This window comes from Quercus suber, unplaced genomic scaffold, assembly GCF_002906115.3.
Source record: "Quercus suber isolate HL8 unplaced genomic scaffold, Cork oak 2.0 scaffold_815, whole genome shotgun sequence".
NCBI classification, from domain to species: domain Eukaryota; kingdom Viridiplantae; phylum Streptophyta; class Magnoliopsida; order Fagales; family Fagaceae; genus Quercus; species Quercus suber.
In genome coordinates, this window is record NW_027070246.1 from 131,089 (window position 1) to 197,800 (window position 66,712).

Below are 66,712 nucleotides of genomic sequence, written 5' to 3' on the forward strand. Positions count from 1 at the left end.
GTTGATTGTATTGTAATGTAATTTTCTAATGATTTCAGGCACACCATAAAGGAACAGTTTCAAGCAAGAAGAAAAAGCAAGCAAAATTGCAGCGTGCAATGCGTAGCATGAAAAGGCAACAACGTCTGTCATCAGAAAATGTCTCATCGAATAATTATTCCCCACTTAACCATCTTAAAGATGCACAGGTACTTTAGTTTTCTCGTTGCTATCTTCGGTCAAGTGAATTCTACTCTAATATTCTTTCTTTGGATAGAAGGTGATTTTAGATTTCCATTCTGCCTGTAGGGATTTGTTGAGAAGTTATTCTCTCGGCTTCAAACTTGCAAAATTTTCTAATGATTTCAGGCACACCATAAAGGAACAGTTTCAAGCAAGAAGAAAAAGCAAGCAAAATTGCAGCGTGCAATGCGTAGCATGAAAAGGCAACAACGTCTGTCATCAGAAAATGTCTCATCGAATAATTATTCCCCACTTAACCATCTTAAAGATGCACAGGTACTTTAGTTTTCTCGTTGCTATCTTCGGTCAAGTGAATTCTACTCTAATATTCTTTCTTTGGATAGAAGGTGATTTTAGATTTCCATTCTGCCTGTAGGGATTTGTTGAGAAGTTATTCTCTCGGCTTCAAACTTGCAATGAACGTTTTGAGGTGAGAAACTATGTTTCATTTTTCTGTTAAATAATAACAGATTTTCTGCTTTAAAGTCATTGAAAATGGGATTACTTATGTCGATGAGCCGTATTTTTTTTATTTATTGCCAGCTTAGGTTTGTTAATTGTTCTTGGCATAAGAAGCTAAGATGAAAGAAAGATTGGATCACATTTAGATTTGTAGAATTATGGGGAAACTAAGACAAAGTTGTACATGATAAAAGAAGATTATTTGTTTAGAGATAGTCTTGAGGACTGAACCAGGGAAATTGTTGGGTGTTGGAAAGGAAGAGTTAACAGAGGAGATACTGAAACAATCTATTTGGTTGATATCAGGAACACATGCAAGTGTTACCTATTGTTATCTTCATTTCAAAATGATTTCTATGAATTAGAAGGATAGATTTAATTCCCTTTTTTTCCCCAGAATTTAGGATCTGTTATTTTCTTTTAATTTGTATAAAAGTTTTGAACCATGTTCTAGAGTAAAGTTCGTATTGCACAACTTTTGCAGCCTATTGTTCTAATACATAAGTTTCTTTGTTAATTTTAATTAATTCATGAATTACACTGAGCAAAGTGATTCACCAATTAAGAGTAACTAAATACTGAATGCTCTGTAGTAAATTTTTTTTTTAATAAAGAAAAAAGAAATGAGATCTAAATTTTTTTGTTAGTTCTTACTGTTTACAAAATGTTGTTGAATCTGAATGATTCTTTCTTTTGGTTATTATCCTGTGTAAACTTCAGGTTAGGATGATGATGCTGAAAGTAATAGCTCGAACAGTTGGGCTTCATCGCTTGATTCTGTTGAATTTTTATCATTTCATTGAGAAATATGTTCAGGTATTTTCTGGCTCATGCAATTAAGTTGTAATTACCTTGATGCCTGAGGTGGTAACTATATTGATAAATGCAGCCCCATCAACGTGATGTCACAAGTTTACTTGCAGCAGCAGTTCAGGCCTGTCATGATATGGTATTAAGCTTTTTCTCTTTTGCTTAGTTGGATACTATACTGTAATATACAGCTAAATTTGATTATTTTCATCTGTCCCTCCCCCAAGTTTCTTCTTTTGAAATTTAAACTTTCAAGAATTCACCTATAAATAATTCAATTGATTGTGTTGTAAACAGGTGCCACCTGATGCAGTTGAACCACTATTCAGAAAGATAGTAAATCAATTTGTACATGATCGTTCACGCCCAGAGGTGCCACTTCACAGCTGCATTATAATAAATTTTCCTTTTCAGTTACTTATGGATTTGTCTCTAAGTCAACTTGTTTTTTCCAGGCCATTGCTGTTGGACTGAATGTAATAAGGGAGATCTGTTTACGCATGCCATTGGTAACTACCTATACATATCATTTTCTTTTATCTCTCTATCTGAGATTATCATGGCGGTTTCAAAGTTGTCTAATAACTTTTTGTAAATGGTAATTGGACCTATTCATCATGTTCTATCTCTTTTTTTTGCCTTTCATATATAGCCTTTTGTAACTCTGTTTTCTTAGTGCTGTTAATGTGTTAGGATTAATATTTTTGTTCCTGGCAACTAGTTGATGACAGAAGATTTGCTGCAAGATCTTGCACTGTACAAGAAATCACATGAGAAAGCAGTTTCAATAGCAGCTCGTTCACTAATTACTTTATTTAGAGAGGTATTAGAAACTACTGTCTAGCTGTGATATCTCTCTCTTTGTGTGTGCTTGCTTGTGCATATGTGTGCCTATGCATGCCCATGATCAATTTAGGAATAATTGCTAATTTGTTTATGTGCAGGTTTGCCCCTCACTGCTAATCAAGAAGGATCGTGGGCGCCCTACAGACCCGAAGGCAAGACCAAAAGCATATGGAGAAGTCAATGTGAGCAGCAATGTTCCTGGTGTAGAGTTATTACAAGAAGATGACAATAACGAGGAGGATATTAGTGATGCTGAAAGGTCCTCATCCAATGATTCTGATGATGATCATGATAATGAGGTTGATGTTGCCAGTGATGATGAAGAAAATCAGCTATATGGTGATATTACTGGAAGTGAAGATGATGAATTAGAAGATGATGAAGTAGCTCAAAATGAAGATGAAAATAACATTATTGATAGTGATGACAGTGATGTTAGTGACAATGATGATGATGATGATGATGATGGGAAAGAAGAGGAGGAAGAGGAGGAGATGGAGGCAGCAGATGAGGACGTGAATGAAGCAACAAACTGTTCCAGCAAAACTGGGGATGTCAATGCTAGGGATAGTGAAACTGGAGGAAGAGAATCTAAAGCAAAAAAGAGGAAGTTGTCTGATTTTGATGGACAATTGCTTGCTGCTGACTCAAGCCTTCGGGCTCTAAAGAGATTGGCAGGAGTGACGATGGGGCAAACCTCACCAGACTCAACTGATGGAATTCTTTCTAATGAGGACTTCCAAAGAATCAAGGAATTGAAGGTATTTTGTTGCTATCAGACTTGAAGGAAAAAATGGGGTTAATTTTTAACTTTGTGCCATGGAAAACGATGATGCAAAGTTTCTTTAATATTTGTGATACTAGATTTCATAACATTGCATGTTGATTATTGGGTGCTTTTGTGGTTATTTTATTAGGCAAAGAAGGATGCAAATGATGCTTTGGTTAAACATGGGTTAAGAAAGGGTATCCCAAGTTCTGATCAACTGAGTACTAAACGAGTTGATCCTGCCAAACTTGAAGTAAGTTTTCTATTTCTTTACTGGCTTGTGTATCTTAGTTCATTTTTTTTTTTTAGGGGGGGGGTGTGTGTGGGGACCTCCTGCAGTTGCTGCTAAGGTGAAAGGTTACCTCCCTACATGGAAAGAGGGGGTGGGGAGCAAGAAGCCTTCAGAAATAGGAACATTGAGTGTGGGTTCTAAACCAACTAGGTGCATGTGTAAACTTACTGATTGAAAAAAGTACATTGAGCAATTGAGTACAGCAGAAGTTTTTCATATTGTAAATCTATTGCAACGTATTCATTCTGTCTCATGATGTTTAATTGTTTTGTCCTAACACATAAGATTCTTCCTTTAAAACTTATACTGATCCACTTTTTCATGTATTTTGTAGGTTCATGTAAGAAAGAAGATGAGCAAGGAGGAAAGATTAGCGTTAGTTAGGGCAGGGAGGGAGGACAGGGGGAAGTACCAGGCTCGAACGTCTGTAAAGCAGAAAAAGGTAATTCCATTTCTGACACCTCATGTTCTTCATATACTTGCCTTTTAGAATCCTGATGTTAGATTGGTATGCAATTCATTAGTTCTCTTCTAAGTTTGGCTTTGAATTTGAGAATTATGTGTATAACATCCTTACCTCAGAATCCAAACAGCCTGTATCAAGGGGTTGGTGGGAAAGATCTGGAAAATGAGGGAGGGAAGGATAGCTCCCGTCCCTTTTTTGGATGCTCTAGATGGAAAAAAAGAGAGAGTAAGAATCAGAGAGGGAAAGATCCCCTCCCTCACAGGTCCACTTTTACAATCTATCCACAAACTAATAGCAGAAAAGGAGGGTATAATGGCAAAATATTTGGTTTAATTTTCCTTTCCTCAATCTCTTGAAGACCCATGCTTTCCTCTCTTCTTCCTTAAGATGTTATTTGACCAGCCCCTTAGCTTCAGATTCTCCTCTCTCTCTCTCTCTCTCTCTCTCTCTCCCCCAATGCTATCTTTGTTTCTTTCTTTCTGTTCAATAATGTTACAACTTTAACCTATAAGATAATTAAGAATAGCACGGCCTTGAACATCTTATCCTTTTTCTTTTTATGACTTATCATGTTCAATCTATGATTAGTATTAGGCTGTGATGCCATCATATAGTTACTTTATTTGAATTTTGCTTATACCATTTTGTCATTGGACAGACTGGTGGTCTGAGCAATAGGCAGAAGGAGCGCAAGAAGAATCTGCCTATGGCAGCAAAGAAAGCCAAGGTAGCAAGGTCTCAACTAGAGAAGAAGAAAAAACAACAGCGTGCAGGCAAACAGTTTCGTGGGAGGAAAGCGTGGAAATGACTGGAAACATTTATCGCCTTCCTATACAATGTTATCTGTTATATTTTTAGAATGGCAATTATATTATTTTGCCAGTTCCCTCTTCCCCCCACCCACCCCCCCAGGAATTAGCATAAAACTTTTTTTTTTTTTTTTTTTGAGAAAGAACCCCAACGGGGTACTAATTTTATGATTGCATTCTTAAAAGATCATGCTGATAAACATCAAAAATATCTGAAGGAACAGACTCCATCCAGACAAGAAAAGGACTACTAACAGTAACAGCCCTTCTAGACTCCATCCAGACTCTATTAAAACATTTATATCAGAAATATAACTGTGAAAAATTGTGATGCTTCAAAAGTTTATACAACAAAAATATTATAATGTCAACTAAAAATCATCTACAATTTAATTTGAAAGATAAAAATGATAATTGGATAATATAATATTTACAATTTTTCAATGTTAATAATATACAATTCTTTTATAATAAATTTGAAAGTTACAACTTATAGTTTACAATGGGGATGAAAATTTGAATCCTAAATACCTTAATTGGAAACATTAAAAGATGCTAGTTGGATGGTAAAATTTGTGGCTAATAACATCCAGTTCTATACAGACAAACTTAGAAAAAAGAAAAAAAAAATCCAACTTGACTTTCCTTGTCTTGTTATCAACAGCTCAATAACAAGGAATAAGGCAGCCATAAAAGTTTTCTTACTTGTGGCAAAAATTTGAAGGTAATAGCCATAGTGCAAAAGGAAAAATGAGAATTGATTTATAAGGATAAAGTTTGGCTCCAAACATTTTGAAGCTTTGGGCTCCAACAACCAATAGAAAGACGACATTAGTCTTTATCATGTATAATATACATAACTCACTTAACCCAATTAACCAAGTGAGTTGTGTACAATGCGCGTATGACAAAATATATGTTATATTAATATTTGATTATTTGTAGTTGGAGTCCAAGGCTCCAAACATGTTTGGAGCCAAACCTTTTCCGATTTATAATTAACACTCTTTTTGTTTTGACATTTAACTTTTTCCAAAAGCATTTTTTAGAAAATTATCTCATTTTTCTATATTTTGTGTCAACCTTAAAATAAGTCAAAAAAATATCTCTTAACTTCCCATATTTAGTTTTGTGTGAGATATATTTGTTTTCCTTACTTAGTTTCGCGTGAGATAAAGTTGTTTTCCAGGATTTTTTTTTTTTCTAGAAAACAACTTTACCTGATTATCTCATACGAAACTAAATAAGGAAAATAAATATATCTCACGTGAAACTAAATAAGGGAAGTACATGTTAGGCTAAATAAAGGAAGTTAAGATGATAGGCCAAGAATGTATTGACCCTTTATAGTGAATTAACCAATTAATTAGCCAAGTTAATTAATTAAGTCACCAAATAACTAAATACAGTGAAAAATAAATTTGACACTGTGATTTTTTTACGAATGGGAAAAACCTCCAAAGTAAGAACTCCACCGAATAAATTTAAGGTCACCACTTTTGAGAATCCATTATTATCAAAGCAAGTGGTTACAAATAAAGGAATCTTAGTACCTTATACCAACTTACAGTTAAACCATTACCCCAATACACAATTGGACTTGTAATGTAGTGACAATATCTCCTTTTCAATACACGGCTTCTAGTACGTGACTAACTAATCGATGCACAGATCCAAGTACATAACTAACACACTAACTTGAGAAGTATGTTGGCTGCAAAGTTTTTCAGTTCATCAACACGATGGAGATCAAGAAACTCCTTGATTACAAAACCCTATGGCATACAAATGCAGCAGCTTCTTCAAGAGAAAGATGAATTAGAGCTTATGTCTTCAGTCACAATATGCTTGCATAAAACCTTTGCATCAAGTTTCATCAACTGAGACGGCACTTAAAATAATCCTTATATATATATATATATATATATCTAGGGTTGTGAGAAAAGAAAACCTAAACACATACACATGGATGTGCCTGAAATCAGATTTGAAAAACTGATTTTCGTAATTCTCAATAAATACAGCTGTCGAGCTTCACATTTTAAATCTCGATAGATACATCTGTTGAGTTTTAAAACACAGCACTACTTCACTTGATTCTTAGACAGATTTGCATGGCTTTAGTACTTGAACTTGAATTTTGGTTCCTTGAAGTATTAAAAACATCCTAAATCTACCTAATTACAAGTAAAGTACGTTTTGTCAAAAGATTAGTCAATTCTAAATGACATATGTTCTTAACATGATTAACATATGTCCTAACATAAGAGATATTTTTTCTATGATTTGTTTTTCCTTTTGATACTACCAAACATAGAAAAATGTAAAAAATTATCTTCACATAAGGTTTCCATTGAAACAAACATAGTGCTACATATCTGCTTTGGTATCTACACCTTATACTTCTCTCTCTCTCTCTCTCTCTCTCTCTCTCTCTCTCTCTATATATATATATATATATATAAAGTTACAAATTTGTTAGAATTGAAAAGTATATTAGGTTTCAAAAAAAAGGTTTAAAGGGGCCCTATAACCTAATATAAATGTATATATGTGTGTGAAGTTTCTTCCTGGAGACTTAAATCCAGGGTCATGTCCTCCTCGCCTCACAACAATTAGTACTTATGGTAGTTATCACTATTTTATTATTTTAATTATAACAAGATTTAGACATAGAATAAAACTTAAACTTTATATATATATAAATATGTGTGTGTGTATATATAAAGGTTTAAAGGGCCCTATAATATTTCTAATTAATAACCTCATACTTGGCCATTATCTGAGATATAATTCTACTCTAACCTAATATAAATGTATATACGTGTGTGAAGCTCATTTCTAGAGACTTAAATCCCGGCCCACATCCTCCTCACCTCACAAGAACTAGTATTTTTGGTAGTTATCACTATTTTATTATTTTAATTATAACAGGATTATAATTATAAAAGACCAACTGTTGCAAGCCAAAAAAAAAAAGTTCAAGATCCTCAACTAGACACGTATAACGCACACTAAGAGAAAGTTTTACGTTACATTTATTTATTTGCATGCACCTATTAAATGTGTAGGTAATTTAAGATGCAATCTCTCCTATTTAATTAATTTAAGGGGGCTGACCTGAGGTTGAATCAAATAGTCCAGGTTTGTGGGGTTCTATTTTAAAGTAACGTCTAGCTAGCTAGGTCTAAGCCTGATTGACAGTCCAGATCAATTGGGAAGACTGACCCGGTTTCTCATAATCCATTATTTGTTCGAAGTCACCTAGTCTAAGTATATATCTTTAAGCAATTGTCAACTAGAAAAAATAATCGTATTTGAGAAGTCAAGCATGGCAGGAAAATGATCTTATTTGTAGCTTTCACCTAGCTGATCAAGACCTAGGAAATTAAGCAAAATCAAATGTGGTTGATTATCGTAATGAAAGTTATGGCAGTGTATTCTTACGGGCCATAAATAAAGATCCTTTTGAAAGTAAAATAAACTTGGCAGTCTGACCTGTAAACCACACCTACTAAATAAGTCAGCAAAGAAAGCATGATCAGGATCAGCCTAGACTCTAGAGGGTAAAGAAGTTTCGTTATGCTTTGTACATTAATGTCCTAGTCTAATATACGTGCCTGACTAATTTGTGAAATGAGAATGTGAGCTGTAGAAATTTTAGATCAAGATGTGGTTGCAGTTGGGGCTACACATGGAAGAAGAGAGTGAACTGGAAGGAGAGGATAGAATATGGCTGGAAGTTAATTAGGAGTATTCCAATTCGGTCAATTCAGTCCACATTGTCTCTATTCGGTTCGCTTAGGTCCTATTCGGTCTACTTTGGTCCAATTTGGTCCATTCTGCCTACTTTGATTCTATTTAGTCCTATTCGGTCCATCCTGTCCACTTTGATCCACTTGAGTCCTATTTAGACCATTCGGTCTACTTTGGTCCTATTTGGTCTATTTTGTCCACATTGGTTCTATTCAGTCCATTCTGTCCATATTAGTATTATTTGGCTCACTTCAGTCTAATTTAGTCCGATTTGGTCCTATTCAGTCCATTCTGCCTACATCGGTCCATTCATTATTATTCAGTCCACCTTGTTCCCATTCAGTCCTATTCTATCCATTTGGTCCATTCTGATCATTTCAGTTTATTTTGGTCCACTTCAAACTATTTTTGTGCACTTACATAATGTGGAAAGAAAAATTTGGGTTGAAAGAACCTAATTCTAAATCCAAATTTATTGATATAAATCTCAAACTTGTAATATTTAAAATCTTAAGCATAACATTTATAATTGTTGCAATTTCATTGAGTCATATTAATATAGCATTTCAATCTATTTCAGTACCGCTAAATTTAGGCAAAAGTATTTCTAAACATAAAAGTTATGAATATATAAATGTAATCTTTATATATATGTACGTATGTATGTATAATTTTTATATAGAGGTTAGTAGAGTCATGCTTAAGAGAATATAGGGCACAAGCGAGTTACCAAAAATATGTAACGAGGCCTAGAGCAAGTATTTCACGATTATGCCCATTGCAGCCAGCATTGTTATTTGCGTAACCAAAATCTATTCAGGGGAAATGAATCTTTATTACCTCATTATTCATGCAAAGGAAAGAATATGTTATTCTCTCATCAAATGTCCCAAAGGCCAATTATTCATTGCTTCGATTGTGGTTTACCGATAATTCAATTTAAAAGTTTATTTAGCGGTGAACAAATAGAAACGCCCACAGTGGAAGATCAAATAAAGCATTAGGTTTAAAGAAATAATCCATTCTGTAACCATGAATACTGAAAAGAGGCTTAACAAGGGTTCAAGATCAGATATTAATACTAGGACATCCCCTATAGATTTTGGACAGACCATATTGACAGAGTAGCCAGCAGTATAATTCTGTTTATGTATCCTTGAAGACCACAGTGAGTCAGTTACAAAAGCTGCTATCAATTAGGTAAACATGTTGTGTCTACTGTAATGTTGTAACTAAATTGGTTTAGAAAAAATGTGTATGTGTCTGATATATTGATATAAGGTTCTGCAACCTATTTTCTTGAACCTTAGAAGGCCATTTTACTCTTTTTGTTTTTGGATAATTTCATAATTGAGGGAGGGGGGATTTGAACCTAGATATCTTCGTTGGAAATATTAGGAGATACCAGTAGAGCTACAAGACTTTTGAGTAGAAAGTCCTTTTCTGTTAATGCTAAACAAATTAATTGTGTATAGTTACTGGAAAACAAAATTTGAGATCAATGGTATATAATATGACAGTGTCAGTGCATGTAACTATAGAAACAAATGAAAAGGAATTGAAATAAAGAAACTAGAGACAGTTTATAAGCATGTTAATTAAGACAATTTGAATTACATTTTATAGCATTAGAACCAATAGGCTATAAATACTACCAAAATATGGCATCATCAACTTAATCTAACACAAATAATCTCATGTTATACTTGCCGGGTTAACAAAGGGACAAGATTATTTTCAAACAAAAAATGTATAAATTTTACCCAAAAAAACAATCACTCTTCTAATTGAATCTGATTTGGTATTTTGGCTGTTTATCAGGGTGGAAGAGACCAAAATGTCGCTCAGTTTCTTCAGGGCCATTTTTGTTTTCATCAAACATAGCAAACAAATAAGTTTGTATAGCTTGTCCAGGCCTCTTTGGAGTCCCACTGTTCACATGATTGATCAAATTCTGGTAGTAAGTGGCAGCATTATCAATTGTTGCAGCAGCATGACCCTCAGATGGCCAACCACTCTCTGAGACAACAACCTTCACATTGGAACCACCTGATTTCTCAAGGGCAGAATAGAGAGCATCCAAGATTGCATCAAAGAGATTTTGGTATCCATACTCACCATCTTGTACCACAACCCCTGGTGATCTTAATAAGACATAGTCTAAACTGATGCTTTGTGAGTTACCAATGTAGCTAAAGTATGGGTACACATTGGCAAGAAGTGGTGCCCCATTGTTTGCTAGGAAGGTAACGACTGAGGCCATGTATGAACTTGCACGGTCACTAAATGAGCCTGCTGATGGAGGGTATAAATTGCCCAACAGTGACATATCTATTGAAGTTGAAACCTTAATCTGGTCTTGTAAATTGGCTGAGACAATTGCATTGTGAATGTTCTGCATGGCTGGTACAACATATTGGCCCTTCCATCATTAGGCTTTATTACATTCCCAACAGCAATGTACCTATATGTGACATCTGGGTAGTTCAGTACATTTTGCCGGACCCAATCATTTGCAGTTGCAGCATCAGAAAGGGCTTGAAGTTTATCATTAGTGACACCAAGATCAGTTCTATGTTGGATCCTCTAAGGGCCTCCAAGATTTTTGGATTTGGATCATAAATTCGCATTTTTCCTATGCCATTTGTTCGAAAAAGATTTATAACTTCCTGTTCAGGTGGTAAATTGTCTCCTATTTGTCCATAGCAACTGCACCTGCATCAAATTGAACCAAGATTTTTTAGTTTCCAACAACAGGACAAAATTCATATTTTTAATTTTCAAAGACAAGATAAAATTCATATAATTTACACTGCTAGAATTTTGGTTAAAATCTAATAAAGTTTGGAATGCTTAAAGTTAAATAGTAAGGTGAGGTGCCCAAATTTTGGCAAGTTAAAGAACGTATTGCAGTTTTTTATTCTCACCTACTCAAAATTCAAGAGGGTAGTTTCTTTTTACAATAATGTTTACTTAATTAATATATTGGTTTTCCCTAAGAACAGACAAAATGTAATATATGTTGGGTACGTGAATATGGATAATTGTGCCTTTATTATTATCAAAACTTGAGTTGTCTTCTTCTTATTCTTTTTCTTTTTCTTCTTTTTTATTTATTTATTTTTTTTTTTGATGCAAGAAACTTGAGTTGTCATGATATATACAATCTCATCCTAATCCGACATGTTTACAAAGAAACTCCACGAACCTATTAAAATACTTAAAATAGATAAAAACAAATTCTAATTAAAGACCAATATCGGTTTAACTTAAACCCTACCACGTTACTAAATGGGTAAGGTACGAAGGTTTTTCAAATTATACCATAAACCCAACTTATGTAATTTATACTTTATAGTTTAAATAATAATATAATATATGTATTTTTAAATATGTTAGCTTGATTTATTTTGATAGTTTGATACTTAGTTTTGATAAAATTAGAATATTATGTTCAATAAGCTTTAATAATTAAATGAAAGATTTATTTCTATTTTGGTAGATGAAATTAGAAGAATTAATGTTAAGTTAAAAATTTGGTAGGACACACTAGAATCTAAAGACTTTTGATTATGTAGGACTCAAGGATATGACATGTAGGTTTTTTTTTTTTTTTTTCCCAATAATCAGTTTGTGTTTTTTTTTTTTTTTTTAAATATTTATGTAAGCTGGTATATATATTGTTATACTGACACAACAAAGCGCATGCACTGTAGCACTGTAACTACAACTGTGCTTTTGGTTTAGTTACCGACATTGTAGTTACAGTGCGTAAAGTTTTTTTTTAGTAATCGGTTTGTGTTTTTTTTCTTTTAAATATTTATGTAAGCTAGTATATATATTGTTATACTGACGCAACAAATTTCACAATATTTTCATAATTATTGACCGGTATTATAGCTACAGTGCCTTTTTTTTTTTAGAAGTCGGTTTGTGTTTTTTTTTTTTTTTTAAAATATTTATGTAAGCTGGTATATATATTGTTATACTAACACAACAAATTTTACAATATTTTCACAATTATTGATGTGTCAATTTCTTATAAGTCGAAATAAAATAATAAAATATGAGACTGTGACCAAATATAATTAAATATAAATATTTTGAGAAAATGTTACAATACTTATTGTGTAATGCTTTTGCTTTATCGTGAATGTATGTACGCACGGTATCTACAGTGCTTTTGGTTTAGTTGATAGGCATTGTAGCTACTATATATAAAAGTGCGAATGCACTAAATTACTGTAGCTACACTGATTTGGTTTCGTGAGCCACTTTTTTTTTTTTCCCAAAGTTTTGAACAGTAATTACAGTGCCACTTCTACAATAGCTACAATTTTTTTTTTTTTTATAATCAGTTTGTGTTTTTTTTTTTCCTTTTAAATATTTATGTAAGCTGGTATATATATTGTTATACTGACAAAACAAATTTTACAATATTTTCACAATTATTGACGTGCGCAAATGCGCTGAAGCATTGTAGCTACAGGGCTTTGGTTTCGTGAGCCACTTTTTTTTTTTTTTTTTTTTTTTTTCAAGTTTTCAACAATATCTACAATGCCACTTATAGTTTTTGTTTCCTTTTAAATATTTATGTAAGCTGGTATATATATTGTTATACTAACACAACAAATTTCACAATATTTTCACAATTATTGACGTGTCAATTTCTTACAAGTCGAAATAAAATAATAAAATATGAGACTATGACCAACCACAATTAAAAATAATTTTTTGTGAAAATGTTACAACACTTATTGTGTAGTGCTTTTGGTTTATTTAACTGGCACAATAGCTACAGTGCCTAAAGTGTTTTTTTTTTTTTTTTTTTTTTTTTTTCAGTAATCAGTTTGTGTTTTTTTTTCTTTTAAAGAAAATATTTATGTAAGCTAGTATATATATCGTTATACTGAAACAACAAATTTCATAATATTTTCACAATTATTGACGTGTCAATTTCTTACAAGCCGAAATAAAATAATAAAATATGAAATTGTGACCAACGACAACTAAAAATAAATGTTTTGAGAAAATGTTACAACACTTATTGTGTAATATTTTTGGTTTATTCAACTGGCATGGTAGCTATAGTGCCTAAAGTTTTTTTTTTTTTTTTTTTAAGTAATTGGTTTGTGTTTTTTTTTTTTTTTTAATATGTATGTAAGCTGGTATATATATTGTTATACTGACACAACAAAATTTCACAATATTTTCACAATTATTGACATGTCAATTTCTTACAAGTCGAAATAAAATTATAAAATATGAGACTATGACAAACCACAACTAAAAATAAATGTTTTGAGAAAATGTTACAACACTTATTGTTATCACAATATTTTCATAATTGTTGAGATCTCAGTTTCTTATAGATCAAATAAAAAAATGCTAAGTCAACAACATTTTAACATTAATTTCTACAGTGCCTAAAGTTTTTTTTTTTTTTTTTTTCCAGTTATCAATTTGTGTTTTTTTTCTTTTAAATATTTATGTAAGTTGGCATATCTATTAACTATATAAAAAGAGCCAAAGGCTCATGACTAATGTTTTTTTGGTTTATTCAATTAGTGAGGTGCACTTTTTTTCCCCCTTCAAGTATGCCAGTTGGTTTGAGCTTTGTTTTTTTTTTTCTTTTTTTTTTTTTTAAGATCTTTATATGTTTACTTTGTACTTGCAATGCAAGTTTACATTGTAAATACACAAAAGTAGTTAATATTATACACATTTGCACAAAAAATGGTAAATATTGTACAAATTTTGTAAATGTGTACAAAATTTGCCAATTTTTTTGTTTCCAATTTTTTTGTTTCTATAATATAAATTAACATTGTAATTAAGTACAATGTATACATAGAGATATTATGAAAATGTTGTGATGCATGTGTCAATTCCTTATGGGTCAAAATAAAATAAAATAAAATAATAAAATATTATACTGAGATCTAGCACAACTAAAAATGTCGTGACATTTTGTTGTTATTACAATATATTCACAACTATTGAGGTGTAAGTTATAGGTTAAAATAAAATAATAAGATATTGGACTGGGATCTGTCATGGTCTTATACGATTAAGATTAACTTTTTATGACATAATTATCAAAATCCTTAAAATTAATGTTTCTTTTGATTAATAAATATCTATGTATTTAAAAAAAATCAAATGATTTATATCTTTATTTTATGATACAAATAAAATCTAAAATTGATCCTAATCATTACATTTTTTTTTCCCCATGGCTAGCACGTGGCTTACACGTGGTGCCCTGACTAGTATTACTAAAAATTTCAATTAAGTTGCATCACTGTTTATCTTTGGGTTAAATACTTATATAGCGTATATATAATACCATGCCCTACACAATGATTATTATTATTATTATTACTATTATTATTTTGGTAATGTCGTATGATACGTCTGTATAGGTGTCTATTGATGTGGCAAAAAAATAAATTTTTATTTAGACCGTTGGTCATGTTAGCAATTTTCGTCTAAGAAATAACAGTAGGGAATAAATTGACACAACATTGAAAATGTTAATAATCAAATTAATACAATTGAAAAGTTAGAAATCAAATTAAAATATAGTATAAAGGATAGTGATCAATTTTTTAATTTACCCAAAAAATAATATATTAATTGTACCTAAAAATAAAATTTTAAGAACTCAGTGGACTCTAACTAAACTAGGGAAGGGTCCAAGGTTATTTTGATCCTGCAATAAAATGCTGAGAGCTTTTTTAATGTATTTATGCCCGACCTTTTTGACATGCTTTTTAGTTTTTTACTACTCCCAACGTAGCAACATGACTTCACTAATATAACATGAAAAGTACTAACAAGTGTTTTTAAGACACTCGTTAATAATTTATTTAAAGAAAATTTTTATGGAGAATGAAAAAAAAAAGTAATTAATATTTTGACAATTTTTTTTATGTCTCATAAAAATAGTGTCTAAACTTTTTTAAAATAAATTTTTTTTAATAAATTTAAAATAAATTATTAATAAGTGTCATAAAAACACTTGTTAACATCCATATAACATTCATAAAAAAATAGGTGTTGGCTTGAATTGGCACCTCCCATGCAGTGCCTGGAAGTTTAAAGGAAAGGGTTGAATACAGTTTGAAAACAGTACACGAAAGTCATTAAAATAATGTTTCCGCGTTTCAAAACGCGCTTCCTAACGGATACAAAAAAAAAAAAATACAAAACGCAGAAAGGAAACGCGCCGTGACTTGCCTCTGTATCCAAACCCTCACATGGTATTCAACTTAGCGTTCCTTAAAAGAAAATACAAAAAAAATATACAAAACGTTGTTGTCAGTCCAGGAAGACACCTGGAAGAAGAGGGGTAGGGCCTACTTGTTGCTGTTCCATGGCGGAAATTCTTGTTCCATGTGCGAGCATTGTTTTGGACTGCGTAACACGAAGTCTTTCTGATATTATTTCCCAGGCCATTAAAAACATTTCCCTCGTTTCTTCTCCCTGGAAATACGATGTCTTCCTTAGTTTTTGTGGTGTTGACACCCGCAAGAATTTTACAGATCATCTCTATGATGCTTTGAAACAGAACAACATCATCACCTTTAGGGATGATGAGAAACTTGAGCGAGGAGAAAATATATCTCCGGCACTCTTGAAAGCAATAGAAGAGTCCAAGTTTACAATCATCATTCTCTCAACAAACTGTGCTTGATTGAACTAGCAAAAATTATTGAATGCAATAAAGAGAAGGGATTGACAATTTTACCCGTCTTTTACCCTGTGCTTCCCTCTCATATACGACACCAAACAGGGACTCTTTCAAAAGCCTTTGTTGAACATGAAAACGATCTCGACATGAAAATAGAGGATGTGCAGACATGGAAAGCAGCCTTGAAGGAAGTCGGTAGTATTTCCGGATGGCACGTACATGATAGGTAACATGCGTCTTTTATAGAGTAATTTTGTTCAAATTCTTACCAATTTTTATAATTTTCTACACAAACTATTTTGCTAAATTTCTCGAATTAACATAACAAATTTTATTTACTCTTTTAGTCCAATTCAACTAGAGAAAATTTCATGTTGTCCCCAACATATGTATATTATGAACTTTGGAAATTATATGCTCAAGTTAGACTTTGGTCAAAGAATCTTGTGCCCACAAATTACTTTAGAGGCTGGACACTTCCAAATTGCGTGGTTATATAATGTCTTCGACCTCCTGTCCGCGTTGATCCCAGGTTCCAGTAATTGGAATTCCTCTTCCATGCAGATTGGCTTTTGTTGGCAGTGTATTAGTTATGGCTCTCCATAAGAAGCCTTTTGTTTTAGGTGGAACATTGGTCAGCCATAGATTTTTCCAAACTGTTACAGCTCCGCTACGGCTGGAGCTACTTAGTTGGTGCATCTCCTCTGTGAATTGAAGTAATCTGTATGCGCTTCGTACTGTGTGTCACTTATAAATTGATCTCCTAATTAACAAAGTTAAAATTGTATCTTTGCAGGCATGAATCAGAAGTTGTCCGGGAAATCCTTGCATGAATTTCAAGCCCTGGACGAAGTAACAGGGAAGCAAAAGAATATATACGTGAAAGGCTAGTTTTAAAACGAAAACAACTTCTTTCTAACATGCTTAGCTACCGAAGAATCACTCCTGATGAGGATGATGTAGTATACGGGCAAAACATTGAAGATCTCGACAAAACAACGGTTGGGTGTGTTGAAATCGGAAGAAGAAAGAAGTATAAGAAGTCTACAACAGTTTGTGAAGAAGAAGGCTAAACCGACTGCGTGTTGATTAAACGCATCGTTTCAGCACTATTGTATTTTATGAAGGAAGATTGTAATTGAATACAAGTTTTCCATTCATTCTCTCTCTCTCTCTCTCTCATTCTGTCTATCTCTTACTTTCTTGCTCTTTCCCTCATTTTCTCAGACATTCTTTTCACTGTAATTTTGTGTTTCTCTGTTGATTCAATTGGTGATATTCATTGGAACTCAGTCCTCTTTTTACTGAGTTTTTCATCAGGGTGCATAAGCACTCCTTATGAGGATGATTTAGATGACACAGCAAATGACATACACGCGCGCACCACACCGGATGAGAATGCGTCTCCCTAATCTAATTAACGGATTCATTCCGCGTTTTGCAAATTGGACTGGGAATTTAGGCACACAAAGACAAGGTAACTCTGATTGTGAGAACAGAAGATGTTAAACCTATCACAAAAACCAGTCAAAATAATGAGTTTGGAGATGATACCAATGACAAGCGGGTTATGCATTCAGCCATATCTGCAACAAAGAGTTTCTGTTCAACCATTACTCAGTCTGCTGTTAAACGACATAAAGTCTTGGAGAAGATTCTATCAACTACATGTCTTTTATTATTATTGGTGGTAATTTCTGTTATTGGTCAGAATTAGGTAAGTTAGTTATATACTTATATTGTTATTCAGTTAAGACATGTTGGTTATTTGTCAGAAGTCTGTTTACGAATCAAAGTTGGATAGGGTACTTTCCTATAATTACTTCTGTACAGTGTATTACGAATATAGTGTGAATCTACTGTGAGAAAACAAATTCAATTTCTCAACATTCTCTGCTCTGCTTCATGTTCCTCTGTTTCGTATTTCATCTTCTTAGCATTTTCGTCAGAAGACATGCAACTGATTGTGTGCTGATCATTTTTGTTCAATTATGTTGAAAGGTAAAATTGGAACTCTTTTTGCCCTCTTTTTATTTCATTTACTACTATTTTCCATAGGTGAATACAATCAGTGTTGTTATAAAATCAAATGGAAAGACGAAAATTTGCACCCTTTTCCCCTTGGGATGTCGCATTTTCTTAGGTAAGCCATGTGACCTTCTCATTTTATTTTTTTCCTAACTACGTCAACCCTTTCAAAATCTGAAAATTGAGATTTTTTTTTTTTTTTTTTTTTCCCAGTTGTATTGTTGATGATATCTGAGATTGTGGAAATTTTGCTTTTCGGTTTTTGGATTGTGTGCTAAGTTTGCTCTGGAATTGGGATTGTAATAGTGGAATTAGACTCTTTTTGGTGGAGAGATTTTTGTTTTTCTGAATCCCAATATAAGAAACTTAAAATCATTATTTTTTGTTATTTAGACAATTTGGTTTTAGAAATGAAGTTTTTGTTTAGAATTCCTGATGTTTGTGCCAAGTGAACTCTCCCTCAGAATTATTAAATTTCTTTCCTTAAAATATTTGTAGTTGATGGATTATCACCTATCAATTGAATGTCTTTAGTTGTATTATTGCTGATCAGAATCATCTTTATTGTTGCACTCAGCACAAACTTCTATTTTATTTATTCAGTTTTTTCTGTTATCTATTCAATTCTTTTTCAGTCTAGGAGAGCATACAGATAAGATTCTTGACAATTTGGAATTAGAAACTTTTCATCATATTATTTGTTATTCCGAAAACGATATTAGATAAACAGGCCACACAACACCAGATGGCAGAGACGGTTGTCCTACGGTTGATACTGATGATGGAGTGGAACTGGTTCAGCAACTCAAATGATTGAATAAGGTCGCAGAGAGATCGCCATAAAGTTTGTCTAAAATGATGGTGTCATACTTAATTCTTGAGTTCTCAATTTTCTGGGTTCCCATTGAAACATATAGATTTTGTTTTCTTATCCTATATTTTCATAGAAACCGGATGAGTGACAAAATGCTGGGGTCTATGCTTTCTTATGATTTTGTTTTCAGAACACATAGGCACGGCTCAAGCAAGCCAGTTGTATTTGGCTTTGCTGGCCACTTCTTTCCTTCACATAAAATGTATATATTTTTTTTCCAAAAAAATGGATGAAACAAATTCCTTTATGGGTGTTACCCCTACTTCACCAATCATATAAATACAAAGAGAAGCACAACCCCAACAACCATTATGATTTTAATCACCAATATTGCACACCAACGTATCAAACATAAGGAAACCAAAAAACATAAAATTTTCTTGCTTGGTCCACGTATGCTACTGGGGTAACAAATTTAACAAGAGAGAATGAAACTTTTATATCAGAGAACTTGTAATGTAAATGACTTTAGAGCAAAGAATAGTTCCCAAAGATTTACTTGTTGACTCAAAAGTAACAGAGCACCTCCAATTCACAATGACGGCAATACAACCCAAACACCAAAGGCAAGAGCTAAAACACAACTTAAATAAATTTAGGACAATCTTATTTTTCATGGGGGTGAGATGCAAAATGCACCAAGAATAGGGTTACTAAAGATATACCAACCCAATATGACACATATCTTTGAAAATTGGAACTTCTCTGAGTGGGGTTCATTAGGGACTTGAAAAAAGTAATTTCAAAGAAATAAACAGTAGATTGATACCTCAATATATAAGATGCCTTCTAAGATAGGGTTAACAAAATAAACAACTTTGAAAATTTCAATAAAAATATTATTACGAATCATTGATATTTCATACTCTATCAAAAGCAATTAATATATTTATGCTTGGAAATATTTAACAGTTACTATGTCTTTGATATATATATATATATATATATACACTTCCTTTTTTTTTTTTTTAAAGAACCTTTCATATACTTCTTTACATTTGAAGTTAGTATATTTAACAGTTACTATGTCTTTGATATATATATATATATATATATACACTTCCTTTTTTTTTTTTTTAAAGAACCTTTCATATACTTCTTTACATTTGAAGTTAGTGATGCTAGAAATACTACAAATTTCTTAACAAACTAGCATTTCAACTTTTAAATATATAACAAAAAAGCAGCCATTGCACGTGGTTTATGTCCAAACAAAGAACAAGGTGGTCATTGAAGGTAAACAAGGACACCCATAACTAATGGTGGAGCCAGAAACTTTTTCAAGGGAGAGTGAGACTAAATATAACAAAATTCTTAGGCAGGGGCAGCTTGATGCATTTGGGACCTAAGGTGAAAATTGATTATCTTGTTTCATATCTAGTGTTGGCTTCTTTTTGAAATTTTGAATATTAATTCATTGAAGCTTGAATGGAACAGACGACTTGTGACGTATGATGATTTCGATGATGATGCTATAGACGTGGGGGCTACTAAATTCAGTAATGGTCATGCAAGTTCATTGAGCACAAGTAAACTTTCCCAAATTGTTTCTGCCAAAACAAATAAGCCCAAGGTATAAAACTTGATTGGACCTCCTCTTTGTATGTGTGAGTTTATATGGACATTAATTTCATCAATCAATAGTAGCCTACATATGAAAGAAAACCATTACATATATGTTTCTTGTTAAAATGGTGTGAATAGGTTCATCAAGTGAATGTAATCTTTGTCTAGATAATGGATGGTTTTAGGGCTTTACGGTCTTGACTGTATCACTAGAGCATTATGTTTCTTGTTTGCATCCTTGAATCAAGAATGCTTGGTTGGTTTTTATTATAAGAAGCGAGGTACCACAAGTAGGGGTGTTCGTGGTGCGGTGCGGTGCGGTTTTGGGTCATTTTTAGCACCGCACTTTGCGGTGCGGTTTAGCTAAAACTATAACTGCACCGCACATTATTTTTGCGGTTATTTGTGCGGTACGGTGTGGTGCGGTGTGGTTTAAAGTTTAGGCAAAACCATTACCACACCACACCTCATTTTTGCTGTTACATATGCGGTGTGGTGTATAAGATACGGTTTGAATAATTTGAAGTTTGTATATTTTTCAAATTTTAGGCTTTTTCTACCCAACCCAAAACTAATTTTTCCTTTGTTTTGGTCCATTATTATTAGAAAATTGTTCATTGATATTCTTGGTTTAAATTTAATTTATCATTTAGTGTCCTATTTTACCTGCTATCTTCTAGTGCTTCAGATTGAAATTTAGTTAAATTTTGAAGACCCTCAAGAGCTGTGGATTGTCCATCTATAACTTCTTGTTGCTTATCTAAGGAAATCCCTGTCAAATTCCAAATGTCATCCGCTTTGATTTGCAGATTTTTCATCTTCATAAACATTGCATCTCCAACTTTATTTATCCCGTTCTCTATTTCAATGGCCTCATTTTTTAAATTATCTATTTCTTGGCCCAAACTGTTGTAAGATTCATTAAGCATTGCCATTCCATCCATCAAACTTTTCCTCATTTCCACTTGTCCTTCTTGCAGCTCTGATTGAGAAACTGCAAGCTTCTCTGATTGCTCATATAAAGCTTCTGAATGCTTGAGAACAACGTCTATATGATCACCTACACTCTCAGTTGTTCGAGCTACTAGTTGAATTCGATTATCAATGGAACTCAAAGAAGCATAAATCTCACTTGAGCTCTGCAATAGAGATTCTGTTTTGCCTTCCATAATTTTTAATTTGTCTTCAGCTAGTAGGGCTGAAATCTTCAGTTCATTTACCAATCTCTCTGTTTGTTGCCTGAATGCTTGGGCCCTGAAAAAACAAAAAAAAAAAAAAAAAAAAACCAACTACGTTTAGGTTCTTTTAGAAAAGGAAAAGAAAGTATTCAAATTATGTGAAAGAAATAATACTCAACTGTAACTGATGGCAGATGGAGTTAGTTTCAAGATAGAATTCAAGGTAAACCTTATGAGCATGTTCATTTAAGCCCTTTAAGCATTTAGCCATGGCAGATTTTGGGCCACAAGGAGGAAAAGGCAGCCTGCCAGATTCCTTTTGAAAGCAATCACCAAGATGCCAAGCAAATCTAGACCGCTTCTCATCCCCGGCAAAAATGTCTGAGCATCCGGCAAAGAGATTCCGGTAAGCGTTTTGCCAACAAGAGTTTGAACCAGCCAATTTCATTCTGGCACCTTCTACTAGCCTGGCTCCCTTCTGATCATTAAAAACTTCCATGGAGAATTTTGCAGGGCCAGAATTATCCTTTGTATCAAAAGCTTTCTCATCAAATTGAGTCTCCGCAGACGAGGAGAACCAACCCCATGACCTGCACTTTGTTGAGCATGAGGCTAAAATCAACAGAAGAAGAAGATGACGATGATGACCCATTTGAATTTTACACTGAAACTGTTTAAATACTGTCTATGCTCTTCTCCAAAATTGTAAAACCTGCATTAGACAATTCAAATTATATAAATTTAGGCTTCCACGACATGAAGTGCATCCACACACAAATACATTGATATCAGTGATATGTCCTCACTCCTAAGTATATTTATATTAGAAGCAAGAGACTAAGAAGACTTGGAGGGCAAGGAAAGAAAGCAGAAGAAAGTTTAAACAAAAAAAGACAGGTTGAAAGACAAACTATTTAAAAATTATATGTTGAACAGTTGAAAAGCAGCAAAAGGACCTTATTATATCAAAAAACCTTATAAACTATAAAATAAAACTTAGCATTCACTAAACAGCATCAAAGAAAAAGAACCAAAAAAATAATAATAATAATATACAAAAATCATACTTGAACTGAAGTAGCAAGCAAATAACAACAACAAAATTATTACCTTCGAATATAGAACCAGGCTTAACAAAGATGAAAACCAGAAGCAATCGACTTTTCTTTTAAGTCTTGTCTTGTGGCAGCAAAGTATGAAACAGAAAATAGTGATAAATAATTGTATTATATATACCTAGGTTTTTTATTTCCTACTTGGACTAGAAAAAGCATTCCAAAAATAACCAATACCCAAAATAATATTGCTTTGCAGAATCGCAGATGGGCTTGGTGGCTTTCAATGACGGTGTCCAATTTGGGTCATCTTATTCACCCGGATTTGGGCCAATGAGTCGCCATAATGGTCCAATTGTTGGGTTTTGAAAGTATAACATTTAAAATTTATAGTTGGGAACAATTTATTTAGTTGAAATTAAAATTTTTTTGTTTAAAGTACTTTTTCTTTTCTAAGTGTATATGTGTGTGAAAGCTTCTTTCTAAAGCATTCCAAAAATAACCAATACCCAAAATAATATTGCACTGCAGAATCGCAGATGGGCTTGGCGGCTTTCAATGACAGTGTCCAATTTGGGTCATCTTATTCACCCGGATTTGGGCCAGTGAGTCGCCATAATGGTCCAATTGTTGGGTTTTAAAAGTATAACATTTAAAATTTATAGTCGGAAACAATTTATTTAGTTGAAATTAAAAATTTTTTATTTAAAATACTTTTTCTTTTCTAAGTGTATATGTGTGTGAAAACTTCTTTCTAAAGACTTGAACCCTGTTACTTACCACTCACACCCCACAAATAGTTATACTTGTAGAGTGACCATCGCACTAAGAGTGTGCAGATGTTTGAAAGTACTATAAACAAAAGTAAAAATAGCTAAAATAGTATAGTAAAACTCATGAATAGTACTAAAAAGTGCAATAAGACCAATGAATAGTAGTAAAAATAAACTGAATAAAAAAATCTGGTTTCTAAACCATGCCAAACACATGCTTAAGAATAAAATAGTAGTGATGTGTAATGTGAAAACCTCAAGAAAATCAAATTACTTTTTTTTTTTTAACGGGAAGAAAATATCAAATGACTTTATGTTCTTATATATATAAAACTATTAAAAAGAGGACTTCGATTTAATATATAACTAAGATTCTAAGAATAAAAAAAAAGTTTATATGCACAAAAAGTATTTTCTTTTCTAACTTTTATGTAATAAATAAATAAATAAAAGAAATTTTAACTATTAATAATAATAATAATAATAAAAAGTTTATATACGTGTCCCATTTACATGTTCATGACGCTATAAGGATTGACATTAGTTGTGGAAATCATGAGATAAGATTATCAAAATATTTCATCCTTATCCTCATTAGTCATCATTTCCATTCATATTTATATCATGTATTTGTTACACCAATGGTGGGGAGGTCATGGGACTCATGGAGTCATGGAACGAGGTGGCCATGGACCCGCGGAATAAAGGAGGAGAGAATCGGAATATAAGAGACATAGGCATTTATAAGCAAACTAGTTATTGCCCGTGCGTTGCACAGATTTTTCTTATTTATAAACGTTTAAAGTTTTTTTTTTTTTTTTTAATGATAAGTATATCCCAAGATGGATATTAAGTATTATCTCAAAGTTGAATTTTATTGCATTATTATTATTATTATTACGGGCATATGTAGGATTATTATTGATAACTAAATTATACTTTAAAATAAAATGTAAAAATTTAATAATATTGTTTTTTTTTTAAATTGGATAATATGTAAAATTATATACCACTAAACTTTGTCAGTATTTTTCTGTATTAAATTATAATTCTAAAATTTTTAAAATAAATAAATAAATAATATTTCTATATTTCATGACCTTCATAATTCATATGACACAGATCTTGTCAATACTTCTAAAATTCTTGAATCTGCAAAAGGATCCCTAAAAAATTAGGGAGCAATTCGAAAATACTTCTAATTTTCTTTTGCATAATATCGAAAATTGAACAATAGAAAATTACATACCAATTCAATATCTTAATCTATCAAATATACATTAGAAAATATTAGACCATTCATTTACATATAGCTTCAACAAAGTACCAATCCATAAAGAGGGAAGAGCCATCTGAATGAAAATGACAATAATGTAAACAATAAGAAAGTTAACGATTGATAGAATCTAATGTTAACAGATTATCTTAAGAAAATCATAGTAACAATATCTTTATCCTCTACATATTTTCACCGAGAAAAGAAACAAAGTCTTAACTAATTACAAATATATTTGAAATTGAAGAGACAATACTAAAAACATTTCACCTTGAAAGGAGAAAATTTGCGTTTTTTCCCCATCATTCTTGAGTGATGATTAATTCAAACCTAAAAATAGAGCATGCAAATCAAATGTGAAATCAAAAGGAAGAGAAATACCAAGAGATTTGAAGAGAGATTGCTAATTGTATTCTAGCCTTACCATTGCCTTAGTCTAATTTTTTTTTTTTTCCCTATTGTTGAATGGTTAATAACTAAAGGTAATTAATGTTTAGGTTCAAAGAGTTGAAAAGCCAACGTAGTGTTATGTAAAAATTAGTGGGATGGCTGAATTAAAATTAAATTTCCTTTTATTTCATGTCAATTAACCATGGAGAGAATCAAATTAAATTCTGTTCTAAAAAAAATTAAAAAAGAAATGAAAAAAAGGAAATTAAGCTTTTTTATACTAGGGAAAAATAGATCGAGATGTGGTATAGTCGAAGAATTAAATAAAAATAGAAACTCAAATTAATGTCTTAATAAAGAGAAAATGGAAACTCAAATAAATGTCTTGAGAGAGAGAGAGAGAGAGAGAGAGAGAGGGGATAAGCTTTCAATATGGCTTTCAATAGGACTTTGAACTACCCAATACGTTTATGGAGTTTTAGCCAAAAAAAAAATAGTAACATTTATGGGAGATTTGGCAATGTCACTTTTTTTACCACATATATATATATATATATATATATATATATATATATATATATATATATATATATATATATATAGGACCTTCTTAGAAGGCAGTCTCTTTTTTTCTTTTTTCTTTCTTTTTTTTTTTCTTTTTTTTTTTTTTTGTGCTCGTAGGTAGTCTCTTTTTCTTTTAATTAGTCATTAATTTTTTTGGCTTTTCAATATATATACCGTATGGGGCATACCCATCATTTTAGTAGCAATTTTTTTAAAAAAAATTATAATTAGGCATTTTAGACTCCAATTATTGTGTGTCTTTTTTTTTTTTTTGTACGTATATTATTAATTAAAGTATTTTCAAAAAAAATAATTGAATAGTCTTTGGAAGGGGAATGGTTGGAAAAATTAAAAGGTGAATGGAAAATTAAGAATTAATAGTCATAAATAAGAATAAAAACATGAACATAAATATCATATTTAAAAAATGCATTTACTTCATTCAAAAAATTTAATTATATGTCACATGTCTAGCATTATGACCGCCGTATTGACATGTTCAAATAATCTTTTGACATGTAGCATTGTTTTTCTATATAATGTCAATAAAAGTAAGAAGTTGTCACATGTCATTATAATATACTTTAAAAAGAAACAAATAGCATTGTAGTCTACATCCACCCGTTTTGGAATCCAACTTTTATATTATACTAGATAATTTTCCACGTGATGCGCTGATACTTGGTAATTCGAGTTTAAAATAATTTTTATATTTTTAAGACCCATATATTATAATCATTTTTCTATATAGTATTTATGATGTTTCCCATAATATTGTTAAATGTTTTGAAACTTAATTTTCTTAATTCACATTTTATAATTTTTCCTTATCCTAGAAGTAGTTTCCAACTACTGAGTGGGTTTTCTTTACTAATATATATATATATATATAGACACACACACACACACACACACACACATACATATATAAGATTGTAATTGCATAGTCATTAAAAATTTCTAGGAGTCTATACCATATTATAAATTTAATATTTAAAATAATAAAATAAAATCCAGATAAAAGGTAGACTTTATTTCTAAAACTGAACACTTCCTTAACCACTTCATTCTCACCACCAAATCCCAAGACACCAATCTCGTACACTTTGTTCATAATTTAAATGAAACAAAATTATTTGTGTACCAACATAAACAGAGCGTATTCGAACAAAGAAAAATTGGCTAAATATACTTCCATTTATCAATATTTAATTGCCTCTAGTAGGGCCTTTATATCATTTTTAGAGAAAACAAAAAACAAAAGAGTGCTAATTAAAAATCAAGAAAAGTGTAAGCTAAAATTAGGAGAACTGATCTTGTATTATTAATTTTACACCATGAGCTTGTCTTTATATAGAGGAGTAAACTAATTAACTTACAATCGTATATCAAAACCATAACAACAAATTAAATAATTTGAAACTAATCCTAATAAGCCACAACAACTATTATTAATAGTACAAAAGTAATCATCATCGTGCACCCTTGATGTGGTGGTCACTCCATAAGTATAAATGCTTGTAGGGTGTGGGGGGCAAGAGCCGGGGTTCAAGTTTCTAGGAGAGAGCTTCACACACATATACACTTAGATTAGGTTAGAGTAAAAATTCTATCTTGTATAAAATAAATAAAATAAAATAAAAGTACAAAAGTAATCAAAAAGATACAAGTGGATAAGTATTATACGTTAAAGATACCTAAGAAAGAACATAAAAATTATGTGAAGAACTACTTAATTGTAGTTTTGATGAAGAGAACTAACAATATGATTGTGGTTTGTACACCGTTTGCACACTATTCTTGAATAGCTACAAGTAAACATGAGGTTGCATCTAAACTAAGATAGTCTTGATTAACAGCAAAGAAAACTCAAAAATAAGGACAAAGTTGCTAAATGCCTTGTTTGGGCAAACTAAGCAACATTTTGCCCTATTTTTGAAACTAATTAGGGAAATGCCCCTCTTTTGAAACTTGGTTTTCTCAAAATCGAGTTAAAAAAAAAACTAGAGCCCTATAGCGGCGTTTTTAAGGACCTATAGTGACATTTTCAGGACCTATAGTGACGTTTTGTAACTCGGCTTTCATTAAATCGAGTTATAGGCAAATTTTTTTGCTTATAACTCGATTTCATATAGGTTAAGTTACAAAACGCCACTATAGGTCCTGAAAACGTCACTATAAGGCTCCTTAAAAACACCGCTATAGGGCCTAACTCGATTTTTAGAAAATCGATTTTCAAAAGAGGGGTATTTCCCTAATTAGTTTCAAAAATAGGACAAAACGCTGCTTAGTTTGTCCAAATAGGGCATTTAGCAATTTTGTCCCAAAAATAATCATCATTTTTTTTACTTTTATGGTCGAGGCTTATACCGATACCCCACTAATAGTGCCCAAAAATGACAAAGAAACCAAGAAATTATGAGGGCTAAAAAAAAAAATAAAAAAGCACTAACCTATGGCATGAAGATGAAAGACTATAGATAGGTGTATATAAAGTAGCATAAGTGTAAAAAGTGAAAATGGTGAGTGAAAACAAGAAAATCTTTGTGCTTTATGAGAGAGAAGAAAATCTTAAAATAATGAACTCAAGAAAATAAATAGTCCTTATCTTTAAAACTTTAATTAGTCCTTATTTATAATGTGGCACTTAAGAAATGTCCTAATATAATGAATTTAAGAAAATAAAGAGTTTTTATCTTTTGAAAAAAAAATTATGGGAATTTTCTTTTGAATTTTAATTAATCCTTATCTAAATTCTTTGTCAAAGAGAAAGCCACATGGTAGAACCTCATGCTCTTCCACATACATATATATATATATATATATATTGTGAAGAATGAACATAATAACAGCCTAAAAGGACAAAATTTATATACAACTCAGTTTGTAAGAATTCCTCCAAGGTGTAGATAGCACTTTATGAAGATGACAAGTGTCCTGAGTTATATACATGGTAGTTGATGAATCAAACTCACCTAATTCAAGTAAAAAAAAAAACTAACCCTCTCTCTCTCTCTCTCTCTCTCTCTCTCTCTCTCTCTCTCTCTCTCTCTCTCTCTCTCTCTCTCTCTCTCTCTCTCTCTCTCTCTCTCTCTCTCTCTCTCTCTCTCTCTCTCTCATGACCCCACCTTAGCCTCTCCACCACTGCCACATCAAACATTGTTGTAAAGCTCAACGAACTAAACAACCACCACCACAAACCACCAATAAAACTAGCACCACTTAGCCTTCCTCCCTTTACTCCTCATGCCTCCTTCACCCCTTGCCGCCGCCACCACCACAACCACAAGGATGTTGGTAAAAAGTACAAACTTGTCTAGTTCGTAAAAATCATGAATATTACTAAGAGTAAGAACCACAAAAACTCGAGAGAGAATATTTATTTCTTGTTTAAGAGTGTTGACTTGTGTTGGACTTGAATTGGTTTAGTATCCTATTGCACTAGACCCGTAAAGATCATGACTTGTGTCCAAAAGTGAACACATGTTATGATCTCGACGAGTCTAGTACAACTGGACATTAGACCTGAGTCTCACCCACTTATGTTAGGCCAATTTGACATGACTCAAGACCATGGTTTTAAAAACCAAACTATACCAATCAATCCAACCAATTTAATCAAGAATCAGGCACTAATCCGGTCCCAAAAAAACCCCCCAAAATCGGTGAAAACTAGCCAAAACCAAGTTAAACTGAGAACCGTAGGCAAAATGATTTTGCCCAATCCGATTTTTTAAACCATAATTAGGACACTTGTCATCTTCATAATGTGCCATCTAACTCAATTGAGAAGAATTCTTATAAATTAGATTGCAGATAAATTTTTTCCATAGACATCTTTTGCGGTAGGTTCACATAATATTATTTTGTTTTTACCTTTTTTTCTAAATTAAATTATTCTTATAAGTTTTTGAGAATATTTTTGGATAATTTTTTTTTTTGAAAGCTATTTTTTGGATAATTTTAATTTGCTATAAAAACAGAATACATTAACCAAACATAAGTTTTTCCTTACACGTGACTCTACATTTAAAACAAAAAAAAAAAAAATTATTTAATTTTTAATATACATTTAATACTTAATTTTTTTATAGAACCTATACTTCAAAAAAAATAAAAAACTTCCTTCTTTTTTTAATTTACATATCATTATTTATTAAACTGTTCATCACATAATTTTTTTTAATAAAAAATATAATTAGGAGTCTCACAGATGCTTGCCTAGAGATTTAGGCGCCGTTTGGTCACCCTGTTTAAACACTAGTGTTCAGTGTTTAAACACTGAACAATAGTGTCTAAAAACAAAACAAAAAAATGTGTTTGGTGTACCAGTCTTGTTCCTTGTTGTTTGGAAAACATTGTTCAAAAACCAATGTTATAAAACCCACTTTTGAAATCACCTCCAGACAGTTTTTAAACAACAAACACTAATGCTAAATGGCAATTCCGTAATTATCTTAAACAACAATAACTAGTGCTCAGGTCAGCTTTTTCGTACTTTGGTCAATTTTTTTTAAAAATAATTGGCCAGTCATGTTCTCTCTCCTGATTTATAGGCCCACCATGTTCTCTCTCCTGATTTAAAATATATTTATTTTGTACTTTGGTCAGCTTTTTTTACAATCTAACATACACAGACCAAACACATATTTTATATTTTTTAACATTGAAATATGTTATTTAAACCATAATACCAAACACATTTTTTTGTTTTATAAATACTAAAAACACGTGTTTCAATAACATTTTTTAAACCACAATTTTTACATCTTTTTAAACAACAATTTTTAACTCTTTGACCAAACCGCCTCTTATTTATTCAATAATTCACTTCATTCATTTTTGAGGTAAAATAATTGGATTGCAATTCAATACAATATTTAGGACTATTGCACACATGAGAATGAGACAGGAGAATCACACGTGGGTAGAGATTAGTCAAAGCAATATGTGTCCACAAAATCTCACAACACAACACTTCCTCAATCCAGTGAATCCACTGACAGTGATATAATATATTGGACTGGGCTCCTACTTTGAAATCAGTCTGAATAATATTATATTATAATAAGCTTTACGCCGTAAAAAAAATTCAAAGTTGGACTTCTTTTTAAATGTTTGAGTAGTAAGGTGAGACTTATTTTTAATAAAGAAGTTGTTGAAAAGTGAAAATTATGGTTTTGTAAACAGTAAAATTTAGTTGAAAAGTCAATTATTGTGATTACTGTTTATTAAACCGTATCTGCTACTGCACAGTAAAAAAGCCGCTGAAAAAGCTTGAAAAGCGTGAAAAAAAAAAACAAAAAAAACAAAAACGTAACCCCTGAAGCAAACGCGCTAGCTAAACGGACACTGAGTCTGACTCTGACTCTGAGTATGTCAACGTAGCCCAGCCCGATACCAACAAAAACCCTAACAGAGGTTTTATTCTCACTTGGAACATCATATATATACACTCCTCAGTTACACACTCATTGCTTATTTCTGTCTCCGTGAGAGACCAAACAGGTTTGTACTTTGTAGTTTGTTCATTGCTCTCGCTGTACTTAGCTTTAGATCATTGCTTTTTTGTATTTTCTTCAAAACTCTGTTATAGTTTGTGATCTGGATTGAGTTTTGATCATTCATTATGTTAAATTTCATCTTTTCACATCTGGGTTTTGTTTGTGATCATATGTTTATCTCTATATGTCTGTGTACAGCTTTTTAAAGACTCGTTTTTTTTTTTTTAAGGTACAGTTATATTTCAAACAACTTTTATCAGATATGCACTGTTTGATTATTCTTTATGTTAAATTTCATCTTTTTATATGTGGGTTTTATCTGTGTGATGGTTATCTCTCTGTCTGTGAACATCTTTTTAAAGACTCGCTTCTTTTAGGTACAATTATACTTCAAACAACTTATATAAAATAAACTATGTTTGTAATGTTTGTTTGATCATTCATTATGTTAAATCTCATCTTTTCAATATTTATGGGTTTTGTTTATGTAATGTTTATCTGTGAGTGTTTTCTTTTACTTTTGACTAATTTGCTTACGTAGGTCTTTCCAAAGACCTGCTTTTTTTATGTACAATTATACTATAAGCATCTTTTCGCAAATAAACAAATAAGCTACATCCAACATATCTGCGGGTGTGTGTGGCAACAGCTTTTTCTTTAAATTTAATACTGTGCAGAATCTTAAAGATTCGTTTTTTCTAGGTACAATTATACTTTAGACAACTATTAGCAAATAAACAAATAATTGATCTTAAGTAGGGATGTATGTAAGTCTGATTTGTTTAAGTGTGAACATTATGTTATTGGTTTCAAGTAAGAGGAATACTCCCCTAATTACTTGATGAATTCCATGTATATTCTGGTTCAATTTTTTTTAGTTGGTGTCCGAACTTCTTGATCTATGTGTGCTATGGATTTTAATTTTGAGTGAAAAACAATATTTTAATGTTACTATAGAAATTTGTATTTTTGCCATTTATGGCTTATTGTGGCAATACAAATTTTTGATGAAATCAGTAATAGTATGTGAGGCTCTGTACTATTGGAAAATTGTTCTAGGTATAAAGGTTTTCTGTAAATTCATTGTGGTGAAACAATTTTTTGAAATCTTATAGTGTTCTAGGTATAGTGTTTGCTTTACAGGTTCACTACAGACTACAGTAATAGTATGTATATAATGTGGTGTATGTTATAGGTATATTGTTTGCTTTCAACTAGCAAGTCGGTGTAGTGAAGTTGATCTTGGTAGATACTATTGTAGTGTATTGGATGAACAAATTTGCTTATTTGATATGACTTATTTTCTTTTTGTTATGGGCAGGTGTATCTTGATAAATTAGAGGAAGACATTCGTTCAGATTCAAACAGTTTGTGTCATTTAAAGACTAGTCAAGATGGTAAGTTTTTTTTGTCTCTATTAAGTTCATTGGGTTGCTGCGGTTTTGGTGCTTATAATCTTAAAAGAGAAATGTCTTTGCTATGTGCAGGTGAAGTTTACAGCTGATGAGCTCCGGAGAATTATGGATTATAAGCACAACATTCGTAATATGTCTGTTATTGCGCATGTTGATCATGGTATGTGATCTGTTTGCCTTTGGGTCTTTCTTATTGTGTATTTTATATCAGATGGTGCATTATATTAGTGTTGTTTGGTCATATCAAAGTAAGAGCAGATTGTAAATAGTGTGGCAATTAAAATTGTATAGAGTTGATGAGGAGTAATCTTGCGGTTGTTGACTCTAGACCGCATATTTTCGTGTTTTGTCAACCCCCCGCTAGTTTGGAGTTCTGTTAAAGATGCCTGTGCTTTTATGAGCTGTTCTGATTTTGTTTCTTTCTTCCGATCATTACTTCAGATGTTTTCTGACTGCTGTGCCACTGGTCTTTTCCTACTAATATATGCTTGTCTTCAATGATTAGTAACATTTCAACTTGTATGCTTTTATTATAGTGTATTTGGTTGTTTTGGTTCAAATTCTGATGTTATTTGCCTTCCTTCTGCTCCCCAATTCACAGGGAAGTCTACACTTACAGATTCTCTTGTGGCTGCTGCTGGTATCATTGCTCAAGAAGTTGCTGGTGATGTCCGGATGACAGATACCCGCCAGGATGAGGCAGAGAGGGGGATTACCATAAAGTCTACTGGTATATCCCTATTTTATGAGATGACTGATGAGTCTTTGAAGAGCTACAAGGGAGAGCGACAAGGGAATGAGTACCTTATCAATCTCATTGATTCTCCGGGGCACGTTGACTTCTCATCTGAGGTCACTGCTGCTCTTCGCATTACAGATGGTGCTCTTGTTGTGGTAGATTGTATTGAGGGTGTCTGTGTTCAAACAGAAACGGTGCTTCGACAAGCCCTAGGGGAGAGGATTAGACCTGTTTTGACTGTTAACAAGATGGACCGGTGCTTCCTTGAGCTCCAGGTTGATGGAGAGGAGGCTTACCAGACATTCCAGAGGGTTATTGAGAATGCAAATGTCATCATGGCCACATACGAAGATCCCCTCCTTGGTGATGTTCAGGTATACCCTGAGAAAGGGACAGTTGCTTTTTCAGCTGGTTTGCATGGCTGGGCGTTTACTCTAACCAATTTTGCTAAGATGTATGCCTCCAAGTTCGGAGTTGATGAGGCCAAGATGATGGAACGACTCTGGGGTGAGAACTTCTTTGACCCTGCTACCAAAAAGTGGTCAACTAAGAACACTGGCTCTCCTACCTGCAAGCGTGGTTTTGTTCTGTTCTGTTATGAACCCATCAAGCAGATAATCAACACTTGTATGAATGATGAGAAGGATAAGCTGTGGCCTATGCTAGCAAAGCTTGGTGTTACTATGAAGGGAGAAGAGAAGGACTTGATGGGGAAGGCCTTGATGAAGCGTGTCATGCAGAACTGGCTCCCTGCAAGTAGTGCCCTTCTGGAAATGATGATATTTCACCTGCCCTCGCCTGCCACGGCTCAAAAGTATCGTGTTGAGAACTTGTATGAGGGTCCTCTTGACGATGCTTATGCTAATGCTATTAGGAACTGTGATTCTGAGGGTCCTCTTATGCTTTATGTCTCAAAGATGATTCCTGCATCTGACAAGGGTCGGTTCTTCGCCTTTGGTCGTGTCTTCTCTGGCAAGGTCTCTACCGGTTTGAAGGTTAGAATCATGGGTCCCAACTATGTTCCCGGTGAGAAGAAGGATTTGTATGTTAAGAGTGTGCAGAGAACTGTTATTTGGATGGGGAAGAAGCAGGAAACAGTTGAGGATGTGCCTTGTGGTAACACAGTTGCCATGGTTGGTTTGGATCAATTTATCACCAAGAATGCTACTTTGACAAATGAGAAGGAAGTCGATGCACACCCAATCCGTGCCATGAAGTTCTCTGTGTCACCTGTCGTGCGTGTAGCAGTTCAATGCAAGGTTGCATCTGACCTTCCCAAGCTTGTTGAAGGTCTGAAACGTTTAGCCAAATCAGATCCTATGGTTGTCTGTAGTATTGAAGAGTCTGGAGAGCACATCATAGCTGGTGCTGGGGAACTCCACCTTGAGATCTGTTTGAAGGATTTGCAGGACGACTTCATGGGTGGAGCAGAGATTACACGGTCTGACCCTGTTGTGTCCTTCCGTGAGACAGTCCTGGAGAAGTCTTGCCGTGTTGTGATGAGCAAGTCACCCAACAAGCACAACCGTTTGTACATGGAAGCACGCCCCATGGAAGATGGGCTTGCAGAGGCCATTGATGAGGGCCGTGTTGGTCCAAGGGATGATCCTAGAGGTCGTTCCAAAATCTTGTCTGAGGAGTTTGGTTGGGACAAGGATATTGCAAAGAAGATCTGGTGTTTTGGCCCGGAGACCACTGGCCCTAATATGGTTGTTGATATGTGTAAGGGAGTCCAGTACCTCAATGAAATTAAGGATTCTGTTGTTGCTGGGTTTCAGTGGGCTTCTAAGGAAGGTGCATTGGCTGAAGAAAACATGAGAGGTATCTGCTTTGAAGTCTGTGATGTCGTGCTTCATGCTGATGCTATCCACAGAGGTGGTGGTCAGGTAATTCCTACTGCCAGGAGGGTTATATATGCTGCTCAGCTGACTGCTAAGCCCAGGCTTCTTGAGCCTGTGTACCTGGTGGAGATTCAAGCTCCTGAGCAAGCACTTGGTGGTATTTATAGTGTCCTTAACCAGAAACGTGGACATGTGTTTGAGGAATTGCAGAGGCCTGGCACACCCCTTTACAACATCAAGGCATACCTACCTGTTATCAAGTCTTTTGGATTCTCTGCAGAATTGAGAGCTGCAACTTCTGGCCAGGCTTTCCCCCAGTGTGTATTTGATCATTGGGACATGATGTCCTCTGATCCCTTGGAAGCTGGAACAGAATCTGCACGGATTTTATCAGAAATCCGCAAGAGGAAGGGCTTAAAGGAGCAGATTACCCCGCTGTCAGAGTACGAGGACAAGCTATAAAAATTCCATTTGATGATTGTCAAGTTACTTGATCTGCATGAAGAAACAATAGTAGGTGAGATTGCACAGCATCAATTTTTCTTATTTTTCATTTGATGATTGTCACTTGTCAGGCAACTTGATCTGCATGAAGAAACAATAGTGGGTGAATTGCCCAACATAAATTTTCTTATTTTGTTGTAGTAGGTTTCCTATGGGTTTACCATTTATATGCCCATTTTTATACTAGTTTAATGTCTTTAGCAAGGGCTTGAATAAACACTACGGAAGATCTAGATGGGATTTTTTTTTGAAATATTCTTCTCATACTTTGGTTGAGAATGGTGCTGCTTCTACATCTTCATGCTTCTGAGGATTACATACGGAAGATCTAGATGGTTGTTCCAATGTTTAATAAACAGCCTAATTCATGTATTGGTATCTCTTTTTTAACTGTTATCTAATTCATGCATTAGCTGCTAAAAAGTAGGCATGATCGAAAATCATGAGTGGTTTCCATTTTTTGCAAGGCAACCTTTGATTAGTTGGTTATCTAGTTTTTAAGAAAATGTAGTTTTGGGTATGCGGTTGAACCAATTAAATTAGTTAGTTTGGTCAAGTTTTCAACACTAGCGCATTTGTTTGTTGTGGTTTATAAGTAAAGTGTGTTTTTTAAAATTATATAACACGATGTATGTGTGCATGTTTTTCAAACTCATTTGTTCTCTGTGAGCATATTACTATGTTGGGTTGAGTTGGGACTTGTGAGGATTGGCAATGCTCAATCTGATGTGGTCATTGTCTAGGATGTGAATGCGACTTGTAGTAGGAATGAATCATGTTTGTCGAATGAAACTTTAATGTGGCACTTCCACTTAACTTAGATGCTCTTCAAACGCATTAGATGCTCTTCTAACGCCACTTTCAGAGTATAAGGACAAGCTATGAAAATTCTATTTGGTGATTGTGATGCATCCTGACCTGCAGGAGAGATCGCCCATCATAAATTTTCTTGCTTTTTGTTATTTTCTTGGTTCCTTTTTTTTTCCCCCCTCAAAATATATTCCTAGTCTGGAGTTGTAGGTTTCTTATGGGTTTAGATGTCTCTAACCAAGAGCCTTGTAGTTCAACTAACATGCTATGTAAAAATTTTTTAAATATTCATAACTTTAGTTGAGAATGATTCTACGAATATTGTAGACAATTGAATATTTTAAAGACCAAATCATTTTGATTTTTGAAAAACTGAATTGTTAAGAGATTTTAATTGTGTGTTTAGTACCTAATATCATGGTATCGTGACTATTATAAAGTAGAACACAAAAAATTGAGACAAATGGTTATTCATTTCTAGGCACTAACCTTGTGGAAGTGATTTATAGTGTTTGGATGAACATATTTTTATTGGTTGAATTTCATAATTATTACTGATTTTTCACTGTCGATGAGAATTAAATCTAAATTATAAGGTTTTTATATATTTTAATAAATTTTTTATTTTTAAGTTTACAGCCAATCTACTTTCTATACAATTTCTACGAACAACTCAATGATGCTTTTAATGAGATTTGACAGCTTTTGTTTCTGACCTTTCCCTCCTACCATATAATAATTAATGATAATAATAAGAGGAACTAGTGATGGAGTCGTGCTGCTATTTTGGGCATGAAGGGTTTGGTTGTGTGTCAGTTCAAGTGACGTTCAATAATGCCAACGACTAAGCTCATTTTTTTGCCATCCATAACTTGGGTCCAGCCCCAACAAAAGCAGCATTAACAAAGGAAATAAATATTCTAAGATTGGTCCATAAAATTTTGACAAGCTAATACAACAACAATAAAAATAAAAATAAAAGTTTTAGTTTTTAAAATTATAGAGTCAGGTATGAATTTTGAACAGATTAATTAGGATGGTTCAAGTATTGACAAGCTTATATCAAATGAAAATATAAATATGTTCTCTTAGATTTAAAAAGGAGACAAATTTTGCAGTATGTGCATTTTTATTTTTATTTTTTGGGCACCAGTGCAAGTGGCAAACTGACAATAGACAATGAATTATTATCATTAACGATTATTTGCACATGCTTTGTTTAAATATTAATAAAGAAGACATCAAATAGCTCGATTATTTTTGTGTATATTAATAGTTTGAGATATCGAGGCCAGTTTTGCTTGAATTCCAATCAAAATTTATTATTTATGTGTATGAACACTATATCTTTATATTTGGTGGAATTATCAAAGATGACTCTCAAATAAGTCAATAAATAATATACCCTTAAACTTAAGTAATTCAAATTGGGAATTGCATCAGTTGTTTGTTGGAACTAGAAGGTCAATGAGAATAAAAAATAAAAGCAAGTTATTAGTAGAATGCATGATTCTCAAGATTAGGACAACGTACATTTTTCATTAAAAAATTTCAAATATATTTTGAGATACAAATTAATGATCTTTATTCTTTAAGATTTGGGTAAAATAAGAAAGAAACATTTTTCCAACACTCCTAATATTATTTTTAATGAAAATCTACCATCAACAAGTATAACACACAATTCCATCCTTTGTATTTTGGTATTCAAAATAAAACACTATATTGCATGTTTGGATCAACTTTTAGGTAAAGTACAACCATACATCTATGATCTTTGTTATTTATTGTAGTTTAATTGACATCTTTTGAATATATATATATATATATTTAATTTTCAAATCACACTTCTACAATAAGAAAAATTGTATGGTGCTGATGATAAAAGATCATAAAAATAATGTTTAAGAATAATCTATTTTTCAATTGTCTTAATGTATAGATCAAAATAAAGATAAAAATAAATGCTTGTAGAGTGTGGGGGGAAAGGACCGGGGTTCAAGTCTCTAGAAGGGAACTTCACACATATATACACTCAAATTAAGTTAACGTAGAAATTCTATCTTGTATCAAAAAACTAAAGATAAAAATAGACTTGAAAATTTTAAAAATAAGAATTTCCTCATTTTTAGTGTAATTTATTAGGCTTGAAAATTTTAGAAATATGTTTTCTCAAGTAAAATGAAAAAAAAAAAAAAACGTATAAATAAATTTTGTTTCACTTCCTACTTACGTATATACTTATTCCATAAAACACAAAATTCTTAAAATGAGCTTGAAAAAAAATATGTGTTATCCTTTTTTTTTTTTTTTTTGAAGAGAAATATATGTTATCCTTTTGTATTAATAATTTTAACATAAAATGAACGAAAAACAGATAGTTATAATAATTGAATATCAAAGGAATATTTATAAAAATTAAAATTCTAGAGAGTATCTATATAATTGCATCATTCTCTTCATTTATTTGTTTTTTTAGGTTTATTTTATAGATGAAATTTAGCTTTACACAAATATAAAATATACATAGTTTCACAACTAGTTGTCCCTAATTTAAAGCAAATGAAAATGGACATATATATTTTATCAAAAGCAAAAGAAGAGAAAATAGATATAAATATATTTCGTTGCTCAAAATCTGGTTAAGTTTTCTAAAAACATAACAAAATTTATTATATGAATAATGAAGAATATTCTTTCACAATTTTACTCGATATTTTATGCTAATATAACCGGTTTACATTAATAATATCTTTCTTCTTAAAAAAAGATATAAATATATTTCACTTTTCTTAACTTTGGTATGATATATCCAAAATGGTTTGTATGTAACTCAAGTTTTGAATCTTTTGATAATACAATTCCTAATCATTTAGTAAAAAAAAAAAAAAAAACAATTTGTAAGAAAGTTATTCAAAAGATAGGAAGAAAAATAAAGCAATATAAAAAGCAAAAAAGTATAAACCAAAAAAAAAAAAAAAAAAAAAACAGAAAAGAACTTTTTGAAAACGCCATGAGAGGATCAAAAAACTGACCCAAGAAAACAGAGAGGAACGGAAACAAAACGAAACATCTTTCGCCCCGTGATTTTCTCAAAACCAAATCTCTCTGTTTCTTAAGGCCAAAGAAAGAAACACAGCTAAGACTTCAAGACACAGACACACACAACAACAACAAAAAAAAAAACCTTTACACATTTACAAACGTTAAAAAAAAAATCTTTGAAATCCCACAAAAAACCCCATTATTCTATAAAGGTTTTTGCATTGATTTTTCAAAGCAGAGCTAAGGTTTGGATCAGAGGGTCCCATCGTCACCATCATCAAGACCCAGAAGCAATCTCAGCAGTTTGATTTGATGACTTCTGCTTTGACATGTCGCCGCCGTTACTAGAACCTGGAGTTCCTCCTTCACACACAACAACAAGAAAAACCCAACAAAGCCACAGCTTTAACGGTGAGTTTTCGCTTCCTCTCCAATTTAATTCTTCTGGGTATCCTTCAAAATCTCATTTTGTGCCAATGAACCCATCAAATTTTGGTGATCAAACTTCTGGGTTTTCGAATTCTAATCAAAATGATCCCAATTTCGGCTTCAATACGCCGTCTTTTCCACGATCAACCTCCGGTACTTCGAGGCCGAGGCTTGTGAAGGTGAGGAGGCAATCTAATTCTCAGAATTTGAGGCCAAACGCCCCCGGTTTCAATCCATTCAGGCCTGGTTCGGAGAATTCGGTTCTTTCAGGAACTGGGACTTCGGTTTCCGGGTTGGGCAGTGGGGGGAACGAGGCATTTATGTTTGGAGAGAATAGGAATGATTTGGGTGTGAATTTGAATCCGGGGAAGTGGGATTCTAGTGGAGGTTTGGAAAAAGGAGTTATTGATGAAATAGGGAATTTGAGAATTGGGAGTGGGGATGAGTTTGTGAATCGTAGGCAGAGTTCGAGTCTATCTGGGGGGTCGGAGAGTGGTGGCTTTGTATTGGGAAGTGGGTATAAGAAGGGTTCTAGTATTGATGAAAGCATTGCGTCGGAGCTTCCAGAAAATTTGAAGAAGTTGAACATTGAAGGTTCGGGGAATGGTGAACGTATTGAGAAATTAGAGATGGAAGGTTTGGTTTTGGGAGTGGTGACAATGTGGGTAGTTCCTTTGATAGTAATGTGGGAGCAGAACTCCCAGATGAATTGATGAATAAATTGAACATTAAAGAAGCTGGCCACTTTGATGCCAATGATACGAGTATGTTTGTATTTGGAAGTCGTAAAAAAGGTTATGATTCATTTGCTGGAAGTTCAGTAAACACACTTCCTGATCAGTTGAAGAGTCTGAACATCAAGGAAACTTTAAATTCTAAGAGTTTTGAGAAGAAAGAAGTTAATATTAGGACCAACGAAAAAGAGAACACTGTTCTTGGAACCAGTAAAAGTACTAGCGGTTTGTATGATGGAAGAAAAGAAGCTCTGCTTTCGAAGAAGATGGAGAAGTTGAAAGTAGGAAGTGGGGCAGGAGACTCTTTATCGGATGCAGGGCCGTCTTCCTCTGGAGAATTTGTGAAGGAGATGCAAACGGGACATTTTGGTGATAAGTTATTCCATGACCTTGATAAATCAGTACCCACAGAATTCAGTTTTCAGCTGGGATTGCAGAGTAAGGATACCAGTGGTAGTCAAGTTCCCTTCGATGAACCGAAAGATGATACCAAACTTGGTGGAAATGTTTCATTTCCATCTTCATTTTCATCTAGTGATACGGGTTTTCCACCAGCTGGGAGTACTTTTGAAAGGCCTATGGCTGAGTTTAGCTTTGCAAGCAAACAAGATGGTATAGGGACACCCTTTGTAGAATTTAAAACACCAAAACCAAAAGCTAACATATTTTCAGGCATAAATCAGAAAATGGAATTCAGTGCAAAGAGGGAATCAACCAGAGTCTCAAGAGTTAAGAAAATGAGTGGAAAATCGAAAAATCCCACCCCAGTTAAGCTGTGGCCTGGTCAAAACTTTGTTTCAAAGGAAAGTGATTCCCAAGAGAACCCAGAGCCTTCTGAATCTTATTCACCCATGGATATTTCCCCATATCAGGAAACATTGCCGGATAACCGATGCTCGAGAGAAAATTCTGTGACATCTGATGAGTCATTCAGTCTCGATAACAGCTATGGAGCATCTGATTCAGCACCAACGGTTTCAAGTGATGCTATAGATGAAGATTTGATTATTGCAACCCAATGCTTGGATATGAATGATGGTGACTCAATATGCCAAGAAGCAAAAGTCGGAGATTCTGAATACCTTTCTTATGGAAGTGTTGGTGCTGGAGACCTTCAGGAAGATTCTGCTTCTGGCGTTGAAACTGAAAGCTTCAAGTCTGCAGCTGAGGAGGTAGACTTTAATATTGATGTTGCTGTTACATCAGCAGAAGCTGAAGCCAGTCCAAGCTTAAACATTGAGAGGCATGATAGTGATGGCAGGATGCACAGTGGTATTGCTTCAAGTTCAGAAGATATAAATGGGTCTAACTTTACCTTTGCTGCCTCTTCTGCCGCTCAAAGTCAATTATCCGCTTTGAAACGCCACCAGAAAAGAAAAATTTGTTGAAAGTTGGTCATGATATGTACGATTCTACAATCAACGCAAAAGTTTCATATGCATCATCCTCTGTGAATCTTTTCTCTGGAACTTCATTGCCTTCATCTCCTGGGCGGCTTCAGAAGGGAGATTTATCTAGTTCTCAATCCAAGGTTAAAACAGACTCAGAGCTGGATAAAAACCCAGAGATCAAGCAAGAGTCTGCTGCCAGTGTTGCATCTCAGGAAGCATGTGAGAAGTGGCGACTAAGGTCAGTATCAATTCAAATCATCTTCTTTTCATTTCTGTCCTCAAAATTTTTAAAACAATAAAAATCATCTTCCACATTGCATTTCTAGTATTTAGGGAGTTAGCCACATGCACGTTAAATGTTCTAATTATACCCCTCCAGTCTGAGATGCCATATTGTTTGTTGAATATGATATTTATCAGGGGAAACCAGGCCTATAAGCATGGGGATCTGTCTAAAGCGGAGGATTGTTACACAGAAGGGGTGAACTGTGTTTCTACAAGTGAGACATCTAGAAGCTGTCTAAGGGCTTTAATGCTATGCTATAGCAACCGTGCAGCAACGCGTATGTCTCTTGGAAGGTTGAGAGATGCACTGGGGGACTGTATGAAGGCTGCTGCAATAGATCCCAACTTCCTTAGGGTGCAACTTAGAGCTGCAAAGTAAGGGATTTTATTTTAAGTTTGCGGTGACTTTAAGTTGTCTACATATGCTAGTTTATCAGTAACTGAACTTGTTTGCTGCCAAAAAAAATGTGAACAATCTATTAATCGTATTCTTGGTGATTAATAGTATTGCATTGTATTCTGTTGTATTGAAATCCTATCAACTTGTGGATTAATTTGAGATGAAATGATTTGTTTATGCACATTTCAATGGTATGTGGGTGGAAGTTTCCACTCTTAATTTTTATGCACATTTTTTGTTCAACTAGTTTCTTTAGGCTTGTTTCTTATTCAGATAGATAATAGCATATTTATGCTGTCTCATCAGCCTGGATTTTGTTTAAAAATGATAGAAGATTACAATATCCCCTAATCCTTGCCTTTTCATTTTCTTAAAGTTGCTACCTTGCCCTTGGAGAAGTTGAAGATGCATCAAAATATTTCAAGAGGTGCCTGCCATTAGGAAGTGACATCTGTGTGGACCGGAATATTGCAGTAGAAGCATCTGATGGCTTACAAAAGGCGCAGGTACTGCAACTTACTGTTTGGAATAATATGAAAACTTTCTTTAGCATCCAAATTGGAAATAATAACTCACTATTGTCTCATAAAAAATATCCAAATTGATATTTGTGCAAAGTATATCTTCGTTTATTTTTAAATATATTTTAGGTGAAATGTAGTCAGGAACCAATTGGTTTTTAGAAGGTTGTTTTATTAGTCCTTGGAGCTGAACAATTTGAAGAGTGTAAATTCATTAATTTCATGTTGTATCACTCAGAAGTATAGTATTTTACAGTATCATTCATTGTATAAATTTGCACTTCTCTATCTTAATCTTTCCAAAATTCAATAATTCAGGTATTTAGACGCATGTCTATTGCCTGATGAGAGTAAATGGATTCAATAAATTGGTTCTTTTCCATTGGGAAGGGTAGCATTGTAATGGAAAAAATGTATTACCATTCTAAGAAGCATAAACATTATATGCCTCTTAAAATATTTTCTGTTTACTTGGGAAAGGTTTTTCATTGACCAACATATTCAGATGCTCCAAACATTATCTGGAAAATGTTTTGTGCCAAAACAAAAAGAGTGGTAGTTACAGGATTGTGAAAAACATGATGTCAAATTTTCTGATTGTATACTAATTGGCTTTCAGTTTTGAAAGGGCTTGGTGGTATTCCTACTTTTTTCTTTCATATTTTCCTCTTCAAGATTTGTTGACCTTTTTTCACGTTTACATCTCTGTGGATAACCTTTTATTCATTTCTTTTTCTGGTATCCAAACTAATTTGTGTTTTTACTGGCTACCAGAAAGTGTCAGTATGCATGAATCGCTGTGCCGAACTTATGCAAAGGAGCACATCCAATGATGCAGAGACTGCTTTGGAAGTAATTGCTGAGGCTTTGACGTTAAGCTCGTTCTCAGAAAAATTACTAGAAATGAAAGCAAATGCTCTTTTCGTGGTTTGTGGCTCTTTTTGTGATACAGAGAAATTTTACTTCAAGACATTGGAATCTATTAGAATTCTTGTCTGTTTTGTTTTGAACTTTTGTTTCATCTGGCAGCTCCGGAGGTATGATGAGGTGATTCAGTTGTGTGATCAGACTCTTGGTTCTGCTGAAAAGAACTCTCCTCCAGTGGAAGCTAGTGCCCGTGAAAGAAGTCTGAATGGTTCTGAAATCTTGGAGAACTATTACTTCAGGCTTTGGCGATGCCGCCTGATTTTTAAATCCTACTTCCATTTAGGAAGGCTTGACGAGGGTCTTGCTTTTCTTGAGGAGCAACAGGACAAAGTATCTGTAACAAATAGGTAATTCATAATCCTAGCATGCATGAATCCTACCCCTCTATTTACATGTTTCATTGCAATGAAGGTATGTTTTTGCCACATAAAGTTCCTAATGCTAATTAGAACTTTCAGGAATGGAAGCAAGGCCCTGGAATCATTAATACCCCTAGCTGGCACTGTACGTGAGCTCTTGCGTCATAAGGTATCCTTTTCTTTTTTGAATTCTTTTCCGTAAGTCCATTTTTTGTGCTTAAAATAGTGTTATTATAAAACTTAATGGACACCTTATAATGTTGAAGGCACCCGTGTAGGCTGTGTTACTTAAGGATAGCGTAGTCTGGTTTACAGCCAATATGTTGTGTGCTCTCATTTATAATTTTGAATGGGATTTGTCCCATGCAAACATGAGCAATCCAGCAGTCATTCGTTTTGTATTTTCTTGTTTGGTCTTTTAAATGAATTTTCTTACCGGGCCTCCATCCTTTGAAGCCTATAATGGCTAGTACAAGAATATTAAATATTCCCGTCTGTCTATTTGGGTGTGCGTAACATGTTGCACAATTCGCATATACATTAATGAGTGGATGTTAAACCTGTATAAAGTCTCTTTGAATGACTTTCCTGGAACACTCAAGTGTTTGGGGAAAGTAGGGTTTGTTCAACAGGCTAGCCACTTCTTCATATCATCTGTTCCCAAAGTAACTCTTTTCTGTTATATGAGATTGTTCCTGACCTGTCAATTCATAGGTCTCTACTTGTTAGTATAATGCTAAGGAAGTTAATGAGTGTGTATTGGCTTCTTCTATGTTACTCTTTCTTATGAATGTCCAACTTTCCCATGAAAAAATGCACATTGTTGGATCTGCTTTGATGGGTGTGTCCAAAGATGGATCAGGGGAACAAAATCATGGTTCACCACAAGTTTCTTTAGGATACTTCATGCATTGCTAACCAAAAAAGATATGTTACTTAGGTGAATATACAAAATAACTTGGGGTTGTAAAGGTACTTTACTATGTTACTAATTGTAAACCCGTTTTACCTTTCTTATCAATACAACTCTTATTACCTATAAAAAAAAAAGGTAGTAAAGGAGAAATTTGGATATTTGAACGATTGAATTGCACCTCAACTGCAATGTTTAAAGGATGAGACTATTTGGATGTCCATTTGCAGCTGCACAACTGATACATAAACCCAACAATTTGTGATATTTTTTCTTAAGAAAAGAAATGAACACACTCAGGGAATATTCAAACCATTGAGTTTAGAAATTCTTTACACTTCAGTTTTAATGGGTTCACTAAAGTGCACTGTCTGCTAGAGCTGACAGCTTGAAAATTTTCCATTTAGGTGTTTGATTTTCCTCCTGTCATTTATAAATGTTTGACTCAGATAACTGTCTCAAAATAACTACTTTAGTCCAATTGGCTTGACCCTTATTTGATTCTATGCTTTTATTATTTTCTTAGTACTTGGCCCATAATGCAGATCCTTAATTTTCTGGTAGTTCATTGGTAGCAATTCTGGCTAATCAATTGAAAGAGTAAACTTAAATAAACTCAATTCAATTTAGCTTTTATATAATTAAATGCGATTTACATTTTATGTAAATCTGGGCTATATAAGCTATTACAGGAGCTCTAATTGTGACTAGTTTTTTGGGGGTCTAGTGTTGATTTGGCCAGAGCTTTCTTTGAGTCATGAAAACTGCATACTTTTAACATAGTTGTTTTCCTTTCTTTTGTTTGTACATATTTTTTCTCTGGCTGCTTCATTTTTCTAATGAAGTAGTCTTCTCTTAATACAAGTTTTCTTACCTAAAAAAAAAAAAAAAAACTGCATACTTTTAACTTATTCTTTAATTATATATAACTGTTATTATCAACAAGTGATAGAATATTTGCTATCCCCACAAATTTTACACTTGTGATAGTGTATATAGGTTTTATTTTTCAGTTTTTTCCTGAAACTACTACATTTGCAGGTAGTAAAGTGCTTTATGGTGTATATAGGTTTTATTTTAATATTTTTCACTTGACTTGGTCTCCTTTTTCACTTAAAAAAAAAAAAAAAAAAAAAAGCTCTTATGAAAAACCTGTAATAAGTTATATATGTGTTGATTCATTTATTGTTCTCAACACAGGCTGCAGGGAATGAAGCGTTTCAGGCAGGACGGCATGCAGAAGCAGTTGAACATTATACTGCTGCTTTGTCATGCAATATGGCACCACGTCCTTTTGCAGCTGTTTGTTTTTGCAATCGTGCTGCTGCATACAAAGCCTCGGGCCAGATTACCGATGCTATTGCAGATTGTAGCCTGGCTATTGCTCTTGATGGAAATTATCTTAAGGTTTTCCTCTAAACTGATATGATCTTCCTCATTCTTAGATATAAACTACTTGAAGAAGTTGTTGGGGGCATTTGACATCTGGTGGAGACTAAACTTGGTCCATAGTAATGTACTCATTGTTTTAAATACACAAGTCTGTAATCTTAGATGGAACCATCAACATATTTACCATTAAGGAAAAATATCTGGGTCTTTTATGGAATGCCCAAAGTTTTGAGGAAAAGCAAATGGACATTTAATGCGATTTAAACGGTGAAATCACTGAATTCTGGATGCGTTCAGGTCTATATTTCTTGGTTTTAATAGGACTCCTTAGTAGGCAGAGCTAAAATTGATCTTTTATTGCCTTCTTGAAGATCCAATTTGGACATGTGGAGTGGGCCAATATGTATATCATGCACACACTAGCACTTATACCATCATCATTTACATGCCTGAAACTGCATGTGGATTCCAAAACAGAAATGGATTAAACCCCATTACAGAAATTGAAACAAGTGGGGGATTCCCAGGATTGAAACACAAGACCTTTTAGGAAAACTAGGCTCTGATACTATGTTAGATTCTTGTTCTTTTAGAAAGTGTGAATAAGGTTTTATTAAGGTAATTACCCTAACACACATAAATATTATATATATGTGTGGGGGGGTGGGGGGAGTGAGTACAATGATACTATTGATACTAACTCATAACAATTCCTTTAGTCTCAAAAACTTATATCCATTAGCAAGTGGGCGAATAATGTATATGCAAGCACACATGAATACCAACTGGAAGAAAATTTGAACTTCCATTATCATATAAATTACGAATCTGTTTGGAATCCAATAATTGAATCTGAAGCCAACTATGAATTAAGGTGCCATAGTCAACCCCTCTTTTGGATCCTCTCAGGCTTTTTTGCTTTAGATTATATTGATGTCCTTTATTTTTATTGTGATTTTACCCTTATCATTCTTCTCACTTAAGTATGCATTTTTGTATTTTCCTGAGTACACAGATTGTACCCCCATTAGCAAATTTCGGTGTATTTTTCTTATTTCTTTTTTAAAAAAGAGGCATCTTATCCAACCTTTGAATTTTGGGCAGTTGTTGAATATCAATGTGGGTCAAAATGTATTTGTTGGTAGTGAGTGCTATTGCACAATGAGGAAAACAGGCAAATTAATTTTAGATATCAAGATAGATTCTACTGTTGTTACAATCAGCTATAGGGAGTTTATGGAGGAAATTGAAGTGTTATCAACTCATAGATATTGCCCTTTTTTTTTCTCTTACAACATTTGTTTGGGCGCCATGCACTGCCCTAGGGGGTGAGGGGATTGGAATCTGTATTCTCCCATCAGGGAGACAAGGCAATGCCATTGAGCCACAAGGCTCTAGGTTATTCATGCACTCCTTTTTGTGCATTGTGTGATACTTCATTAAAAAAAGTTTCCCTATATTCATTTGTATGTTTGACCATTATCACTCAATCTGTTAGATTTTGCATGCAGACTCGTCAATATAAATTGAAAGAGACTCATGTAGACAACCCTAATTATGTTGTCTTCTTCAGTAACGTTGCTGGTCATATTTGTGCCTGATTGTGTTAATACTTTGACAGGCAATCTCAAGACGAGCAACTCTATATGAGATGATCAGAGATTATGGTCAAGCGGCTAGTGATCTTCGGAGACTTGTATCTATTCTCACTAAGCAAGTAGAGGAAAAGACCAATCAGTCTGGAGCTGCTGATCGATCAAATAGCTGTGCAAATGATTTGAGACATGCTCGTCTGCGGCTTGCTGAAATAGAAGAAGAAGCCAGAAAAGAAATCCCCTTGGATATGTACCTCATTCTGTAAGTTACCCTTTCTGCATGTTATTCCAACAGGATTTTATTAAATGACACTACTTTGTTATGTGTTGTTATCTAGAGATAATTACCACTATTTCCTAATTGCCTGATGCATTAAGATAGCCTATACAAAAGTTGGTTTTCAAGATGTTACACTCATTAAACTCTGAGTTTGTGTGTGTTTTGGCATAAGAGGCCCTCATTATGGGATGGAGTCCTAATTTTCCCTGGGATAAGTAAGTGAATGTTTATTTATTGATACACACTTGAGTCAAGGAGAAGATGAAGCTTCCTGAATTGGCTAGTGGAAGATGACAAATTTTGTGTACAAAGTTCCCTTCTTTATCTTCCTCATTTTTTCCTTCTCTAATCTTAAATGTTGTTTATTTTCTTGGAAACTAATGTTGTATATTCTCGGGAGTCCTATTAAATGGTTCTTTTCTTGTTTTTTTTTAGGATTAAGTACTATTAAATGGTTTCTAGGTAGTCTCTGGTGTTTTCATATATGTATCTGGTTTTGGAGTAATGATTTATCAGGGAAAAGTAGGGTTTTTGTATTTCTTTCATTTATTTTCTCGCTAATGTAAAGTGAAAATAAATTACTTGTTCACTTTATCTTCTGCTTTGTTCTTTCCCATTAACATGGGGCCAATTTCCTTATACATGTGTCACATCTGGAGCTTGGTCCATTTTCATTCTTTACCTGATTATGTGGCATATATACAAATTAGTTTTGGATGCTTATGCCTAAGTATATTTCTGTTAATCCAGTAATCCTTTAAAACTATAGATTTTGGTAGATACATATCAGTTCTTGTAACTAGATATGTACATTCAAATATGCATCATGGTTTTGTGATTGTAATCGGCATTATGGAAGTTGTCTTAAAATGTGTGTAGCTTACAAGTTCCATATTTTGTTTTTAAAGTGCTACCTTTTCTTCTTCTTTTTTTTCTTCTTTTTTTCTTGGAAAGAGATTGCCCCAAAAGCAAGATAATCACTTCTAAGATTATTAATCTCAAGCCTTTAAGATCATTTGCTGATTCAAATTATGATTGCAGGGGAATTAGTCCATCTGTTTCAGCATCTGAAATTAAGAAGGCCTATCGGAAAGCTGCACTGAAACACCATCCTGATAAGGTTTAGTACTGATTTATTTACTTATTAACAAAAATAAAGAATAAAGGCACTTATTTGTGTAGGTATTTACTGTTATTAACCTCTTAATAAATCCTTTCGTCATGTAGGCTAGTCAATCCTTGGCAAAAAGTGACAATGGGGATGACAGGCTGTGGAAGGCAATAGCAGCAGAAGTTCATAAGGATGCCGACAGACTTTTTAAAATGATTGGAGAGGCATATGCAGTACTTGCAGACTCTATCAAGGTATGTGCATGTTATCATTCTGCACTCTGTTTATTTTTCCTTGGCTCAAGGTTTGGAGACTTACCATTTTTTTTAGTGTTTTCCTGTAAAGAATATAGCATTTCAAAATGTCGAGTTCTACCTAGGAAAGAGTTGTTAAGCGTGTGTCCCACATATCAGTTTCCAACTTCATGGGAATGTTGCATAATTTGACTTGCTCAAGAGGGCACAAAGCCTGCGTTCTTTTCATAGCACTAAGTACATTGTTTATCTATCATAGTCCATAGATGGATGAGGAAAGATATTCTATCTCTGGCTATTTGGATGGATGGAAAATGGAAAATTTTTTCAAGGAATGAAATTTAAAATTAAATAAGAACACAAAGCATAATAGTGCAGGGAAGATGTAAATGGCATATAATAAGATATTTAGGACAGAACTATAAATTTCCATGGAAGCTACACATTGATACATTCTATGAGATTAAGTGCCCCACCGGCATGTAACTTACCAATAAATGACTTCTGCAGCGTTCACGGTATGATGCTGAAGAAGAGATGCGGAATGCCCAAAAGAAACGCACTGGAAGCAGCACATCTAGAGCACAAACAGATGCCCAGTACCATCCATTTGAAACAAGTAGCAGTAGGCGGCAGTGGAGAGAGGTTTGGAGATCATATGGTAACTCATCCTCTAGAGGGTCGGAAGGCACTCGAGTGGGCAGGTATTCATGAAAACTTTGTGTGGATGTGCATAATTAGAATCTTGAGTTCTGATCAACAAGTCAGAGGGGAGGGGCTAGTCAGATGCTCAGATGCATTCTATATGTAGCTTCAGCTTAGAGGCCCTGCAGACAGGCAATTACTTTAAGCGACTTTTTGAGATCTAGTGGCATGTGTTTTGCTGGAGGTGCTAGCTGGGCAATAGGTCAGATTGAGAATCGCAGTGTTCTCTTTGACCTATAATTTTTTCAATATATATATGAAAAAGAAAAAAGAAAAAAGAAAAAAAAAAAAAAAAAACTAGTTTTCTGAAAAAATATATTAACGTTTTGATAGTTTGAAGGAGGTGAGCTTTTGTTTGGAAAAGAAAAAAAAATGGGAAGGACGAAAGAAAGAAAGAAGAAAAGAGTCTGCTCTTTCTTACACAATATCTAAAAGAGAGGTCTGACCGGTCGTTTGAGCTAAATAAATTTATTGGTAACATGTACAGCAGTGATGAAATGTGGCATTTCAAAAAAGAAACTTACTGGCTTTAGAAGTTTGCTAGTTCTGGCTGAGATTAAACAGATGAGTGGGGAACAAAGGGATTTCCTGATTGTTTCTAAAATCTTTGCTATCTTTTCCTTATGTTGGTTGTATGTTCTTTTCAAAACATTCATCCGAGTATGAGAGGAAGATTGTTCCTCCAACATATGGTCTGATGCCACGAAATGAGAGATTTTCTATTTGTAATTGTATTGAGACGTTTCGCTGTACAGTCACTGTATATCATGTTATTTGCTAATCCAACCCAAAAAAAAAAAAGGGAAAAAGAAAAATTAAAGGCAAGAAGTTTGAAAGGGTTTTCTGCATTTATATTTATGTTTTTGGTTTTCTAGTTGATCCAAAGTTGCACGATGAAAGAAAATGGGAGTGGTATTGTTGCCCCCAACACATCATGGTTCCAAAATTGACAATAAACTATCATATTAATTATCTTGCTGTGGAGGCTCAGCAAGCCTAACATAAGATATTGAGACCAATTTTTTCCCTCCCGAATGGCAAGAGGGGGATGGGGGAGTTTGAACCTAAGTTCTCATCATTAGAAGATTTATGCAATATCATTGAATTATAAAACTCTTGATATATTTTTATTCAAATTATATATAATATTAGTGAGTAATTAATAAATTGGTTTGTGCGTGGCTTGCCGCAAAGTAGTATTTTGTAAGGATCTTTCAAAATACAACCAAGCAAATGATAGCACCGTTACACATCCAGAAAATGTTGTTTCACTGATTTGCAAAATCAAGACCTATGACTTCCTTCTCGACATGTTGTCAACACAGAACAGGAACAACTGAAAAGCACTGATAGTTTGTAACTGTCTGAAAAAATATATTATATATTTTTTTTTCTTTTCAACAGACAGCAGGCAAAGAAATGTATTTTAGATATTTATTTACGTTGAAGTCGCATCAATGTTATTCACTGCGTTGTTAGTTTGCAAATTTTTTAAAATTTGGAGTAGGTTTAGCATTTTTTTTAATAATTTAACTGCATTGAAGGAAGCAAGACGTGTAATGAATGGTCTTAATTACATAATAATAATTTATACAAAAGGATTAGTTAATAATTGGAGTTTAGAAGGCTTAATTAAGTAGGCAGTATTCCTCTATCTTCTTCATGCAAACCTCATCTACTACATTACTCTCTCTAATAAATATAACTTCAATATAAAAACTTGGAAACTGTTGTGAAATGATAGAAATAGATAAAACATAGCAAGAAGAAAACAAGAAATACATATTGACAAACTTTTGTATTCAAATGATCATTCACAATCCTTTTGATATCTCTTAGATGTGTACAATAACAGTAAAGCAATCTCACATATATATAGAATCTTAGAATGCTTATAGAGTTCGTGTGATAAGATTGCAATAATAAGTACAATTATGAATATACATCTCCCTTATAGACTTTACACATTTCAGCCTTTATACATCCCAAATAACATTTTCATTGCTCAAACTTTACACATTCTAATAAGACTTTATTTCTAATAGAAATCAAAATAAAACACAATAAAAATAGGAAGATGAGGTAAGCTGGAACATATTCAGGAACGTTGAGAAGAGGGCCTCACTTGTTACCATTGGCAAGGATAAACAAGACCATGAAGAGTATATATAGAGAGAGAGGCTTGTGAGCTGTTCATAGAGGATTTGATACATAGGTCTTGGATAGTGAACATGCAAGGCAAGAAGAGAAGGACCCTGCTTCACAAACACATGGACTCAGCTGTTATAGCCACTGATATGTTTGACCTTCTTGTCAGAACCATGGTGAAAAAGTGAAATATTGGAGTCTCAGCTCTTGGGGTCTATCTTTCTCTTTCCCTTCAAAGTTGTATACTAAAAGCAAGCATAATAGAAAAAAAATGAGGGTTGCCCATACGGTGGATTTTGTTGTTTTGGATTAGAATGGTTGAAAATAAAGTAAAAAATAACTTTATAATGACAAAATATTTCTTTCCCCTTCTAAAATAATGAAATCTCACATGAAATAAAGTATTTTGAGGTTAAAATCAAGAATCTCTTACATTAAATAATTTGATTATAATGCAAACTCGGTGTCTCACATGAAATATTGGTTTTAACATGTTCATGCATTATCTCAACATCACATGCTCGAGCATTTCATGCATTTTAGAGTTCATTTGAAGAATAAGCCTTTTATCCTTGGACGTATATCTCGTTCACATTGGTTCCCCTGACTTCTGTTTGTTGTTTTATGCAATTTATGTCTCTGAAATGAAAAGAATCCCCTAGAAATAATGGATGTGGCTAGGACTGTTTATTGACAACACATATATTGTGATGCATTGCAGCATTGGGCAAAAGAAAAGGTAATTTCTTAGACATTAATATAGCATATTCAAAATATAATCACACCTTCGGAGTAATATTGAATGGAACATAACAAGTAAAGCCATAGTCCATGGTTATGTTTTCCGCATGCAATGTGTAAATTAAATTTTTTTATAATTATATTCAAATACAAAATAAATTAATTAATACAGTAATTTGGAACTAAAAATAGATTTTCAAATTTAAGTTAATCCATCCGGGCTACTGACATGTAGGTTTTTTAAGCATAGACATGAATGTTTCTTATTTACACTGCATTCTTATGATTTTTGTTCCATGCATCTTGTGCTTTTAATAGCAAAGACAAAAAGGGAAAAAAATCCCCTCTTTAATAAAGTTTACATGAAAACACTACTTATTTTGATATGTTAATTTAAAAAAAAAAATGTAGGTTCTTAATTTCTAGATATTGGTTTTCCACTTCTAAAACATAAATATACAAATTGGAGGTGATATTAATTCAACAGGCCAAAACTATAATGGTATTCCAAATAAGGTCATTACGGACTATTTGGGCTTTTGCCCTTAATTTTTTTTTTTTTTAATTAGCAATTTGCCCCTGTTTGCAAACTATATAGGGATATGCCCTTATTTTGATAATCGATTACCTTAAAATCAAGTTTCTATGAAATACTCGATCAGTTGAAAATCGAGTTCTATCCGATCAAACTTTAAAAAAATAAATTAATTAATTAAAAAATTAAAAAAAAAAAAAAACACATGGAACTCGATTTTACGGAAATCGAATTCAAAAACGCCACTATAGGGCATTAAAACGTTACTATAGGGCTTACAAACACCAATATAGGACTCCCTGATGGGGTCATCACACATATAAAAATTTTTTGCAAAAAAACGTCGCTATAGAGTTTTAAAACGTCACTCTAGGGCTTAAAAGTGTCATTATAGAGCTTCCTAATGGGGTATCACACTTATAAAAAAATTTTGCAGGAAAAATGATAGTTATAAAAAAAATTGTAGGAAAACGCTGCTATATGGCTTTAAAACGTCACTATAGGGCTTAAAAAACGCCACTATAGGACTCCTATACCTATAAAAAATTTTCAGAAAAACGCCGCTATATAGCTTTAAAATGTCACTATAAGTCATAAAAACGCCATTATAGGGCTCCCATGTATAAAATTTTTTTTTGCATGGAACTCGATTTTTGAATATTCGAGTTCCATGCAAATTTTTTTTTTTTTTTTATAAGTTTGATCGAGCATAACTCGATTTTCTACGAATCAAGTATTTCATTGAAACTCAATTTTAAGATAATCGAATATCTAAACAGGGGCACGCCCCTATATAATTTGCAAACAGGGGCAAATTGCTAAATAAAAAAAAAAAAAAATTAAGGGCAAAAGCCCAGATAGTCCAGGTCATTACATTCAAAACATGAATATGTATCGAACAAATCATAATATGTAGTGTGATTAATTATGTTTATGTTTTCACACATTTATAAACATACATAAACATATATAAACATATTTGAATAATCATTTTTATGTTCTCACATGCAATACACGTAAAGTAATTTTCATACTACTATAAATAATGAATTTCCCTAGAGATTTTATTTTATTTTTAACGTACGAAACAAAATGTACTCATTTGCATTAAAAAAAAAATACAAATGATTATGAGTTAGTAAAACGTATTTTCAAGTTTTATTTAATTTATTTTTCATCAATAATTTTTTTTCTCGAGTTCATTGCGCTTGGGTAGGGATTTGGGGTCGATGACAAGGTGTATTTTAAACTTCATTTCAAATATAACTCTTTACACTCACTGGTATTGACTTTATATTTACATAGTGTTCTCGCTCACTTTGAGTTATTAAGGTTTGCAGTTGTTCTTTTGTTGGAATCATATTCATTTTTTTTTTCTTTCAATTGAACTTATAATTATTTAGTTAGGACATACAATTGTCACTATATATAGTGTGTATCTTTATATAAGAGATTGGAGTCATCCTTTTAAAGATTAAACAATGATTACGACGTTGGTTTCTTTTTTACCTCAACTTTGATGTCCTCTCTCTCTCTCTCTCTCTCTCTCTCTCTCTCTCTCTCTTAATTTAAATGAAGGACATAACTATGAGTATTTATAGACAAATCAGGTTGTTGGTGCATACAATGACTTTATGGATAGTGAATATCAAGTAAAAGAAAAAAAAAAAAGAGTTCTCAAACAATAATTTATTATTTTCAAAATATAATCACACATTTCATGTGCCTAACTAAAACACATAACGAGTAATAGTCCATGTTTATCTTTCCATATGCATTTTTTGTGATTAAATTTTTACAGTAATAAAAATCATGAATTAAAGAAAATGTAAGTTCTTAATTTATATATACTAGTCTACTATTTCCGAAACATAAACTCAAATTGGAAGTGATATTGAAAAAATCAAACAATAATGCTATTCAAAATAAATACATCACAATTAAGACATGAATAGATATTGAATATTATGTTTATGTTTTCACACGCTTTGCATGTTATTGAAATATTCATACTAGTAAAAACATTAAATAAATTACACTTTTAGCCCTTACATGAAAACAACGTGTATTATGATATGTTAAGCAAAAGGAAATGTAAGTTCTTAATTTTTGGATACTAGTTTTCCATTTCTAAAACACAAACACAAATTGAAAGTGATATTGAAACAACCAAAACAATAATTGTATTCTAATTTAGGACAGAACATTTAAAACATGAATAGTTGTTGAACATATCGTAACAAGTAGCATGATTAATTATGTTTATGTTTTATGTTTTATACATATATAAACATATTTGTATAGTCATGTTTATCATCTCACATGCATTGTACATCAAGTACATTTGCAAAACTACTCATTTGGATAATCTGGTAAAAATATATCTTTAACTTCCACCTAAAACTACACATTTTTCAAATCCTAAATTTTTGCCTCTTTTATCTCTCCTCTTTTCAAAGCTTAAGAGGTTTCCCCTATTTGGAATTCTCTTTTTCAGGATTCAAAAATATCTTGCACCCTATGATGCAAGGCATATCAAGTAACTATATACCTATATCCTAATCCACTTGTAACTAATTAGTTAGTTAGTTAGATGATTTCTTAAGCATTAGCCTATAGGATTTAAACACTTGTCAACCATCTAGACGCTGCCAATACCACACAAGTAGTATAAGTAGGAGAATGTCAGCCCTTTGTAAATAAGTTTTTGGTAATTGAATGAATTGTTAGCCTTTGTGTGCTATTTGGAACTGCATTGCAAAGGTACTTATTCACCTATCAATGTGTTCTAAGCAACTCACCCTTTCATTGTTTCTAAATCATACACAAACAGCCCATCACATTCCCTACGTCACCCTACGTTCAAACAAAAATAAAACTTGAGGACAATCTAGTATAAATATATCTTTAACTTCCGCAACTCATTTTTTAAATCCTAAATTTTAGCCTCTTTTATCTCTCCCCTTTTCAAAGCTTCCCATTTCTTTTTCTTTTTCTTTTTTCTTTTTAATTGGGGTTTCCCTATTCCCTAATCTCACATTTTCCTTTTAAAAAAAAAAAATCCTATAAAACCACTACTATAACTTCTCATCCATATCAGTGGGTTCTAGTTAATTTAACTGATAAAATCTCTGATAGTTGAATAAAAGATCTGGAATACAATCCTTACCTACACCAAAAAAGGATTGGTGTTTTGGTACGATGATAAAGAGTATCATCAAAAGTGGATGCCATGGGTTGAAACTCTCTAATATATATATATATATATATATATATCCCTTAAATTTGCACTACCATGTATATTGTTTTTTTTAAAAAAAAAAAAAAAAAAAAAAAAAAAACCATTAGTCAATTGCCAAAACAAACATAAATAAATGTCATCTCTCCCCTCCTTCTCTTTCTCTTTGAGGCATAAGCAAAGGTAATATTCTTACTACTCAATCATTTTTCATGTTTTCTTGCTCACATGTTTGTTTGTGTGTCTTTAGTTTACTTATATTTATAATTTTGAAAAGATTTTTATAAACTCTCTTCCGGTGTTCAAACTTAAAACATTCTTCTATATCGGAATTGGTGTATATTTCAAATGACTATTTTGTATATCGAAATACAAAGAAAAAACAGCAAAAGAAATAAAAATAGTTTTTTTAATTAAAAAATGAAAAAGAAAAAAGCCTAGTATATATAAAGTTGCTCCTTTTCAAACTGAGATCCGTGTACAAATTGCAAAAGAAAACCAATTAAATCAGTCCTGTGTTTCTTTCCTCATATAAGAATTTATGTAACTACTACAACCACCTGCTTGGAAACTCAAAACTCCATGACTGTAAACATTCTCATCTTAAAGTAACATTAAAATCTCCTGAACGTGTATAATGAATCAATGATCATAAAAATTGCATATATTCTAAAAACAAGCACAAGTAGCCATCTATAGTGAGTGTCTGTTTGAGAACAGCTTATTAGCTGAAACTGAAATTTTTTTACTGAAAATAAAGATAAAAGTTAGCTGAAATAGTACAGTGGGACTCATGAATAATAGCAAAAATAAGTTAAATAGTAAAATAAGCTAACAAAAATAATCGCCAAATGCGCCGGTTGGAAAAAAGAGAGCATCATAAATAAAGCTCATATTTTAAAAAAAAAAAACAAAACAAAAATCTTTGGACACGTCTGTAATAAAGCCAAGAAGGACAGGAAATAATAGATTTCGGTAATATCTCACGATGGTACGGGGCCTTTCGATAGTTCTAAAACAGAAGGGTTATATATCCATCTGATCTGTGGAGAAGTGAACAATTTTTTGCATAATTTCCAGAAGCAACATTGTCAAAGTTGATACTGCTGATGGAATCCATGAATGCACCTGGAAAATGACATGCCCATATGAGAGTTAATTAAGTTGACAGCATACCAAACTTTATTCTTGTATTGCAAAGGACATCAAACTCCTCAATAATGTAAGACACCCGAAATATTGGCCATTAATTCTCAATGCTTGAATAGCCAAATTAAGTCTTTCAGGACTTCCTCTGGTTACTGGACAGGAATGGAAGCAAATGGCGAAGACTGAACAACAATATTATGATTTAAGATCAATTCATAGAAACGATAGAAAAATCAAGCAGTTTTAAGTTTAACAGATATAGTTAGTGAGCATTAGAAATACAACAGAAGGATCTACTACTTTTTCTCTATCGATCACACTCAACCACATGGATAGTTGTGGCCAAACCTGTGCATTTTTTTTTTTTTTTGTGGTACTAGATTTTTTGCCCAACACATCATGTTACCAAAATTGACAATAATCTATGATAATAACTCAGCAAGCCTAACATAAGATATTGAGACCAATTTTTTTCCCACCCAATAACATGAGAGGATGGGGTTTGAACTTAAGTTCTCTCCAATATTATTGAGTTACAAGACTCTTGACATATTGAGTCCAAATTATATATAATATTAGTGAGTAATTAATAAATTGGTTTCTGTGTGGTTTGCCGCAAAGTATTATTTTGTCCTAAGGATCTTTCAAAATACAAGCAAGCAAATGATAGCTTATAGCTAGCACTGTTCTGTGTTGACACTTGACATATTCTGTGTTGACACTTGACAATATGTCAAGTGTTGTCAAGTGTCAACACAGAACAGGAATGACTGTACTGATTGTTTGATTTAACAAATTAACTTGTGACTAAAAAAACAGACTAATCTTGTCACCATTCATAACGTAGATATGGTGATCTTTTGTAATTATCTGAGAAAAAAAATTATAACTATTTTTCTTTTCAACAGGCCAAGATCATAAATTTTTGCATAAACGTTACAAAATAATGTGCCAATAATCATATAAATGTATTTTAGATATTTATTTATAAACAGTTAAAGTCACATCAATCATATTCACTATAATGTTAGTTTGCAAATCTTTTGTAATAAAATTTGAAATAACTTTAGCATTTTTTTTTTCAATAATTCGACTGCATTGAAGGAAGCAAGAGGCATAATGAATGGTCTTAATTATATAATAATAATTTACACAAAATGATTATTATTAATTGGAATTGAGGTCATGCCAGCAATACTCCTCTAGCTTCTTCATGCAAACCTCATTTACCACGTTAATTTCTCTTATAAATATAACTTCAATATCAAAACTTGTAGACCAAAATAAAACACAATAAAATAAGAAGATGAGGCAAGCTGCAACAAATTCAGGAATGTTGAGAAGTGGGCCTCACTTGTTGCCATTGGCAACGATAAAGAAGATCATGAAGAAGTCCGGGTGGACAACGTGAACATGATGATATCCGCAGAGGCTCCAATTGTTTTTTCTAAGGCATGTGAGCTGTTCATAGAGGATTTGACAAGAAGGTCTCGGATGGTGACCATGTAAGGCAAGAAGAGTACAGAGGTACTCTTCTTATTCATTATAATTCAATATATGCTACAAAAAGTGTATTTAATTAAAATTAAACAATCACGAGACAAAATTGACAAAAAAATTTAATATATCTTTAATCAACCATGAAATAGGCAAAGTATAATGAATAAGATAATAAAAACAATACTAATAATTTAAAGATTGCTAAGTAAAAGACAAAAAATCATTCAAACTTCAATGAATAAAAAACATATAATAAAATACAAGTATAACCAAATACATGTTATATTATTTTTATCTATAAATTAAATTAAATGATAAATAGTAGTATATTTTAATCAGCTACATTTATAAATTATAATGTTATATGATATATTGATTATTTTAATGAAAATAAATGTATGATAATAAAATAATGAAAAAAAGAAAATAAAAGAAGAGTACCTCTGTACCGGAAAAAGTGGGAATTGGGAATGCTTGAATATGCTTCACAATCAAAGGTCCTACAGGGTACAGCAAACACAATTGCTTTTGTAGAAAAAAAAATTTAACCATACACGTGGTTGGTTGTCTTATGTCTAGTTTGCTACAATATTTATTCAATGTTCACACAGAACAGAAGCTTTGTTACACTTTATATTGTAAGTGATGGAACATAGAGTAAAGAAAAATAGAAAAAGAAGAAGGTAGAGTTGAGCTATTTGAGAGAATGAGAGTTGAGACATCATGCTAGAGATAGAAGTAGTCGAAGAAGAAAGCGAGGGAGAGAAAGGGAGAGCAAGCGATAGGGAGAGAGAGTCACCTATGTGGAAAAATGTCCGCAACTATGTGGTGATGCGGCACCAAGTAATTAAGCCCTAGAAGTGTTAGGATAAAATTATAATTTCCCCCTATTATTTGTTAGATAATTGTTAAAATAGTTGTGTATCTTAAAATTCTAAATGTCTAATTGACATAGATTTATACACACACACACACACACATATATATATATATATATCTTTATTTATATACCACTAATTAGAAAGGGAGAGCAAGCGATAGGAAGAGAGTGTCACCTATGTGGAAAAATGTCCGCAACTATGTGGTGATGCGGCGCCTAGTAATTAAGCCCTAGAAGTGTTAGGATAAAATTATAATTTCCCCCTTTTATTTGTTAGATAATTGTTAAAATAGCTGTGCATCTTAAAATTCTAAATGTCTAATTGACATAGATTTATATATATATATATATATACACATATACATATATATATATATATATATCTTTATTTATATACCACTAATTAGATTCAATCTTATTTAAAGTTACTTGTAATTTTAGGCTTTCTTATATATATTATCCGAGTATAGTGGGCCAAAATGATAATTTTCCTTAAAAATTTTCATATTAGTCAGGATATATAGATGCGCGCACACACACGCACACACTAATTGTTTTGCAAAACTTTTAGGGGGGTTGTGGCCCCCTTCGGTCCCAAAGTGGGTCCGCCACTACCTGCTTCACAAATTCCACATGGACTCAGTTGTTATAGCCACTGATATCTTTGACTTCCTTCTTGAAGTAAAAACATAGTTTGTATCACATACAAAACATACACAACGGAAAATTAACAGATCTACTTCATTCGCAACCTCCTTAGCACTTTGGCTTGCATAATTTTTTCCTTCCCATCCAATGAATTTTTCATGCTTTCCCCTCGTAACCCCACCAAAATTTCCAAATTAGGGACTCAATATCCTTGCATAGACTTTTTGGGAGTTTGAAGCATCCCATGGTGTAAGTGGGCATGGCTTGGAGAACTGCTTTTATCAAAACTTCTCTTTTGCCTTGTGACAATAAACTTTCTTTTCATCCTTGCATTTTGTGCCAAATCTGTTCTCTAATATAACCGAAGCTTTGCTTTTTTCCTTTTCCCACAAAAGAAGGTAGACCAAGGTATTTTTCATAATTGGTAGTGGCTGCCACTCCTAGCAGATTTTTTATTTCCTCTTGCATGTTTGTATCAGTATTGGGACTAAAGAAAAGTTGTGTTTTGCCTCGATTTGTTTGCTACCCAGATGCTTCTTCATATTGCTTCAAAATCTCCAAGATATGGTTACACACTTATGGAGTTGCCCGACAAAACAGCAAGCTGTCATCAGCAAAGAACAAATGTGAAACTTTTGGGCCTACACTACGAAGAGAGACTCCTTTGATTGAACCCAAAATTTTAGCTTGTTGTATAAGTGAATGTAACCCCTCTGCACACAAGAGAAACAAGTAAGGTGATAACAAGTCCCCTAGGCAGAGACCCCTATTGGGGGTGAAGTTGCCACAAGGTTCGCCATTAACCAATATAGAGGATGAAACAGTTTGAATGCAAGAACTAATAAGAGAAATCCATCTATTGTCAAAGCCCATTTTTTCCATTAATTTTTCAAAGAAAACCCATTCCACTCTATCATATGCTTTACTCATATCAAGCTTAATGGCCATGTACCCTGTGGAGAGTTCCAAAAGCTATAAGGATGTTGTCTGAGATTAATCTATCTGACATGAATGCACTTTGTGATTTTGACACCAGTTTGGGAAGAATTTTTTTTAGACGGTTGGCTATGGTTTTAGACACAATTTTGTACAAGACATTGCAAAGGCTTATAGGTCAAAAATCATTTGCTTTTTTTGGTGCTTTTGTTTTTGGTATAAGTGCTATGAAAGTGTGATTTAGATTAGCTGGCATGTTACCCGAATTTAGGATAGCCAGAGAAGCATCAATGACATCCTGACCAATAAAATTCTAGCAAGACTTGAAAGAAATGGGAGACGTACCATCTAGGCCCGGGGCTGTTAGAGGCTTCATATGTTTCAGAGCAAATTCAACCTCATCTGTTGTGTATTTTCTAGTCAAATCTGAATTCATGGCTAAAGTGATCTTTGTGTCAATACCTTGAAGAATCTGGTCAAAATTTGTAGGCAAGGTGGAATTCAAAATTTGTTTGAAGTAGTCCACCAATCCCTCCCCAATTTGTTTGTCATCCGTCACCATTGATCCGTCATCCAAGAGAAACTTGGAAATAAAATTCCTTTTGTTTCGTTGTGTTGCTCGACTATGGAAATAGCTCGTGTTCATATCCCCACTCTTCAACCAATCCACCTTGGATCTTTGGTGCCACAAGCATTCTTTGACCATAAGTTCATACACCTCACCTCTTAGTACCCGGATCTCTTCATGGTTAACTCCGGCCATTGACATGGTCTTGGCTTGAGCTAGCTGTTTCTTTTTTTGAATTAGCATGCACCTTATGTTGCCGAAACTCAATCTGCTCCATTTTTTCAAACTCGACCTGCATGCCTCTACCTTGCCAATTAACCTCCCAACCGGCTCCCCTAAATTTTGGCTACTCCATGCTCTTTTGATAATCCCCTCACATGTTTCATCTTCTAGCCATACCACCTCGAAATGAAAAGGCCTGTATTTTTTTTATAGAATCTAACATTCTCATTGTCAAAACATAACGACAATGGACAATGGTCAAATAATGTACCTTAAAGGTGGTGTATATTTGGAAACAATTGTGACCATGTTGGAGTTGCCACCCCTTTATCCAATTGAATCCATGTCACCTCCATATTGAATTGGTTGTTGCACCAAGTGAAAGATGCCCCAACAAATCCCAAATCTCAGAATCCACAAAAACCCAATGCTTCTCTGAATTTCCTCATTTGGCATTCTAGTCCATCGGAGCCCCTCTTCTTCTCTTCAGCTTTTGTAATTTCGTTAAAATACCCTACACATAGCCATGGTAAATCCAATTTTAGGCTAAGGTGCTGTAGTAGTGCCCAAGAATGCTCCCGGTTGGCTATTGTTGGATTTCCATAGAATCTCGTCAACCGCTAGGCATCATCCATTCTGGAGTTAACTACTACATCGAGATGTAGGTTGGTGTTGAATCCAAAACTTTGAGATTGATCCCCTCCTTCTAATAAAGGGCCAATCCTCCCCTTGTGTTAACCCGCGGCTGAATGAAAACATTCTCTAGATGAAGCTTCAAAAAAATATTTTTGAGATTGTGATCCTTTGCTCTTATTTCCATGAGAAAGAGGATGGAGGGAGAATGTTTTTTCACCAAGTCTGTGAGTTTAAGAACTGCTCGTGACTACCCCAAACCATGGCAGTTCTAGCTGAGGCAATTCATTGGGATTAGTGAGGCTGATGAATAGCCTCCACCACTTCAAGTTGTTCATCACTGCCGCCTTGGATAGTCTGGTGACGTTTACTAGGAAAATCTGGTGAGAAACTTGATTCTATGGCTCCACGTTCCCTACCAGAGAGGTACTCTAAAACTGGAGTTTGATTGTTAGTTGTTGCACATGTTTTTCTCGTCCAAGTTTGAAGGACTCGAAGCGTGTTTGAGGAGGAAGTTAGAACCCTAGCCATCGTCTGGGAGTCACGTGCTTCACTTGGATTGTCATGACGTGCATCTAGTTTAGTGGCAAGTGTTTTGTGCTTCCTAGAAATAAATTATGGAGCCTCACAGTTGTATTTTTCCAACTCCAAATCAATCTCCTTTGTTGAAGTGGGCCATGTGTGGCTTGAATTGCCACAAGCCCAAGTCTACCTAGTCGGTCACAGTTAACCGAATTCAACTAGGAATACATCTCCTAGTAACAGCCGACTTTGACATATATATAAATATATATATATATTTTAGGTTATGAGATGAAGCAGCCGTGTAATTAGAGAATTCCAATTAACCTAGTGAGCAGCCGCATGAGAGAAAAATAGAGAAAAGAGAGGCAGCCAGCTTCTATTCTTATTGTTTCTGTGAGAGAGTGCTAGGGTGTAATTGGGATTTGGGTTTCTTGAGAGTGTTATTGTGCACTATTGTATCCCCCTATTTTTTATAGTGAAATTTCTCTGTCGTCTCCGTGGAGGTAGGCAGTTTGCCGAACCACATAAATTCTTGTGTTTTTGTGTGTGCTTGTTATTTAATTTCCGCTTATTTATTGTTATTGATTGGAGTCCTGGGGTGCTATCTGCACAACAAGTGGTATCAGAGCCAGGTTAGGATTTAATCCTTTGAACACAGTAAAGATGTCAAGCACAAAGTATGATGTAGAGAAGTTTTGTGGCAAGGGAAATTTTTCTCTTTGGCAAAGGCGGATGAAGGATCTCCTAATTCAACAAGGAGTTCACAAGGCCTTGCTTGGGAAGGAGAAGAAACCGGAAACGATGAAGAATGTAGAATGGGTAGAGATGGATGAGAAAGCAGCTAGCGCTATTCGTCTAAACCTAGGTGATGAGGTCATTCACAACATCCTAGAAGCAAAGACCGCAAAGGAGGTTTGGGAAAAACTAGAAGGTCTTTATATGAAAAAGAACTTGACGAACAAGTTGTACGTGAAGAAGCAACTGTATAGTTTGCATATGAAGGAGGGTTCAGATCTGTTGGAGTATCTCAACACATTTAACATGTTGAACACCCAACTGTCAAGTTTTGGGGTGAATTATGAGGATGAAGATAAAGCATTACTCTTGTTAGCGTCGCTTCCTACTTCTTTTGATTATCTAGTGACTATGTTGATGTACGGGAAAGAGACTATAGTACTCGAGAAGGTGACTAGTGCTCTCTTGTCACACATAAATATGAAGCAAGATGGTGATGGTTCTCAGGCTGATGGACTTATTGTAAAGTCTGAGTCAAGCAATAGGGGTAGAAGCAGGTCAAGAGGACGGAACTCCAACAGGAACAGATCACAGTCTAAATCACGTGCAAAGAAAGATGTAAAGTGCTTTTATTGTCACAAGAAAGGACACTACAAGAATCAATGTAAAGAGTTGAAAGAGCATTTAGAGGAGAAGAAGAATGGAAAGAAGCCCATAGAATCAACTAGTGTTGCTGAAGAAACATCAGATGACAGTGAAGCTGGTGCAGATTTACTTTCAGTTTCATCAAGTAACAACGTTCTATTGGAATCTTGGGCTTTAGATTCAGCATGCTCTTATCATATGACTCCAAAGAAAGATTGGTTTGACCCGTATAAGCCTTACAACGGTGGTATGGTCCAAATGGGTAATGATGCTACATGCCCGGTTATTGGGATTGGTACCGTGAAGATCAAGATGTTTGATGGAGTTGTGAGAGTTCTTAGTAATGTCAGACATGTTCCAGATCTTAGAAAGAATTTGATTTCTTTAGGAGTATTGGATGATTTGGGCTATTCATACTCATCAAAGGGTGGAATCATGAAGATTACCAAAGATGCTTTGATGGTGATGAAAGGACAGAAAGTAAGCACGCTTTACAGATTGATTGGGAACACAGTTGTAGGAAGAGTTGCAGTCACCACTCCAATAGAGTCCAGCACTGACGACACAAAATTATGGCATATGCGACTTGGCCATATTGGTGAACGTGGTATGTTAGAGCTGCA

General features: G+C 33.4%; 4 protein-coding genes and 1 pseudogene across 4 annotated transcripts in view; 3 read left to right on the forward strand and 2 right to left on the reverse strand.

The window, feature by feature from the left end:
• LOC112015736 (uncharacterized) overlaps positions 1 to 4,790 on the forward strand; it is a 6,825-nt gene extending 2,035 nt beyond the window's left edge. The window contains exons 5-15 of the mRNA XM_065767496.1: positions 39 to 188; positions 599 to 652; positions 1,405 to 1,500; positions 1,574 to 1,633; positions 1,792 to 1,866; positions 1,950 to 2,003; positions 2,216 to 2,317; positions 2,439 to 3,101; positions 3,258 to 3,362; positions 3,736 to 3,843; positions 4,526 to 4,790. Coding sequence (XP_065623568.1) covers positions 39 to 188; positions 599 to 652; positions 1,405 to 1,500; positions 1,574 to 1,633; positions 1,792 to 1,866; positions 1,950 to 2,003; positions 2,216 to 2,317; positions 2,439 to 3,101; positions 3,258 to 3,362; positions 3,736 to 3,843; positions 4,526 to 4,675 — 1,617 coding nt within the window. The 3' untranslated portion in view covers positions 4,676 to 4,790. The remainder of the gene's footprint in view (positions 1 to 38; positions 189 to 598; positions 653 to 1,404; positions 1,501 to 1,573; positions 1,634 to 1,791; positions 1,867 to 1,949; positions 2,004 to 2,215; positions 2,318 to 2,438; positions 3,102 to 3,257; positions 3,363 to 3,735; positions 3,844 to 4,525) is intronic.
• A 5,346-nt stretch (positions 4,791 to 10,136) lies between these two features.
• On the reverse strand, positions 10,137 to 12,189 carry LOC111997940 (glucan endo-1,3-beta-glucosidase-like; annotated as a pseudogene).
• Positions 12,190 to 21,202: 9,013 nt separating this feature from the next.
• On the reverse strand, positions 21,203 to 22,426 carry LOC111997942 (protein GAMETE EXPRESSED 1). The gene is made up of 2 exons (XM_065767497.1): positions 21,954 to 22,426; positions 21,203 to 21,850 (listed from the first exon to the last, which is right to left on the reverse strand). The coding sequence occupies exons 1-2, from the start codon at positions 22,424 to 22,426 to the stop codon at positions 21,259 to 21,261; spliced, it is 1,065 nt and encodes a 354-aa protein (XP_065623569.1). The 3' UTR covers positions 21,203 to 21,258.
• A 10,228-nt stretch (positions 22,427 to 32,654) lies between these two features.
• LOC112033753 (elongation factor 2) lies at positions 32,655 to 36,182 on the forward strand. Its single transcript, XM_024066532.2, has 3 exons — positions 32,655 to 32,733; positions 32,824 to 32,911; positions 33,353 to 36,182. The coding sequence occupies exons 1-3, from the start codon at positions 32,731 to 32,733 to the stop codon at positions 35,791 to 35,793; spliced, it is 2,532 nt and encodes an 843-aa protein (XP_023922300.2). The 5' UTR covers positions 32,655 to 32,730; the 3' UTR covers positions 35,794 to 36,182.
• A 3,445-nt stretch (positions 36,183 to 39,627) lies between these two features.
• Positions 39,628 to 51,740, forward strand: LOC112033751 (uncharacterized). Its single transcript, XM_024066528.2, is given in 13 exon segments — positions 39,628 to 40,782; positions 40,785 to 42,218; positions 42,221 to 42,482; positions 42,665 to 42,904; positions 43,306 to 43,435; positions 44,225 to 44,377; positions 44,480 to 44,724; positions 44,836 to 44,905; positions 46,850 to 47,056; positions 48,663 to 48,898; positions 49,958 to 50,036; positions 50,144 to 50,281; positions 50,792 to 51,740. Coding segments are annotated over 13 exon segments (4,161 nt in total). The 5' UTR covers positions 39,628 to 40,019; the 3' UTR covers positions 50,996 to 51,740.
• Positions 51,741 to 66,712: the final 14,972 nt, after the last annotated feature.

Excerpts from the sequence above, each read along its gene's own strand:
- LOC111997942 (XM_065767497.1), bottom strand. The coding sequence starts at position 22,426 with ATGGGTCATCATCGTCATCTTCTTCTTCTGTTGATTTTAGCCTCATGC. Across the intron at positions 21,851-21,953 it reads TCCATCTGCCATCAGTTACA|GGCCCAAGCATTCAGGCAAC; the intron begins GTTGAGTATTAT and ends TTGTTTTTTCAG.
- LOC112033753 (XM_024066532.2), top strand. Across the intron at positions 32,912-33,352 it reads TATTGCGCATGTTGATCATG|GGAAGTCTACACTTACAGAT; the intron begins GTATGTGATCTG and ends CCCAATTCACAG.